The 64,795-nt window shown below is 41.2% G+C and overlaps 1 long non-coding RNA gene across 3 annotated transcripts; it reads right to left on the bottom strand.

Moving 5' to 3' along the window:
* Nucleotides 1-26,113: 26,113 nt before the first annotated feature.
* Nucleotides 26,114-64,198, bottom strand: LOC122845590. 3 transcript variants are annotated; one of them, XR_006373084.1, is made up of 5 exons: nt 62,686-64,198; nt 49,429-49,623; nt 28,142-28,233; nt 27,971-28,062; nt 26,114-26,512 (listed from the first exon to the last, which is right to left on the bottom strand). It is a non-coding gene; the product is annotated as an uncharacterized LOC122845590 (long non-coding RNA). The 3 variants fall into 3 exon arrangements; XR_006373083.1 differs by having other exon boundaries at nt 26,114-26,464; nt 28,142-28,229; nt 62,686-62,897; XR_006373082.1 differs by having other exon boundaries at nt 26,114-26,464; nt 62,686-62,889.
* Nucleotides 64,199-64,795: the final 597 nt, after the last annotated feature.

The raw sequence follows: 64,795 nt of genomic DNA, 5'->3' as shown, positions 1-64,795 counted from the left end.
AGGTTTCTGTGTCGTTTCCTTCAGTGGTTGTTGGTGCAGCGCCCCCACAGGTCAGGAGGGGAACAGGTTGGTTTGACTCAGAACCACAGCAGCTGGAGGTGGAGCAGATGATGGAGTTCTGGTTCCAGTAGAACCGGGTCGACCGGATTATCAGGTCTATGTAGTGAAATAAATTTCTAAGGTTCTTATTGCAGTGAAAATGTGGCTTTGCAGACTTGAGGGACCAGAACCACAATCCACATCAACTGAAAAGATAAAACTTTCTAACAAGCCTGAGCTTCTCTTCCAGCTTTTACTCTTTGTTGAAGAGAAACACCTCGGCATTCCTGCTGAAATCAGAACAGAAATCAGAAACATTGGCTGCAGTCGTTCCTCTGCTGAACCTTTTGATCTGGGCTGAGGCCGGTCGTCCTGCTCCCTACACCCACACGCTGCCTGCAAAGAGAATTATTCATTGTTTTTCAGCGCACGACTAAAGGGTTTGAGCTGAAAGAGCAGCTGCCTTCACAGTTAGTTTTACTCTGCTGACTGGAGGTCTCCTCCTCACTGCCGTCAAATGAAAGAGCCGCACTTATTAAACATTTAAGGCCATGAAATCAGGCAAAAGGATCAGATGTCAGATCAAAATGCATGCCACTATGTTAACCAGTCTTTAAACTCTTGTAGTTGTAAATCTGATATTAAATTCATAAATTATCTTCCATGTTTTTAGCAAATTTAAAAAAATTTGGGATAAAATATGCAGCTTTCTTTTATGGAAGCTGAATATTTAACTACAAATTTAGTTTAGATATTTATCTGAAGCTAAATTTAGTTTGAAGCTCCATATTTACATGGGACCAAATATTTAGTTTGAAACTGACATTAATATATGAATGAGTTTAACGTTGACAAAATAAAACACTATTATTATTATTATTTTTTCCTTTCTGTGTAACTTTACAAACCACAACCCATAATTTTTTCTTCACTAATTTAAAATAAATGTGTGTGATGTTGTTGCTCCAAAAAACAAATTTATTCCAAACTTTCCCAGTCGGTTGTACAGACTCGTAGGAGAGTCTGATCTGATTCCTTTTCTGGTAAATTAAAGTTTTGTTTAATATTATTGTTTTTGTTTTCTGAGTATAATCTTGATCATTTATAAAAAAAATAAATAAAGTGAATATTGTGAACTGTGGGCCATCTTTAAACAATTAATTTCTGTAATTTTCAAATATTTTAATAAACTTTTGAAGTAATGACGACATGTGGATAAAATTAAAAATTATTCCAGGTCTCACCAGGCTTCTGTTGAGACGCGAAGCTGAAAAATGCGGCAGGAATCTCCATGGAACTTGGCTGGGGTTGCTAGGTAACGGGCAGAACTTGGCTGGGGTTGCTAGGTAACAGGCGGAACTTGGCTGGGGTTGCTAGGTAACAGGCGGAACTTGGCTGGGGTTGCTAGGTAACGGGCAGAACTCGGCTGGGGTTGCTAGGTAATGGGCAGAACTCGGCTGGGGTTGCTAGGTAACAGGCGGAACTTGGCTGGGGTTGCTAGGTAACAGGCGGAACTTGGCTGGGGTTGCTAGGTAACGGGCGGAACTCGGCTGGGGTTGCTAGGTAACGGGCAGAACTCGGCTGGGGTTGCTAGGTAACGGGCGGAACTCGGCTGGGGTTGCTAGGTAACGGGCGGAACTCGGCTGGGGTTGCTAGGTAACGGGCAGAACTCGGCTGGCGTTGCTAGGTAACGGGCAGAACTCGGCTGGGGTTGCTAGGTAACGAGTGGAATGTAAGTCAACATTGAAACGGCTCATTTTCCAAACACTAAAGACATTAAATTATTGCTAAAGAAAACTGTTTTTTTTTTTGTGTTTTTGTTTTAGTGCTACAGTTGTTTTTAGAAGGAATATAAACCCAAATGGAAGTAGAGAAACGTGCAAAATGTGAATTTTGATTTAATAAGCTTGGATGAGGAACTCTGGACATTTGGCTTCTTTAGCAACGACCTTCTGTGGTTCCAGTGAGGAGAGTCGGACTCTTCTGTCCAGTCAGCAGTCTTCCCTCTGTTTGTGTTTCCGACTGACGCAGAGTCACAGACCGGTTAAAGAAAATCGTTTGCAGGTGTTTTGAGTTTCCATTAATGATATTTTTTACAGTGTAAGCCATAACCAGAAAGACTTGGAAAACGTCTCAGTATGTGTGAGGATTCTCAATAATGAGTTCATCGTGTTATTGTGATAAATTTTTATTTGTTTTCACAATAAATTCTAATTAATAATGTTCAAAAAGACATAAAACCGTCTGTAGCTTGCTGTGTTATTATTATTATTATTATTAGTATATTTTTACTATTTTTTTCATTGTTTGTTCAATGAAAGCATCAATAAACATCAAGAAATTTCCAAATATGATTAACTGCAGTTTCTATGTGCAGTTTAGTGACATAAATCACATTTATTTGTGTGGCTGATGTTTTCAGAGCATTGTTTGTGTTTGAGGGACTATTTTATTTAAAAAAAGATGCAATAAATAGCTTTTATTGTTATCAAAATGGTACCAAGAATAGACTGGCAAGAAATGTTGCACTTTTACACAATATTCTAACTTTATTGAGATGTAATTGTAAATATCTTCGGAGTCAAGTCACGACTTTTTCCCTCCACTTAACTTTCCATTAAGGTGCTTGGAAGCGTCACTCTCATTGCTTGTCCTAACATCTATTCAGCTAATAATGTTCTACAATCAATAAACTCTCGTTTTTTAGTTGAATACCTAAAACAAATGAACTTTTAGATGATTTTCTGAGCCTGTATGAGGAAGAAAACAACTAAAACTGATAAATCTACAACACAAAGATGACACCTTTCAAGGTATCACAATACTTTTCAATAAATATGGTAATTCTGTGCGCTGTCAGCCAGAACAGCAACCCAGGCGTGACTTCAGTCCATCACAGAGAAGCAGTCAGTCGCTCAAGCTGTCAGAAAGTTTGCTGCGATGCAATCCCACCGAGGCAACATCTTGTAACTTCGCTCTCAGTTTTGTTCCCGTGCCAGACTCGATCACGAGCCAAACGCAGGAAATGAGCGTCTCCGTGAACCTGCCGCACCGAGCAGAATGTGAGAATTGACAGGTAAGGCAGCATCTGCCAAAGCGTGCGGCTTCCTGCCTCCGCCATCCCATCGCATTCGGGATCAATCTCCACGACTCGCCGCGCTCATATCCACACGCCGGTTCCTATCAGCCGGGAAGCTAATGTACAGGTTAATTATCCAGGCAGCTCTGTTTGGAGAAAACACGAACAGAGCCAAGAGCGGCTGCTGAGGCCAGCATGGCGGCTGCCGGCGCTCCTCACGTCCGTCTCCTCTGGGCTTGTGCTTAATCAGCTGATGAAGAACAGAAAGACGCAAAACGTCTTCCAGACTGGCGCTGAAGAAAGCAGCAAATGTCAGTGGGGTTTGATTTTAATCAGAAGAAACAGGAGTTTCTATTTCATGGTTTGTCTCCGTTTTAAAGAAGATGTCAGAAAGGTTTTGGTCCACATGAGCTGCGTTTCTATTGAACAAATAATCACACAATTTGATTCTTCAAATAAAATATTTAACTACCAAGTTAAATATCAACCACATTAAATAAATATTTTCTTTGAAGCTAAATATTTATCTAATAGGCTATGCTAATTATTTGTTAAAGTCCACTTCATGCTATTAGCAAGCGAATTTACATGCTAGCTAAATATTTAGCTTGAAAGCTAACTACTTAGTTAAACACGTTGTTCTGAGATAACGGAGATAAATATCTAGTTTGGAGACTAAATATTAGTTGTTGAGTTAAATATTCAGCTGTGCGTTAAACAGGGAGGCGTTTCTGTGCCCCTCTGCACCTCAGATCTTCACAAAGCTTCAGTTTTCAGATGAAAGCGGCTCTAAAGTAGGATTAGGGAACGGCTGTACATGCCCCAGTGACTGAGGAATGTTCTCTCAAAGTACTTCAGGCTCCAAAAAGACGTCGTACTTTGAGCCTCATTAAAATACTCACACGCATATTATTCTCTCTATGCCGCTACCTCTGGAGAAACATTAAAAAGAAGCAAAATATTTCAGAATATGATCATGTTTGGTGTCTTGTTTTCAACTTTTTGACCGTCGGCGTGAAAACGGCTCTGTTTGATGATGTCACAGTGTGTGCACCGGCAGGCCGGCGGTTGAACTCCGGTTCCAGCGGTCCTTATCTTACCTTTGAGCTGAGATCAGTAGGAAGGGGCGCCAGTTTGAACAAAACATTAGTCAAACACTCATTAAGATGCAGACACAGGAGTATGCTAATTTCACCCTACATCTTAGAGAACTAAAAAGACAACAAAAAGGGCTTCATTAAAAACAGCATGCATTATTCAGAGAGCAGAGGACCAGAGGAACGGCTTCAGGCCAATTATCCTCTGCTGGAATCTTCTGCTGCTCCTGGTCTCTCTGTGCCTTTATCTATATATAAAGTATCCAACGCATCTTTTGAAAGTAGGTTACAACACTCTGCCTTTTGTTTTGGAGGAAAGAAAGTGCATGAAGAGCAGAGATACGCTGTATGGTAGGAAGATAGTTTCATGTCAAAGATGAGGCTTCAGGGTGAGAACAAGTGCAGCAACAAAACTCAGAAAACAAAAAAATTTTTCCCTTTAAAATGAGGCTGATAGATTCGGTCTGATTTTAAACCAGAACTCCATCATCTGCTCCACCTCCAGCTGCTGTGGTTCTGAGTCAAACCAACCTGTTCCCCTCCTGGCCTGTGGGGGCGCTGCACCAACAACCACTGAAGGAAACGACACAAAAACCTCTGAAGACACTGAGAGCAACTTCCTTCTTCACCAGATGGAAACAAACATGGACTCAGATTTTAGCGGTTTTATCTTTGGCCACGACAATGACCATGAGTCATTTCTCCTGCTAGCGCTAGGCTAGCTTGTTTTTTTTTACCCAGAATGCTCTGCGTTGTAGTCCACCGCCTGCTTTTGGAGTGGTCTCCGGTCCGCTTTTGCCTTCAAACTGCACCAGAGTTCACTTTTTTGGTTCGATTAGCGTTCACTCCTCCACAAACAAACCGGACTTTCTAGACAGACGGACTGGAGTTGGATTAGAGCGGATTGAACTGAGCTGGTGTGAATTCAGCTCCAGAAATATCTTCAGTCCAAAATAACAATCAGTTTTGGATGTAATTTCCTAAACATTTTTAGAAAAAGTGATGTTCTTTTGAAGACACCAAATATTGATTTAATTCAGATTAAATAAATCTAAATTCTCATTTTCTGTGTTGTTTTAAAGATGCCACATTGGAAACAGAATAACTTTTCTCCCAGAAACTGGCCACATAAAGGACACAGTTACCCTATGGGAGCAGAAGGAAGTGGCTCTGCTGCTGAACAGAGCGACCTCTTACTGCTGGAACACAGGGAGGCGTGTTTGTGCAGAAACAGAGGAAGTCATGTGCCGGCTGCCTGGTTTTCTGTCACTCATCCTGTCACAAGACTTCACCGTGTCTCATTGTGAGTGTGTGACTGAGAGAGCAGGCTTCCATGAGTCCTGCAGGAACCTACAGTTAAATTTAACTTGCATCGACACGAGGCAGCTTTCCAGCTCCTCGTTGGCCGCGGCCGGATTCTTCCAGTAGCGTTTAATTGTCCTGCAGCGCCGTGTTTGTGCGTGTTCCTGTTGGGCTCTGGGCCCTCTCTGGGGCCTGCTGCGTAATGAGAGCAGACAGAGCATCAGCAACAGAACCCCAGACCTGTCCACTGCATCGGAGACGTATGGGGTGACACACACACACACACACACACACACACGCACACACAGAGACAGGGACAAACAGGATGCAGATCAGGACATCTGTCTTCCGACCTCCAGAGTTTCTCTACAAACTCGGTCAGTAGTGGAAAATAGTAAACATGAATAAATAGTAAAATAGTAAACATGATCCCTTTAATGAGATAATATAAAAATAAAATGCATTAATAACTCGCTCATCATCGTTGAAGCTCTTACTGTAGCTACCCTCTACCTCCTGTCTGTACTACAAACGCTAGCTGCGCTAACTGGAAGGCACCAATCACAAACAGTTTCACTAAAGTATAACTCTAGCATGAAACTAATGCTGAAGAGCTTTACCAGCACGGCACTTAGCAGAAGCTAATGCTAATATTTCTCACTGACATGTAATTTAGAAGAACTTAATGATAAATTTATAGACCAAGACGGTATTTAGCTGATGCTAATGCTAAAAGTCTGCACCACCATTGAACTTAGAGGAAGCTAACATTAATGTGTTATAGCAATTTGGTTCTTTAGCTCAAGCTAATGCTAAAGTGTTATTCCTATGTTGAGTTTAGCAGAAGCAAATGCTACTGTGCTAATTTCAACGATTTGATCCCCACCATGTGCTACAACATAGCTTATTCCTGTTAGGCTAGTGCTTCAGGAAGTGATTCTTTAAAACCCGTCATTGTTTCAGTTTTATAGCTGCTGAGTTTTGCTAACTCTGTTGGCTAACTGAGCGCTGTAGGGCTTCGGTCAGAAAGCACTGAGGACATTAGTAGATTTTAAACTGTTTCCTGTGGAGCTACAGTGATGCATTCTGGGTAGAAATAAATAGTCTTCAACAACTGCAAAATAAGAGGATAAAAATAAATATGTAATTACTTGAATTTCCAGCAACAAGTAAATTAGTATTTTATATTTTATGCTAAAATGCTAGGTGTGCTAAATGTTTTCAAAGTTAGCAGAGACAAACAGGCTGCAGATCAGGACATCTGTCTTCCAACCTCCAGAGTCGTTTGCTCTGGAGAGCAGAACAAACCATTTTTAGTGAATAAACTATTTTCACGTGTTTAGACTCACATGTGAAAATGGCTGCAAACCGATGAGCAATTATTCAACCATGCATGTGCTCAGTATTTTCTTCAGCGGTTCTTGGTAGCTGTAGCTGTTAGCAGATTAGCGTTAGCATGCCTGCCACTGTGACGGGAGGCAGTGTGACCGTTTGAATCTCCAGTTGGAGCCGCAGGTCGGCGGTCCTGGAGGACTGGAGCTGCTTTAAACAGTCGGCCTCCTGTTACGTTTCCATCAGCTCAGCTAAACGCAGACGAACCTCCAGGCTGCTGCAACTTCAATTAGCCCTTTGAAAGCAGCAGATCCTGGATTCCCAGATAAAACAGGACAGAGTGAGAACTCCTGTTCCTATCCTCGCTTCCAGGCAACTTTTGGCCAAAATCTGGACTGACGATTAAGTAGGATTATGTGCTCTATAGTGACAACCATGTCCTGCGCCGAAACCCTGACAGAGAGTGTGTGTGTGTATGTGTGCGGGCGTGTGTGTGTACATGACCATGAGGGAGAGACACTGACGGAAAGGGAGAGAGCTTTTGTTCCAACTGAGCCCCTAATTAGCCAGGCTAATTGAGCTGTTAATTGATCTGTTGTCTTAATTAAACATCTCCTGACGCTTCTTTTCTCCTTGTAGTTGGGAATCTGAGGGAGACGTGTGTGTGTGTGTGTGTGAGAGTGTGTGTGTGGGTGTGTGTGACACAGAGGTAGCTAGCCCAAACAGATGATGATAATCTGACTGGGCTGATGGCTCCATTAGACACTTTGGCTTGTTTTAGTTTCAGGCTAAAGTCCATCTTTACAGATTTGTTCGGTGTTATCGTGGTTCTGAAATGCATTTAAAACTGAATCTGATTACATTAATCTATGTACTTTAATAAAGCTGCCAATTTCAACCAAATCTGTTGACTGACAGGCCAGGACTTTAATCTACTCAACCAGATCAGTTCCGTTAGCAAAGGGAACAATGAACTCCTGTTCATTTTTCACTCTAGAAATTAGTTTTTTCTCTTTTTTTGAGAAAGTAAGATGACCGGACTGTGGAGAAAATCCACCAAGAAAACAATTTTTCAACAAATTAAACTATATTGTATTCTTTTCCAATGCATTTTCCAATTTTAGAAAAAAATCATGTATATGATCTTATATACATATATTTACTAGAAGTTGATTAGATTCATAACTAATTAAATTACATATTTTACTCTGTAATTTCAGCAGCCAAACCGTAAGACAAACAAAAAATAAAAAATGCTACATATAAAACTTAGTAGCAAAAACTAACAATCAACAAAAGAAATGGAAACAAAAATGCTGCAAAGAGTGAAAAGAATTGGAAATATGAGACGTTGCAAACTCGCTCCACAAAGAAGAAGTCCTCCAGGCCACTAGGGGGAGTCGACAAACTCATATGGGAGCAAATGGTCAGTAAAGACGGGTCTGGTCCCATGGTTTAAGGTGTTGCCCAGAAGAAAATGTGTCATGTTTCATATTTACAAAGCTAAATATGCGACTCCTGATGCCCCCTAGTGGCCTGGAGGACTTCCGTTTTGTGGCACGAGTTTGCAGCATTTCATGCTTATAGTTGATTTTGCTTTTTAACTTCTACTTCCTGTGAGTGCAGCATTTCGTCCGGCATGTTTGTTTTGTTGAGTTTGTTTCTGTGTTTGTAAATAAAACTCCTCATAATTTACCCGGTTAAATTAAGGCTGAACTGTGGAGTTTGGAGTTTCCATCATTTATGTGTTTGCAGTTCGTTTATCCGTTTGCTTCACGTCGTCACCTTTTGACCTCCGTAGTAATTATAACTACTTTTACTTCAGCTTTCTAACCACATTATATATAAATCGTTACATCCTTTAATTCAAAGCCACGTCAGCATCAAATGTTTTTGTAAAAAATAAACCAATATGCAACTTTCTTTCCACTTTTACAATTATGTAGGACTTTGTCCATGTCACAAAACTCTAATAGTCCAGTGGAGGTTGTGTTGGTGTGTTTTCATGTGTTTCTGTTTGTCTGAAAGGGAAACAGTGGAAAACAAACCCAGCTGTTTATTTCCATCCGGTAGCTGCGGCTCAGACGGCGCTGTGGGTTCTGGTGTGATGAAGTAACACCGGTGGCATGAGGAAACCAGGAAGAGATCCAGAGATTCATGTACAAGCCTGGAATGATTCATCTGGTTTGGTAATGGTTAACCTGCAGGAAGCTGCGCCGTCTTCCTTTCTTTGTAACAAAGCGTTTAACTGTTCTGCTTGGTTCTGGTTGAGAGGAAAACAAAACTCAAATAACAAACCAACTGGCTTTCTCTGGATTGCTTGGAAACGTTGCAACATATTAACTCACTACTCTACAGAAATACGACAGCAGAGCTACGATGTTCATTTACATTAAAGGTATCTAGTACGCTTTCTGGAACAGGTTAGGATAGCTACAAAATGTGTTTATTAGATTTTTTACAAAATCAGAGATGAGGAGATTTCATTCTGCCCAGTTCTGCTGCTGCTGGCCACTCAACTCAACAATCACACAGCCACGAGAAAACGGCTGCAAACAACTACACAACCATCCATGTGCTCAGTATTTTCTTCAGTGGTTCTTGGTGCAGCGCCCCCACAGGCCAGGAGGGGAACAGGTTAGGTTGGTTTACAAACCACAGCAGCTGAAAATGTAACTAAAGTTTCCGTTTCGGTCGCCAGTCAAGCCGCGTCCCCCGGACTATCAGGAGGGAAAACAGCTTGAAACGATGTTTGGTCTGAATCGCAGCTGTGAGTTAGAGGCCAACAGTTACTGACCGACTTTAAAGCTGTTTACACCCAGAGCGTCTCTCCCGATGTCTGAATCGACAGGATCTCCCTGAGGATCTCCAGTGACAGAGTTTCGATCTTAATTGGATCTCCGTCAGGTTTTAAAGAACACCAGATCTGGTGTGTGATTCAGAGCTTCCCTCTGTGTTTCGCCACAAGTCGTCGCAGAGCAACAAGCAAACTCAGTTTACCGTTTATCAGCCTCCACATCAGCAGAGGGAAACGCTGCACAGCAAGAGCAGCAAAACCCGCAGAGATGAGATTTAACTGGCAGAGGACGGAAGATCTGTTTGGGTTTTTACAACTACAAAAATAAAATCATAATGTCAGTAAAATAAACAAAATATTACCAGAGGAAAGTTGTACAAGAATGAAGTGGTTTTAATGATAAAAAAGCTCTGATAGTTTTCAGCATCAGGCTCAAAGTCCAGCTGTCCATAATAATTTAATGCTGATGTGGTAAAAGATGAACTATTTTCTTATTTCTAAGACAGACAATAGATAACTTTATAATTTATTCAACCTTTCTCACTGTACTTTTCACTTTTTGAGGGTGAATTCTTATAAAACTATGTATAATTAAGTGTCCTTGGCTCTGTCTCTCCGTTGTGCAGTTATTTCCTGTCAGATCTGCTGGTTTTAATCTGAATTTGTTACAAACAGCCTAATATTGAGGTGAGAGCAACATTTCCTCACGCTGAGTTTTATCAAGCGGCTTTGCTAATAATTTGTTGTTCGTGAGGAGAAAGCGAGTCAGTCGGCTCTGCCTTCATGCCGGGCAGCAGGGTTCAGTTTTCTGGAAAACGTTACGCGCCGCACTAAAAGGTTTTTCACAGAGCAAAGGGAGGGAAGCGGCGTTGGCATCGATCAATAGCTGAAGGTGTGAGGTCACAGGAAGTTCAGGCCCGGTGTGTTTGGACGGCTGGGCGTCGTGGGTTTGGAGTCTGGAGGTTTTAATGTTGCTGATGGAGCGATGAGTGGGCGGAGGCGGGCGGGCGAGCGAGAGGGAAGTCATTATTATACTTCCTCACTTCCTGCAGCTGCTTCACACCTACTGACCACATGGACCGACTGGAACCAATTCAGCAGCTAACTTATGACAGCAGGTGCTTCTGCCCTCTTGCTCATCCAGCAGGTCATCGTGTTTTCACCACAGCCGCCATTTTAGGGACGCAGGAAGACACTTCACATTCACAAAGTGAGGAATTATCAGGGTAAGTTTTACACGTTGAAGATGAAAACAATACAGAAACACTAAAGGAGGCAGATTAAAGGTGACCTGTAGTGCTTCCTTAAACAGGTCAGGATCGGTCTATGGCCTATTCAAAACCCGTTCTTTACAATTTTTCCACAAAAACATTATTAGATAAAGAGATTAATTTTGTCACTTTCAGTCCAGATAATCTGCTGCTGGCCACGCCCCTTATTGTTTACACTAACACGTGAAAATGGCTGCAGACTCAATTATCCAACCGTACATCTTTGAAATGCATTAGTGGAGCCTCCTGCACAGCCACCAAGGATGCAGCAAGTGGTTTCTGAATAGTAACTCAACAGCAAAACATTTGTCTTTTCCAGCTGACCAAACCTGCTGGAGCTCAGCTTGGGTTGCTAGGTAACGGGTTGCTAGGTAACGGCTGGGCTCGGCTGGGGTCACCAGGTGAAGGGCGGCGCCGGTTAATTTGTGACGTGAGGATAAAAAATCTAATTTAGTTATTGATTAATCATCAACTAGAATATGAAGACATTTAAATATGTTGTTTTTTCTGAGCAGGAATTAATAAAAAACTGTACAAAAACTACAAACATTTTCCAGTTAAGGTTAAAAAAATAAACATGTTTGTCTTTAAATATGTTTTCACCAAAACTCCTCATGCAGCTTCAGCTTCACCTGGTTCAAATTCACTGAAGGAATGCTATTTTATTTTATTTAAACAAGGAATGGATGTTTATTTGCACACTATAATTATTTATTAATGTTGTACAAAAGAGGTTGTGGCGGTTAAATGAAAAATCTACATAATGTGTCAATTTCTTTTATTCAAATATTAGATCGATCGTCAGAATAACCGATTATTAAAATGATCTTAGTTAATTTAACATCAGACAGTGAGAAAATATGTACATGTGTCTTTTTATTATCTTTAAATATCTGGTTTCAACTGTAAATAACATTCTCCAAATTTCAAATATCAGCATGTACTTTAATGCAAAATTATGCAGTTTGAATATTAAAAACATTCAAAGACTCGATACGAAAATCAAAAACTTTCCAAACCCTGAAAAAAAAAAAATTTCCAAGGATTTTAGATCTTTCACTGAAATACTTTAAATTCCATCCATTACTGAGACGGAAAGTCCATCAGAACGCAGCGACACGCGTGTGTGTGTGTGTGTGTGTGCGTGTGTGTGTGTGTGTGTGTGTGTATGTGTGTGTGTGTGTGTGTGTGTGTGTGCATGTGTGTGTGTGTGTGTGTGTATGTGTGTGTGTGTGTGTGTGTGTGTGTGTGTGCGTGTGTGTGTGTGTGTGTGTGTGCGTGTGTGTCAGGGTGAGTTTCTCTGTTTGAGGGAAACTTTGACAGCCTGGCGTCTTTGTTCTAAAGTTCAGACAGAGAAGCAGATGGCTCTTCTCAGTGTGACTTAGCACGCTAGCTAGCCACCAAGTTTCTCTGCCTCCTTGGTCGTCGCTCATATTGCTGTGAAAAGTAGCAGATATTTAACATGAAGACAATCAGGGGTATTTATTTCACTTAGAGAAGGGAGATATGTTCTGAAAAACTAAGATTATGCTTTCAGAGTTAAAAACAAACATAATTCTGCACCACAACTAAATAAAGTAATGAATAAGTATTTATAATGCAGTATTTTCAGTCCAGCTACTGTGAGCTCCACCTAGTGGTCTGGAGGACGTCTGTTTCTGTGAGCCATTTTTGCCGTTTTACACTTGCTGCTGTTTGTGCTGTTTGCAGCATCTCGTCTGTAGTTGCACCATTTTTTGTTTGTTGATATCGCAGGTTTTTGGTTCTGTTTTGGAAAAGACGCTGGATTTTTTCTGAGGAAGCAGAGGCTGTTGCAGATGTGCTGGCAGCGGTTCTGAAGCATGTAGAGGCCTGAGTGATGATCAAAGTGAGACGCAACGATGAAACTATGAAAGTGATGCAATAAACAAACAAGACACGGAGAAATGAAGGCGTTACAAACAGAAACTATCAAAGAAGCGTGTCATTTCTGAATGCTATCATCTTCACTGAATCAAAAACATTTCCTCTGCCAGTTTTATTGTTTCACATTTATTAACTTGTAAACAAGCTGCTTCAACACCAGTCAGAAGGATCTTTTATTAGGAGAAATCGTAAAAGATCTCAAATATAAAATTAGCGATCGAGGTTATTTAGTTTTTTATTATTCTGTCTCCGTCTCAGATCAGCTGATGTCAACCGGATAAAACTTGACATTCCCTCCTTCATTTGAGAAACTTCTCATTTTCCCTCCTCTCTCACTCTTTCCCCCTTCACAAGATGTTTGGTCTTTAATGTATTTCAGAGAACATCTGCTAACTATCACTGAACCTCGTGGGATTTCCATTTAGCCCAGTTAATTACTCTATCAAGCCAGGTTCATTATCATATTCCTCCTCTTTAAAAAAAGAAGATGCACCCGGCAGTGTGACTCTGTTTGTGTATATGGATGGTAGGTGCAAGGGTAAGCGCGGCGGCGCAGACGTCTGAACGCGCCGGTGTAAACGTATATGTGTTTGGATGTGCATGGCACCCTCTTAAACACATTCCTAATTGCAAGTGGTTGAGCCATAATGCTGCCGCTAATGAAGCGGAGCTGTCTATAGACGCCAGCGCTGGAAGTCGAGTCTGTTCGCCGGTTCTCTGGGGACGACGGCGGCTCCGTATTAATCTTGATGAACAGCAGGATAAAGACTTCTGCTCCGCTCCCTGCAGAGGTTAGGCCAGGTGAGTGATGACACCGCCGCCGTCTCTTTGGATTGGAAACGCTCCACTTTGACATAAATCTTTATATTTTACATTTAATTCACATTAAGGTCACAGGTTAGCCTATTTATCTGTAACGAACTGAATTGTCTTTAATTCACATGGGGAAAATTAACGATATCTGATAATAGATGAGGTGCAGGATGTTCAGTTTCTTCCCGCAACAAAATAATAACCAAACTCTTGTCTAATCTGTTTATCAAGGACTCAGAGTGACACTGAGCACAAGGAGAATGCTGTCATAAATTACTAACTGCTATGAAGTAAGTGACTGTTTCTTCCTGGAGGTCACCAGACTTAAAGCAGCTGTTCAGCAACGCAACTATCAAACGATCACAGATCTGTCTTTTGAGCCGAGTGATCCGGATTAGACGAAGATCTTCAGCACAAACCCAAAACCTAAATGAATCAGGAACACAGAGAACCTGGCGAAGGAGCAAAACGATAAAGAAAATAACCCATATCCGATCACGACAGATTATTTTTTTTACTGTGAAAGTCTGTAGTAAGTATGCCGGGCCAGTGGGTGGCGCTGTTACACTGACACAGAATGACGCAAAAAACACTAGGATGCGTAAAAACGCTGCGTAAACAGTAATACCAAACGGATCAATGCTTGTTTTTGTGACGCATGATTGAGAGCAACTTGTTTCGGTGCTGTCTCTTTAAATGCAAATGAAGCTACTCTAACTCCGCCCCCTGCAGGATAGTGCATCCCAGCACTTTCCTTTCGGCCATTTTGTAGTTTCATACAAAATGGCACAGGAACTCTATTCTCAAGTGCTCACATGTTCAAACCAAAATGGTTGAATGAGGTTGTCTTGTCCTTAACGGAGCTAGCAACTAAGCTAATGCTAGCGTCACTGATTACATTTGGTTAATTTGTTTCCCAAGACAAAAGCAACAAAAACAATCCCAGTTTAAATAATAATATTGAAAACAAGCAGTACGTTAATGTCTTCAAGAAGCTAACAGCTAGCATGTTAGCAGAAGTCACGATGCTAGCAAAACAACAGGCAGGATTCATATTAGCACAGAGAGATTTAATGTCTAAACTAAGATTTGTTGTGGTTTTAGTGTTATTTGCAGTTGTGTCTGTCGTTCCTGTGGGCAGAAGGAACCGACGCTCAATCAGACGAAGTCTTGATGCTAACAGAGGCTGCTGCAGCGCAACATTTCCAATAAAAATAAAATCCAGCACTTTGAAGAGGCTCTGAGGCTTGTGTGGGTTAAAACATCCAACAGCCTGATAGTTTCAATCATCCACTGAAACTATCAGGCAATAAAATCCTTAAAGAAGTAAAAATGGTGGATCCATCTTGTTTAGCAGTTCCACAGCAAATGCTGTGACGTAATCGTACAAAAAACGTAATACAGAAAACTGAAAAGATATAAAATTAGACACAAACAGAATATAAATATATATTCACAACAGGAGAGACTAATTTAAACTTATCTGCCCTGGTAGAGACTCAAAGTACATCAAAAACATATTCAAGGCTTCATCTTCACCACAGCCTGTGCCTCCTGGACAGCTGCTCCATCACGTATCATCACTTTATCTCATCGAAGGCGATCCTTATCTGTACTAAAAGTCTGAAACAGTCCCTCCACTGTAGAGCATGGAGCAGAAATTACATGTAGTGAGAAACATGGATGCACCGTTCTCTTCACTCAACTTTCAGACACAAAGCAACCCAAGTCTCAGGATAATAATTGAATTTGGTGAATGGCCAGAGCTTATGCTCATTCTGAGTCCATTATTGTCAACAGAAAGGCCTTGTTTACCATTTTAATTTTAATTATCTCCTACACAGAGAACTTTCCATCCCTTCCTGAACGCCAGGGTCTATATGGCAGTGGGTGTTCGCTGAGTGCAGAGCAGTAAAATCTACCCTTTGATGAGATTAGCTGAGTGGTGTACTTGAAATAACCTTTCATGAGCTGCCATTATTGTATTAATCTATTCTAAAACAATTTGGTTGAATTAATTAGGCCTTACATATTTCAGCAACACTCGCAGGCTGCCTGGAAACAGATGGCTTTGAGGGCGAGCCGCTCTCCGGTGGAAGAGAAATGGGAATGGCGAGAAGCGGCGAAGAAAAGGAAGACGTGTTGGTGCGAAGGAAAGGAAGAAAAGAAAGACATCAACATGCGCCGCGACATCAACACCTCTGCATTGTGTACCTGACAGAGTGACGAACGAGAGAAAATGAGTCAAAGATTGAGAAAGGAGACAGAAGCAGAAAGTTGTGCAGGGTTTTGGGTCCTAGTGCTTATCAGTTCCCCTGCAGCTGACAGGAGATTGGTAGCTTAACAACAGTTGGGCAAAGAAGGCTATTATCTCAATCCTACAGTGTTCTGGATGGGTTCAACCTTGAACAGCTTGTAGATGATGAGCCTATCCATATGGTGTTTAAATCGCTCAGCATTTCCTCAGCCATTAACCTTCAGGACTCCTTACACTTGTCCTCCACTGTGACTGACAGCTCTGAACAGATTTCATGAAACACTCCTCGGTGTAAAAAGAAGCATGCACTCTAAGCGCTAAAGGCCGCGGCGACGAGGAAACTGGCAGTAAATGTATGTAAAAGATGTTCCTGGGACCAGAAAATAGGAAACATAGTCGAGTGGTAAAATTTTGTTGAGGTGAAGAATGGATGGTTCTCATGTGACGTCACACTTCTGAGGACTTCGTCCCCAACAGGCGTGTTGGTAGGCAGTTGCTGTGGAGTTGCTATGACAACAATAATAAAGCCACAAGCTCAGAGCCAACTCTCGCCTGGTTCCAACTAAACAGTGTTAGTACATTACAGATGTTACTTGATTACAATTTTTAAGTACTCTGCTCACCTCTGTGTAATACTAAGATAAATATTGGTGATATTGTGGATTTCACTCTTTGTGTTCACTAAGTAGTGAACTATGTGACAGTGAGATCAGAGGCAGCTTGTCCACATCTGCCGACGGCAGCCATTTTGTTCATATATATTGCTCTGGCACAATGGTCAAGAATCTCAGCAAAGCTGCAGTTATTTCTCCGCTAGTTTGTAGCGACACTCAGCAACAGAGAACCTCGAGGTTCTGGTTGTGATGGACTAAATGAACGCATTTATTTATTTTTTGTCTTATAAGAAATGTTCCTGGCCCAAACATAATGATAAAGACTCAGATTATGAACTTTATTATTTTTTAAATACAAACCAAAAATCTAATTCTCATCACACCGAGCTGGTATTATGTAGTTCTGGTGTTTTATATCGGCACAAACCTGCTGCTTCTCTGCTTTTCTCTTTATTACCGTCAGTTCGTCAGAGAAACGAGCTGCTAGCAGCGCTGCTAATTCACGGTTATTCCGTTATAAAACTTAACGATCGCGTTCCTGTCGCTCCTCGTGATTAAACTCACAATTACATTAATCTGTACTGAGCAGCTCTCTGATAGCAGACGGTGAGTCTGTGAACAATTTTAACTAAATATTGTATAATCAAAAAGAGAGATGTAACTTCATGTATATAGATTAGCAAAAAACCTACAGATTACAGTGAAATACTGCTACTTCCGGTGGGCGCAGGAAGTAGGACCCATAATCGTTTCCCCAGGGATCCTCCCAGGAATGAGGTGGATAGACGTGACGCCATCAGAGACCAAGAGGCAGAGCCTCTCCGTTTCCACACAGCGGCTGTGAGCCTGAGCAGAGACAATCTGGAAGATCGTGTCAGTAGCAGGTCAATTCCTTGGCAGAGGAAGCGCGGTGTTGCTATGGCGATATGCCTTTTTAACCAGCGCAGAGCCCTGGGCCGGGTCAGCGCCGTCGGTGTGAACGGCGTTCAAGAAGCAGCAGAGATCAGGGTCTTAATCAGTCAGCACTGATACCGGGGTGAGGGGTGGGAACGGAGCCTGGGGGGTTTGGATCGACACAGAACCAGACCCACACAGAACCAGACCCACACAGAACCAGACCCACACAGAACCAGATCCACACAGAACCAGACCCACACAGAACCAGATCCACACAGAACCAGACCCACACAGAACCAGACCCACACAGAACCAGATCCACACAGAACCAGACCCACACAGAACCAGATCCACACAGAACCAGATCCACACAGAACCAGACCCACACAGAACCAGATCCACACAGAACCAGACCCACACAGAACCAGACCCACACAGAACCAGATCCACACAGAACCAGACCCACACAGAACCAGACCCACACAGAACCAGATCCACACAGAACCAGACCCACACAGAACCAGATCCACACAGAACCAGACAGACCCACACAGAACCAGACCCACACAGAACCAGACCCACACAGAACCAGATCCACACAGAACCAGACCCACACAGAACCAGACCCACACAGAACCAGACCCACACAGAACCAGACCCACACAGAACCAGACCCACACAGAACCAGATCCACACAGAACCAGACCCACACAGAACCAGATCCACACAGAACCAGATCCACACAGAACCAGACCCACACAGAACCAGACCCACACAGAACCAGACCCACACAGAACCAGATCCACACAGAACCAGACCCACACAGAACCAGATCCACACAGAACCAGATCCAAACAACACAGTTAGCTAACACCAAGAAAATAACAAACTGAACCAAAATAACAAACTGAACCAAAATAACAAACTGAACCAAAATAACAAACTGAAACATTAAAGTTAGTAAAAACGAGAATTAATAGAGAAATAAAATCATATATTAGTGTAAATATTGTAAAAATTCCTTAGAAATATTTCTAAATTTGCACCACAAAATCTGTGATGTTGATTGCAGAAAACCAGAAAAACGATCCTGGATGGACTGATTATTGTGAAAAGATGTTCAATATTATGTTATTTTAAGAAACACTTATTGAATGCTGAAACTCCTATTTATTGATATTTTAACAATTGAATAGTTTTTTATCAATACATTCTGGAGCAACAGGCCCTTTATGAACATTCAGGGTTTTGATTTTGCCCCAAATGAGTTTGATGCCCTGATATCTGGGATAAAAACAAGAGAATCATGGACAGATGTCAAAGAGACGCTGATCAGCCAGGCTGACAACGCAAAGAGGGAACTGGAGAGACTGGAGAGATACAGCGATCCAGAAATCATTAAAGCTGTGATCATTGCTGCCAAGGCCTACAGAGACGTTAAAGACATGAATAAAAAGTCATTACAGGAAGAATATGTGGATTTAAAGGTGGCCCACCTCCTCAGCCAGGAAGCACTGATTGCTGAAATACATGATGAGAAAGTGAAAAGTCAGGCCCTCCAAGAAGAACTGGACCAACTGCAGACTTCCTACGAGGAGCTGAGCTCCGAGTACGAAGGAGACGATGCTCTGCTGAGGCAGGAGGCCGAGAAACAAACGATTAATGAAGAGCAGCTGAGAGAGGAACAACGACTCCTGGAGACCCTGAGAAGGAAGACATGTTTAAAGAAATGTCCCAAAAGATCACAGTCCTGCAAGACAGCGAGAAACATTTGCAGGAAGAACTGATTCAACTCAAACATTCATATGATGAACTGAACTGTAAATATGACAGCAACGTTTCTGGACTAGAGGAAACGTGGAAAGATACCAGCAGAAGATCCAGCAGGAGGAAACGGCTCTTTCTAGAGAGAAGAAAGAAAATCTGATCCATGAAATTAACTATTCTGCACTTCAAGAACGAGTGGAAAAACTTAATTTTCAGATGATTCAGGACAGAAAAAGTCAAGTGAAGAAATCAGAGGAGGAAAAGGAACTTCTAGAAAACATGAGAGCTCAGAACGCCGTCCTCCAGGAAAACGCAGAGAAAGAGATTAAATTCCTGCAAGAGAGAGAGAAACTTTTGGAGAAAGAATTAAATGAGATCAAAGTTTCTTACAATGAATTCAACTGTAAATACGAAAGAGACGTTTCTGGACTGAAACGAGACGTGGAAAGATTTCAGCAGGAGGTGAGACAAGAGAAAGACGCCAGATTAGAAAGAGAGAAAGAGAATCTGCTGCTCATCAACCAGCTGAGAAGGAGGAGCTCTTCCAGAAAACATCAAGAGAAATAAAAATCCTGCAAAAGAGGGAGGAGCAGATGATCCATGAACTGGATCAGGTTCACGTTTCATACGAGGATCTAAAACGTAGATATAAAAGAGACATTCTGGATTTACAGCAGCAGGTTGGAACAAACCAGCAGCAGATAAAAGATCATCTGGAGAAATCAGAGGAAGACAAGACTCTTCTTGGAGACCTGAGAGCTGAGTACACCATCCTTCAACAAAACACAACGACAGAGATTAAAATCCTGCAAGACAAGGAAAGGAGCTGCAGAAGGTCAAAGGTTTGAACCTGGAGCTGAACTATCAATATAAAACCGAAGTCACTGCATTGAAACACCAAGCAGAACAAAACCAGCAGGAGATCCGGTGTCTGAGAAATGATCTGGAGAGAACAAGAGAGGATTCACTGCAGCCCGACAGTCTGAGAGCAGAGACAGAAGATTTCCACCTAAAACCCATCAGAGTTTCCCAACAGATGGAAGAAAACTCTCAGAACCAAGTGGACCCGGTTAAAGTCTTGAGTCCAGAGGTTTCTTTAGAGGAGGAACTCCCAGGAGAACCTTTACCAGGTTGTTCCACAGATCCAGAATCCTCAGAAGAGACAGAGATCACTGCAGAAACCATCCTGGAGGATTTGGACCATCCAGATATTAAAACCATGCAGGATGGAAAAAAGAAAAAATCTAAAACTTCATTCTGGAAAAAAGTCAGAAACATTCTGCGACTGAAGAAACCAAAGAAAAAACCAAAGAGTGAAGATGATCAAGAACAAGTCTGATGTTCTTGATGTTGATATTCAGAGAAGGAGACAGACGTGCAGGAGACGAACCGGGGAATCGAACGTGTGGAGGTCGTAACCTCTGTGAACGCGGTGCCATGCCACGCTCCGTCAAGAGGAAATTTAAAACGGCAAAGTTTGACAAACTAGAAAACAGATCCCTTTCCAACCCCTATAACAGGTTAATGTGTGATTCGGTTCGGTTCTGGTCCAGTGGGGAGATTCTCCATATTCCTGTCTGGAGCGCAGCAGCTGCGGTTATTTCTCCACTAATTTCTAGCGACACTCAGCAACAGAGAACCTCGAGGTTCTGGTTGTGATGGACTAAATGAACACATTTATTTATTTTTTGTCTTATAAGAAATGTTCCTGGCCCAAACATAATGATAAAGACTCAGATTATGAACTTTATTATTTTTTAAATACAAACCAAAAATCTAATTCTCATCACACCAAGCTGGTATTATGTAGTTCTGGTGTTTTAAACTATCGGCACAAACCTGCTGCTTCTCTGCTTTTCTCTTTATTACCGTCAGTTCGTCAGAGAAAGAGCTGCTAGCAGCGCTGCTGATTCACGGTTATTCCGTTACAAAACTTAATGATCGTGTTCCAATAACTGGATCAATTAGAATGTTTGTCTGAACTGAAATTACTTTTTATTTTGCAAAGTGTCTTGAAATACATTTACTGTGAACTAGCGCTGTAGAAATGAAGTGAATTGAATAGATGGCACTCGGCTTCCTTCTGGCAGCTTTCACTGGATTTTATTCCTACTGGCAGAACCTGCAGCCATTTTTTTCATGCTGTATTTTTGCAAACACCTTTGCTGACTCATGGTCTCGTTTTCACTCTAAAGGGAATTTGCAACAGTGCAAATCTATGAGGACCACTAGGATGTTTTACAGACTGTTGGTGTTTGGATTTAAGAGCAGGGGAGCTGGAGTTCTCAAGTGCCGAGGCGTTTACGAGCCACTGACGCATCGTGAAGGACAAGTTAATGGGCGGCAAAGAAGAGGTGCGCTGTAATGCACTGCTTGGCCCAAGTCCAGGCAAGTTGACTTTTTTCTGGAACTTCAACAACTCCCTCATAGAGGAAGGACAACAAGGAAAAGTGGAAGCAGAACAGACAGGGAATAAGGGAATATGAAAGATGATACCGTTGCTTCTTGAGTTAAATAATGCCGCCACGGCTCAGTCCAAGTCCACGTCAGCTCGTGTTTCAAGGGTTGGCTAATGGACACCAAATCTCTGGCACTGTCTCCAGAATGAGGGAAATTAAAGTTTTCTGCACTCCTGACTTGGCAGGCGCAGCGGCAAGCGATACTTTTCACCTGAGAGGAAGAGGACCACTTAGCTGGAAGAGTGATGTCACAGGAAGAGAGACATTTCAAGCAACGAGAAACAGCCAAGGAAACCAAATGAGGCTCTAAAAAAGCTCAACCTCCAACTTGTACTTTCCACTTTGTGGTAGAACCACAACTAAGGATTATTTCAGTTATCGATTAATCGTTTAGTCTGACGATTAATCGTTGATTATGTGAACTAACTGGTTTATCTGATTTTTAAAAATTGGCAGATTCTGCAATTATCTCATTTAAACTTAAAAAAAAAATGTAATATTAAAAATACAAATAAACAAATTATTTACTTTTTAACTTAATAAAACAAAAGTTTTACTGGCTAAAAAGCAACACAGTATTCCTTATGTGAGCGATTGATCCTTTGTAGCAAAGCATGCATCTGCAGCTAAAGGAAAACTCCTAACGTCAACAATTACTAATAATTCTGTTTGAAATTTGAAACGGATGAAAATAAAACTATTAGAATTCTGTGTAGAAAGATTTACAGAGATTTTATTTATCTTAAATGTAAAATGTATATATTTCTAAAGTTCTGAGTTTTTTCTCCAGCATATTTGCTATCTTTTTACACAATTAATCAAATACTAAATTAGTTGATTTCAATACTTGATTAATCAAAATTAATCAAAATTAATCTGATTAATCGTTTCAGCCCTACTCTGTGCTGGTCTGTCTAATTGAAGTTTCCCAAGAGGAATGAATATTTAGCTGCTTAACAGCACAAAACTCCCTAAAACGACCGCCAGCGCCCGTGTTATTCAACAGATTATCTGCTGTTGATCTGTCTTCCCTTTGCTCCCATCTCTACTGTTTCAAATAAGACGGTTATCCCGCTGATCCATATGAGTCAGGCACAACCATCCGCATCCCAAGTGCCTCCTTTTATTACCTTGTTGACACCGGCTGCTAGTTTTAAGCGCTTTTAACTGCTGAGACGGAGCGGCGGCTCAAATAACAGAATTAACGCCGTTGTTCCTGCCCGGCGTTCTTTTTGGCAGCGCTTTTAAGCCCCAGACTTAACAACAAGCCTGGGTTTTATGCACTGAGACAGCTGGTGGGAATAAGGCAGTTGCCAGTGGCATAAAACACTGAATGTGTGTGTGTGTGTGTGTGTGTGTTGGTAAATGTAGTCAGCGTGTGCCTTTGTGAGTGGGAGGGCATCTGAATATTAAAAACTGTCTTCTAAAAGTTGCTTGTCCGCAGTCCAATTATTAAAATTCCACATTTGTCATCTTGGTCATTTTTGGTAAACAAGGATTTATCCCTGAGCCTGAGCGTTTGGCATTCAGGAAGGTGATTAAAATGCAGCGGAAAAGTGACATACTGGGAACCAAATGGTACAGATTCTTCCTTCCTCCTCATCGGTTTGACACTCAACTTCCACCCGCTCCACACTGGCACGCTTCATTACTACTACGCCTGTGTGAAGTCGCTCGCCTGGCTTTGCGTGCGTCCGCCCCGACACGCGCTCTTCCCCTCACTTCACACACAAACTAAGAAATGCTATCTAGCAGCTGTACCTCTCCTTATGCGCAGAGAGTGTTGATCCCACTTCTTCTCTCTCACACAGCAAACATATGTCAGTCAGAAACAAGGCGAGTCTGTCCTCCATCGTCTGAAGGAGGAAAGTTTGCTCCTCTCCGGATGCAGGGAGACCGCTAAGTGAGGAGTGACCTTGTTGTGTGAACATGCAGGCGTGTGCGTCATTACAAAGGAAGGATCTGACATGCCTTTAGGTAAAACAAATACAGACTCTGATCGATGCCAGCAGCACCTGTCTGATTTACATTTTCTAATTGCAAAAGTGTAACCAAAGGAATATTTCACAAGACAGGATGCTTGGAATATTTTCATGAAGCCCTGGGAGCTTTTGGAGGATATGAGTTAAGCAACTCTTTGCAGCACTGCTCAAAAAAACTGAACTTTTCATATTTTGAGACAATACCACCACAAACTCTCTGGTCTATTAGGCTGTTTTCACACTTGATAGTCCAGTAGACTCCGTTTAATTTGGGAACAAAACTGCAACATTTGTTTATTTCGAGCTGTGGTTCTCTTTCAGTCAAACCAACCAAACCCTCTGACCAACCTGTTCCCCTCCTGGCCTGTGGGGGCGCTGCACCAAGAACCACTCAAGGAAATGACATGAAAACCTCTGAAGACACTGAGAGCAACTTCTTTCTTCACTAAATGCAAACAGGCATGGAGGTGTCAGAGTTTAGTAGTTGGAGGATTTCTCTTTGGCCGTTTCTGCTGCTAGTGCTAGGCTAGCATGTTTGTTTTGGTTGTATTTTCCCAGAATGCCCTGCTTTCCCAGTTCCTGCTTTTGAAGCAGAAACTGCTGATTTTTGGTCTTCAGTTTGTAGGCGGACCAAAGTTCACTGTTTGGTCCGCATCAGAATTCTACACAAATGTGAACACCAAGCAGACCAGAGACTGCTCCAAAAGCAGGAAGTGGACTACAGCACAGGGCATTCTGGGTAAATACAACCAAACCTAATGTGCTAGCCTAGCGCTAGCAGCAGAAATGGCTCCTGGTCTTCAGCCAAACACTAAAGAGAAATCCTCCAACACTAAACTCTGACGCCTCCATCTTGTTTCCATCTGGTGAAGAAGGAAGTTGCTCTCAGTGTCTTCAGAGGTTTTTCTGTCGTTTCCTTCAGTGGTTCCTGGCCTGTGGTTCTGCAGCGCCCCCACAGGCCAGGAGGGGAACAGGTTGGTTTGACTCAGAACCACAGCAGCTGGAGGTGGAGCAGATGATGGAGTTCTGGTTCCAATAGAACCGGGTCGACCGGACCATTAGGAGGGAAAACAGCCTTACTCGAAATTTATGGCAGGTCGATGAAACATTTTGAAAATTATGTACGTTTGACTTCATCTGACCTTCATTTTCTGAAATGGAGGAAACATTTCAATAACTTGACGTCACAAATTCACTTATGACACATAATAAGACATTTTTCTTCTTATAGCTATAAAACAAACTTGTTGTTCTGCACTAAAAAGGAATCCAACAACTTTAGGGTAGCAATCCTACCTTTAACGTAACTCCAGAAACAAAACCTGTCCAGGTGAGGTCATGTTCTCACTGATATCCCATCCTCCACTGAAGACGAGGTTTGCTAGTAATCCTCACTTTCTTCACCTTTCTCTGCATGGCCTGTAACTAAACACTTTCTGCTCAGAAAAAAACTAAACAGAATTTGACTCGTGCCACATTTAAATATTCTCTACATCATGTCATTACGCTGTAGAAAACTAGCAGCTAAGTTAAAGCTACTGTTTTAAAACCTTAACTTTTATGTACAACACAAAGATAGATTCCAGAGCTGATTGTAAAAGAGATACATTCAGGATGAAAGAGCTGTTTCTTATGTGGAAGACACGGCTCTTTGCCCAGGGCATCACTGTGTTAAGGGAGGTACACGAGAGCTCAAAAAATAAATTATATTTATCTGTCAGGGGCAACCTAAGCAAGTTTGGTATGTGTCATTCCTTTTTCAGAAGCTGCGAATGTTGGATTGTATCTACGGTACAGGATTAGGGCCAAAATGAAGACTACTGAACAGCCTCTTATGACTTTAGATCCAAATAATCTGCTGCTGGCCACGCCCACCAACTCAACATTTACACTCCCACATGAAAATGGCTGCAAATAGATGCGCAATTATACAACCACACATCTTTGACAAGCAGAGGTGTAACCTCCTGCACAATCAACAAGAATGCAGTCAGTGGTTTCTGGATGGTAAGTCGACAACAAAACACTTGCTTTTTCCAGCAGCCATTGTACAGCGCATACAGAAGAAACCAACTAATCAAACGTGCTTGAGCTCCGCTGGGGTTGCTGGGTAACGGTTGGAACTTTGCTGGGGTTGCTGGGTAACGGTTGGAACTTTGCTGGGGTTGCTAGGTAACGGTTGGAACTTTGCTGGGGTTGCTAGGTAACGGGGCAGTGTTTGCTGATTTGTGAAGTTACATTCTGGAGGTTTTTGAAATACTTTGTTGGTTTTTTACACTAAAAGCATTAACGTATTGCAAAAAAACAATTTGGATAGCTTTTTAAGTGACTTGGCTGTTTATAGGAGCAGTAGAAGCCGAAATGGAAGTACAAAAATTTACAAAATGTAATTTTTTATGTAATTTTGGCTCTAATGCTGTGCCATAAGTATCTCCATAAAAACCTAGAATATCTGTAACTTGATTATTCTTCTGAGTACATAAAAAAAAAGTTTGAAACAAGTAATTGAACTTTTTTTAGTATCAGTAAAACAACAGATTGAGAAATATTTTAAGAGGAAATATTTTCCTCTTAATTACAAATCTCTCATAAAAACAAATGAGCGTCTGCAAAACCGATGGAAAAACTTTGTTTTCCCAAATAGTGTTTCAGTCTGGATGGTCATTAAATCGTTTTCCTCTGACTCTCGTCGTCGTGTTCTTGCAGCAGTGCGGTCTTTGATTCGGCAGCGCAGCACCAACGCTGCTCGCGCTCCTGCAGGAGCAGCACAACCCGAGCAGCTGGGAGCTGCTCTCATCAGCTGAGACCGGAGCAGAAACAGGCAGGCTGGTAAACAGACGCAGATGTACGGAGCTGAGCAGGACGAGGCAGGAGAGGGAAGGTGAAGCTTTTCATGATGCACTGCGAAAACACTCAGCCTTACCAAGTATTAGGGTCTGCTTTCTAGAGAAAATAACTTTTCAGGAAGAAACAGCAGCTTGTTTTATAACATAATATTTTCCCAATGGCCAACCGATGGAGACGGAAAAAAAAAGCACATTCCTGCCAAAAAACTGAAATAAAAAACAACTTAGAAATTTCTGAAATTTCTAAAAATTTCTAGAAATTTCTTTTTATTTCAGTAGAGATTTGATCTCAGGATCAGTAGAGATCTGACCTGAGATCTCAGTCCTGCCAGAGACGATGAGTCAGATTACGCCACAATTAACCCAGAGATTAATTGTGGCCTTCAGATAAAAAAATCAAAGCAGCTCTCCTGAATATTTTCAGATATTTCACAATTCTGTCAAATGTTGTGGGATCTTTTCTTTCTCCGCTGATGAACAAGCAGAGCAGAAAATAAAACAGGAAAAGAACATCTTGTTCGAATTGCGGCCTGGACTTTTTCTGAGTCGATGCATTCCACATTAACAAAGTCAAAACAGCCACAATCTGAGTTATTTGGCCTTTAGTAAGACAAAAAATGTGGTTTAATTTTCAAAGTCATATTTTCTACCTTTTTTTTTTCCATCTATAAATGTGACGGTTTCAAACCAGCAAACTAAACATTTAGTTTACAAACTAAATACATTTTATTCACACCCAGGTTTTATTTTTATGTCTGGCTACTGAATTTGCATATTAGTTAAATATTTAGTTTCAAACTAAATATGATTTCACAAGATTGAGCTTTTATTTTGACAGTCAACTTCTGGTTATTTTAGTAAATTTGCACATTATCTAAATATATAGCTTGAAGTTATATATTTAGCTCGCAAACTAAATATTTAGTTTCAAACAATTATTTAGCTTACAAAAAAAATCTTTATTTTGGAAACTAAATATTTGGCTCGCTAATTGAATACTTACCTTCAAAGACAAATATGAGTACCACCTAAATACTTATTTTGGTAAATCAATATTTAGTTTTTAGTGTAAATATTTAACTTGCTATGTAAATATTTGACTGATTATTTAACTTCCAACTAAATATTTAGCTTGCTAATTAAGTTTTTACAACCAGCAGCTGGCATAAACGTCCCCAATGCTAAAGTTATGAAAGTCAGTTGATTTTTCCTCCTTCGTTCCTAAAATCACCTTGAAGGCGAAGCGAGCGTTTACACTCCAGTGGATCCGAAGCTTATTCTCCATCCGCTGCTCTGAAGTTTTGGGATATCACATCTATTATTTCTATCTTGGCGTCATTAATCCACATTTTCCCATCATTCCTCTGTCCTTAATCATCCTTTGTTGCCCTTGCCAACATGGCCTCCAGTGGCCGGATGCATCGGGGGTCACAGCGTGTGACCAGAAAATAACACAACCACTCATCCATCTCCATTACTCAGTATTGGACCCGTACCGCTGCATTCCTCTCACCTTTAACGGGTCAAACTCAGAAACTCGTCTCAGACATCCACCGGACTCGTTCCTCTCTCACCGGAGCCTCGAGTCGCCAAGTCGTCTCTGGTCTGTGCAGATATTTGGAGTCAGACGGGAAGCAGGACAGAGTAAAAACACGGAGAAATACGGATCAGATCTGACACTAACCAGAGAGCAGAACCTGGTGGGAGTCTGGGAATGTTTCTGTCCTCGTTAGCTGCAGGCTAGCTAGCTTCACTGATCAGCTCTCAGGTAGCTTCCTTAGAAAAATGAAGGAATGAGTGACTGACAGGAGAAAAAAAATGGTGGGCATACAGAGAAAATTAAACTATTTGGGTTATTTAGCCTTTTATATGAGCAAAAAAAATCCAAATCAGATTTTTATTATGTTATTAAATATTTAGTTTATCCAGCTAAAGATTTAGCTCGAGGTGAAATATTTGGCTACAAACTGAATATTTAGTTTCAAGACTTAGATTTAGCTCGCTAGCTACCTATTTAGTTACCAAGCTTAATATGTACTTTGAGGCCATTTAGTTAGGCTTCAAACTAAATATTTAGGTAGCCAGCTAAATATTTATTTTTTCAATTTTAATTATTTCCTTACAAACCAACTTCTCAATCATCAAGCTAAATATTTGGTTTTATGTTTTAGCTTTCTGAGTATATCATTTCTATATTTACTTAGCAATTTAAATGTTTAGTTTCAGGCCATTTAGTAAGACTCCAAACTAAATATTAATTGGAAAGCTAAATATTTAATTTAGAAACTAATTATATTCCTCAACATTTGGTGAGATAAATATCAAGTTTGAGACTAAATATTAAGTTTGCCAACTAAGTATTTTGCAAGCTAAGTAGCTTCCTGTTTAGTTAAGAAGCTAATTAAATAGGCAGATGTTTAGTTAGCTTCCTAAGTATTTAAGTAATCTAACTAAGTACTCCGTTAGTTTCTTAACAATGCTTACACAGGAATTTCTCAGTAATGTTTTGCCTTATATGGAAGCTTTGTGACTGCTAGCGTTTATAGTTCTGTGCTGCAGTGAGTGCTGTGATGCAGCACGACGAGTTTCCTCCGTCTGACAGCCTGATGTCATCAACGCTCAGACCGCACGCCGGAGCCGGCGCTCTGCAGCGAGGGGCATTCCTGTCCCCCTCCATTACGCTGCTGCTGCCCTGATTGTGTAATAAACTTTATTCAGTTAAGCGTGAATTATTGTTAATTGAACTAAAAAGTAATTTTCTTAATTGAAACAGAGAGAGGAGGGGCAGGGCAGATTAACGACGTGCCTGAGTTTTATCTAGTCTAATTCTTTTTCCCATTACATTTCTCTTTCCATCTTGCAATAAAAAGTCTGTAATCCACTTTGTTCCCTGTAAAAACTGAAAACAGAGAAAAGCTCTGCAACAAAGTAGCATGAGCTAAAAACACAGGATGCATGTTTCTGTCGTTTCACCTTCACTAAAGTCTTAAACAGCAACATTTCACGTTGAAACATATTTTCGTCATTGACAGATGGTGGATATAAACATGGTTGAATTTAACGCTTCAGTATTAGCTTTAGCTAAATTCCATGTTGACATACTGGACCAATGAAAGTTTACTTCTAACATTTGCTAAAGTCCATGTTGTTGCAAATTAGTGTTAGTTTTTGCTAAAATTGATGTTGGTATTGCGCTTTAGCATTAGCTTTTGCTAAATTCCATGTCAGTGTAACCCTTTAGCATTAGCTTTTGTTTAATTCACAGTTAGTGTACTGGACTAGCTAAAGTATAGCTCTGACTTTTTCTAAATTACATGTTGCTGTAGCGCTTCAGCATTAGCTTTTGCTAAATTACATTTTGGTATAGCGCTTTAGCAATAGCTTTTTCTAATTCCATGTTGATTTAGCATTTTGTGTTAGCGTTGGCTAAATTCTATGCTGCTATAGCGCTTTAGTGTTAGCTTTTGATATGTCCCATGTTGATTTAGTTGTTTTGTGTTAGCTTTAGCTAAATTTCCTGTAGTTGTAGCACTTTAGCGTTGTCAGAATTAATATTTATGGTTAGTGATTTATGTAAAATTCTCTGAAGAGACTTCCTTAACAACATTAAATCTTCACAAAATATCCATACTCCAACTTCCTTGCCAGGAGCAAAAGCAGGAAAGGAAGTAACATTCAGGAAGTACTTTGGACCTTCAGGAAACCGGCTCGTGTCCTGCTGGTCGCTAGCCTAGCTAAATATTATCCCAGGCAGAACAGAATCACCACCCTGCGCGGCCGTTATTGGCTGCCTGGGAGGAAGTGATGTGTTGACTTTTGTGTCTCACTGACATAAAATAAAAGATCAAACTATTTCCAGCTGCTAACTGAACATGATTCACCCGCGTTTCGTTCCCCAAAATTAGATTTTTCATTCAGTGGAGTCGTGAGTCACCCGGCAGTAAAAGTAACTACACAGGGCTCAAAGCAACACGCCTCTAAAGAGATTTATTTACATGTAATATAAGCAAATGAGGCCTGAAAATGATACCGCTGCTGGTGTTGATGAGATTCACGCACACAACAAAACAAACATTATCCGTCCATTCCTGATAATTTCTCTGCATTGGCTCGTGACCTCAGACGTTTCGGCCATCTTCCCTCCCCTGCCAGTCAGTCAGTGGGGGGTTGGGCACAAGATGGGTGCCATTACTTCTGTTCTGGTGTCTTTCCAGGGTGAATAATTACGTCTGACATGTCGTGAATAGGGGAGGACATTATCGCAATGATCCTGTGTGTTCCCCCCTTACACACACACACACACACACGAGGGTCCCTCTGAATGATTTAGGGGGTCTGTTAATAATGCAGGGGCTCCTAGAGCTAATTAGGTAAGTAGCAGAGGGCGCCGACTGGGACGCTTCAGTTCACCGACACGAGCTGTAAAGGAATGAAGCGCCGACTGCAGACGCATGATGGCCGTCGCTTGGAAAGAGACGCTGCCAAAAATGACTAATAATAACTTATTCCGTTATTAAATGAAAAAATAGGGGTTAAATTTTCAAAGTCATTTTTACCGTATTATTTATTCACTTCTAAATGTCACAGTTTCAAACTAAATAGTTAAGTAGCAAACTAAATATTTAGCTTTATGTAAATATTTAGTTAAACTAAATGTTTGCTTGAGCCTAAATATTTAATTAAACATAAAATATTTTGCTCAAACTAAATATTTACTTTGAAGCTAAGTTTTTAGTTTGAGCTGAAATACTTAGTCAGCAAGCTACATATTTAATTCTGATATAGATATTTAGATTAGAACTAATTTAAATATTATGTAGCGCCAATTTTAAGCTTTGAGCTAAATACTTAGCTTAGAGCTAAGTTAAATATTTCACAGCTGAGTGTTTCGATAAGTAAATATTAACCTCTTTAGGTCATCAGTAAATATTTAGCTATGAACTAAATATTTAGCTTGCCGGTTTGCTTGGTATCCAATCTACAGCTACATTTCTCCAGACTCTAATGAAAGTTTTGTTCATCATGACTTGAGCTGATTCCTGAGCTCAACGTTTGAAACGTGATGTCATCAGTCCTCAGTTTTTCTTTCACTGTTTTGTTTGTTTCTCCATTACAGACAAGAATCTACTTCTAAATATCAGTAGCTACAAATAAATCTCTATAACCCCATAATGGGTTATAAATCCATTTAATTACACACATGTCAAATCGGTAACTATTTATGTTTCATTGCTAATGATGATTCAAATTACCCTTTAATCCCTGTGTGTATTCTCCTAATCTATGGATTTGAGTTGCCTGAAGAAAATATTCTAAATAATGTGGTAAAAACCACAAAAGCAAAAAAGAAAAACAGGGAGGAAATATAGAAATCCATTATGCTAACACTAAGAAGAAGTGGAGAGACGAGGTGTGCTAGCTAACTCTGGCTGACTAGCTAACTCTGGCTAACTAGCCAATTCTGCATCTGAAGCTGTCAGCCTTGTAAGAACAGCATCAGGCTGATTAAAGAGCAGCAGGGCCAGATGTCGACCTGCGGAGACGCGTCGCCGTAACCCGGGTCGGGTCCGTCTCGTCTGCACAGAAAGGGATGTTCTGCTCCGAGCCATTTAAACACGGCACGCCTGATTTATGGCGCCTTCTGGCTGCCAGGCATTATGTTTTAAAGCCCTCACTCACACAAATTACAGAAAAGACGGAACTCTGAAGTCATAAAGTTGATTTATAAGCCAAGAGATGTATGCTGGAGGTTTTATATATATATATATAGATATATATAGATAGATCTATATCTACATATATATCTATATATATATAGATATATATGTAGATATAGATATATAGACACCAGGCAGATTTACATTATGAGTTAATATAAATCCAGCTGGAAACAAAAAAAACACAAATATTGTGAGCAAAACGAGGCTGAGCATAAAAAAGTGTTAGTTTGGATTGAGGAAACACAAGAATGTTAATGATGATGATGATGAGGAGGAGGAGGAGGAGGAGGAGGAGGAGGAGGAGGAGGAGACACTAGAGGAAGAAAAACTGTTCAGTTATAGATTCTAAAATCCCACCAAAGACTATTAAAGTAACACAAATAAACAGTTGGAGATCAAGTTAGGTTTAACTGTGTTCTTGTCTTCGTTTTTCTATGGATCATAAATTGATTCTGTAATAAAGTGAACGATGAAGATGAAATAAAAACAGTAAAAAAGTTCTTTAACCTCAATAAAATCATCATCAAGAGGCGTCTGGTCCTCCTGCACATGAACAAACAAAAGGCAGCATTCAGTCCTGTGCAGTCAAACCTGTTTGCCTAGAAAAGCCTGGTTGGTTTGGTGAGGTGTGACCTCTGACCTCTGGTTCTCTAAACCTCTATCTGGGTTTAGTTGAAGTGAACTCTACTTCGGTTTGAGTACAAATATGAACGCCAAGCGGACCGGACAGTTCGCTCCAACAGCAGGAAGTGGACTACAGCGCAGGGCATTCTGGGTAAATACATCCAAAGCTAGCATGCTAGCCTAGCGCTAGCAGCAGAAATGTCTCCTGGTCTTCAGCCAAAGACTAAAGAGAAATCCTCCAACACTAAACTCTGACGCCTCCATCTTGTTTCCATCTGGTGAAGAAGGAAGTTGCTCTCAGTGTCTTCAGAGGTTTTTGTGTCGTTTCCTTCAGTGGTTGTTGGTGCAGCGCCCCTACAGGCCAGGAGGGGAACAGGTTGGTTTGACTCAGAACCACAGCAGCTGGAGGTGGAGCAGATGATGGAGTTCTGGTTCCAATAGAACCAGGTCGACCGGACCGTCAGGAGAGAAAAGATCCTCTATAGTCAGATTTTAAAAGTAGTGGGAGTATCTGCACAGGCTGAATTTAAATAAAATGGCACAGAAGAGAAGAAATGGTAGTAAGTGTTAAAGAAATGAGGACATGAGATGGAAATTGAACGACTCTGAAGAGCAGAAAAGTGTTGAGGCGTTCCTCTGTTTTTCCTCTGCAGCCGGTTGGCGGTGGATCTCTGGTGCCGACTCAGGTACTGTTACAGACGGATCAGGACTTTGTCTGCTGAGCTTTAGGTGTGGCCGTTTCAGGAGGAATTCAGCAACAATCTGAACCATATAATCTATATTTCTCTGTTTTTCATCGAGTTCCCCGTAGCGCGCCGCCGTTGACAGATTTCTCATTAGCGTGCCACAAACTTTCAACAGAGAGTCGAGCGACTGCGTGTCGTCCCGCAGCAAAGGGAAGCGGCTCTGGGCTCTACCTGCGGCCTGGGGGGAAATGATATTTAATCACAGCCTCGCCAGGTGAGGAGAGGGGACGCAGCAGACAGCATGGCACCGCCACAAATTCCTCCGCTATCACAGCGCAGATCAAACAGCCTTTACAGGGACAATCCCCTCCATCTGAACGCCTTGGTTCTCAAGGCAAAGCATGAACGTTTTCTCAAAACAGAAAAAGTAAAACTGCTGCTTTGGCGTCTCTGTGTTTTGCACTGATCTTCATTTGAAGTCGGTTGACCTTGTCCTGACCTCAGCAGACATAAAAGCTATCAGAGGGGGTGTAAAAGGCCAAACCTCCCCAGGGAGAACGAGGACGGGTAACTCTTAAAGGGGCAGTACGTTGTGATTTCCAGACACATAATCTCCTTTTATAGCCCAATCAAGTAATTAAGTTAACTTCAGCTGTTATAGAAATGATGCATATCAAATTAAGACTTGAAACAAATGTTACTTTCTGATTTAAAGCCTGGAAATTGGGCCTCTGTCTCTTTAACGATGCATTTAGCTCAGGTTTCAAGGGCCAGTATTAAGTTTCCACATGGCTACATTTTATAGCACAATCAATAAACTGCTTCCGTCAGTTGCCATAGAAACTCTACGTCAAATATGACTTTCCTTCCTTGAAATTGGGCCTCTGTCTCTTTAAGAAGCTGCTGGTCTTTCTGAAGCTCCGCCTCCAGGAAGTCATCCAACATGGCTCCTCTATTAACCCTTTAATAATGTTTTTACCAGCGTTTCGCTGAGAAGCAGCTCCTATAATGAGCTAATGCTGCTAAGGAGCTTCATTTTGGAAGGCGGGGCTACGTCCATCTGAACATGACTGGTTGCCATGGAGATTAAAGGATTCGTCAAACTTTCACAAAAGAATCAAGGCAAAACTCCATGTATGTTTTTGGTGAGGGAATAACATTATAACTTGATATAAAGCTGAAGTTGATTTTACACGTTTATTGTCATAATATTATTCTCATAGTTTTAATTTTTCCTAGTTTAGTTAATAAACCATCTTATATTTTCTTGTGGAAATTCAATGTAATTTTTTCCTGACAAACAAGTAGAAACTAAAATCTGAATTTGATATTAGAGTTATACTTTTAAAAATTAGCTGTCGTTTTTTTAGTCTAAAATATTATATTGTGACTCCAGAGCCTCAGATTACAAAGTCCTGCTTTATATAGATGAAAAAATAAAAAATATAGAAAATAAAAAGCAAAATAAAATGTCGGTAGATCTTCCTGAAATAGAATCAAACTCCTGAGCAGTTTCTCTCCTGGCTTTTATTTACTTTCTAAAGAGGAAGTATTTAGGAAGTAGGCCAAACGGGTACACAGCACTATTGTATGGTTGACAGAGAGATGACCTTGTGTGTGTGTGTGTGTGTGTGTGTGTGTGTGTGTGTGTTTAATCAGACAGAGAGGGGGGATTAGAGACCAGGCACCTGCCAGGTGGAAACAGTCTGTACTCATCTGATGCCCTCCTGTCCTTCTGCGCTGTTGCTCAAACACAGGCACAATATGGGACTTGTTCACGACTCGCCAACAGATTTTAGCGGCTACAGTAGCGCTGCTGAAGCTAACAACACGGTTAGCAACGTTTAGCATCAGGAAGCTTTCTCCTTTGCAGGGTTTGAATTACATTAAACTACAGAATACGAGTTTCAGTTCAAATGAGTTCAACGTTGAGATGGTTATGTAGGTCTAATGAACCGTTTGGGTTGTAATCTTTTGATATTTTAAAGAGTATTTTTAAAATAAGAATTAAAAAGCAGGCCCACAGCATGACAGGTTCTTTGTATTTCTTAACAGAGGACATTAATTTAATTTAGGGAGAATATTTCAAAGTTAAACAGTCAAACATTAACAGCAAAATTTAGAGGATTACTTTTCCTGTCATAGGAGAAAAAATGGAGGATTATTTTCACCATGTTATTACTTCATTAATTAACATACATGTATATATTCTATTACCAAATATTTCAGTAGTAGCCACTTCTTTACTGATTCAAATGAAAATGTTTTTCAAAAGCAGAATTTGTTTGCAGTCACAGCCACAGTTATCTAATGAAAAAGTTATAATTTATCATTATTATTGTCGTTATTACAACAGTATCGCAAAATATTGTGATAAGTCCTTAATCTCACTTGTAGTTATTAGTTAGATATTGTTTAGTTTTACTATTTTTAGCAAAACTAAAACTAAAATCATGCAAAAGTTTTTTTCCAAATCAGTTTTTTCAATAAATACTAACTTAAACACAAACTGCAGGTGTAAATCTGTCTGGTGAATTTCTGGTTAAAACATGTTTGTTTTTCATTCAGTGGGTAGAAAACACAGAAATTTTACTCAAGTAAGAGCAGAAATACTTCATAATAAATCTACTCAGTGAAAGTAATAGAGTAAATGTAACTAGTTATTCCCAGCTCTGATAATCTTTGCAGCTGGAAATGAAAACCAGCGCAGTTCCTAATCTGGAGTCCCAGGCGAAACAGTTTATCCTGGGAATAAAGAAATGTTGCGTCTCTCTCCTTAGTAGGCAATGTGACACTCTGAAGTTGTCACTTGACAGCCAGCTGAGTCATTGCTCAGATATCCTGGAGCGTGACCTCCGACCCTCTGGGGGATTCAGAGGAATGACCAGAGAAGAAGAACGCCGGCGCACCGTGCAGAGCCGGTCCCACAGTTAGCTGCAAACCCAGAGAGCTGTTTTCAATTACGGCTCAGTGTTGGTCTACCGCATCATTTCAGGAAAATGCAACCATAACTTCAGACCACAATGTTTGGTTTGGAGACGTTGGACTCCTTCCCCTGGCCTTTCTCTTGTCAGGGGAGAATTCCTCTACATGTGAACATTTTCTGACCCTTCCTCGCTCGTTAAAATGAAATTTCAGGCATATAACGTGCTGGATCTCATGTTTTCCAGACTGCAAAAGGATTTGTCTGTCGACCAGGGCCGCCTTTCCATCGGTTTGCTCTCAGTCGCCATGGAAACCAGCAGACGCACCGCCCCGAGGGGTGGCGGTAGTTCCCAATACTACTTTTACTGCTTTGGGTTTCAGCTCGTATTTGCACCACTAAAATGCCCAGCTGGATCCAACAAAAGAACAAGTCTGCTACCTCTGGTTGAACATGATGCGCGTGTGGCTGCAGCTTTAAAAAATGAAGCGTTTAAAGCAGCGTGGGCAGTCCTGGTCCTGGAGGGCCGGTGTCCTGCAGCTCTTAGACGTCTCCCTGGTGCAACAGCTGAATCTCCTCCTCAGTGCAGTCAGGTTCTCCAGAGTCCAGCTAATGACCTCATTATTTGACTCAGGTGTGTTGAAGTGGAGAAACATCTAAACGCTTCAGGAGGCCGGCCCCCCAGGACCAGGAGAGCCCACCCCGGGTTTAAAGGAACGACTCCTAGTAGCAACGCAGATGTTTCAGTCACCATTTCCAAGTGGATCCACCAAACAATTTCATATTTCAGCTAAATCTTTCACATGGGGATCAGTGGCTGTCGCCCACGACTTCCACAGGAAATGGCGTTTCTAAATTAACTTTTAAAACAAAATGGCTTCCTTTAAATCTTCCTGAATATAAAAACCTGGAAAACAGAGAATCTTCTGACATGTTTGTTTTGAGACAATAAAGCTTTTTTTTTAAACGTGCGTACAGTGGGCGGTTTCCCAGGGTGGCATTAAAAGGGTGAGCACCCAAAACTAAAAAATAAAATATATCTCATCTGTCATTTGTTAGCTGCTAGCATGTTGAATAGAGAAACTTTCCCTTAGTTTCTGTTGAGTGCAGGAAGACTGAATTACCTGCTTCCTGCTACCAAAACCTCCAAACAATCAGATAATTGGTTGGAATTAAAACCAACCAATTCCAAAGTGAGGAGTAGTGATTGATCTGATTTAATCTCTTGATTGATTGACAGGACTAAAATTTCTACAAAAATGTCGCAGTTGTCCCAGAGGTGTAAAGATATAACCCTGAAGAACCAAAGTAGACAGCTGGTTTATGGAGGATTATAATCAACAAAGAAGAAGCAGGAATCCGTCCAGGCAGGAAAAACGTGGTGGGCAGCTTTCGGGGGACGCTCTCTGAAACGCAGCGCGATCTTTCGGGGCCCCAGATGCGGCGTATCCCCGAGCCGGCGCTCCGATGTCCCAGCATGCATTGCAGATGTGGGTCAACTGACATCTGTTTCTCACTGCCGCCTGGGCTCGGCTCAACCCGACCAGCCTGGCTGCCATATTCATCCTAATAACCTCTCCCATAATCACCAGGGATTATTCTAATATTAGTGAGCACACACACCCACACACACGCAGCGATGCTCTGATTAAGGTATAGTGCTCCATATGGTTTTTTGGAGGCTTTTGGGGAGGATTTGTGTGTTTTTAGCCTTTCAGTGAAAAGCTAAGAAAAAGCCAGCTTAGCGAGGACTAAAGGGAGTCGCTGCGTAAATAATATTAGAAAATAGCCTCTGCGGAGCAGGTCAGGCTGGGTGAGAGTTCAGAACCGAATCCAAAACGGACGGATTACGACGATGTGGGAATCAGAAAGAAAGATGCTGCAGGGGGCTTCAAGATGGAGCTGCACCACAAAAAACACCACATCTGGTTTCTAGAGCAAACATCTGGAAATAAGACAAAACAAACCAGAGACGAGTAAATTACCCAAAAACTGTTCTCCAGTAACTGATCAAACGATCAATCATTTCATATTTAAAGATTACATCATCAATGGACCAAAATATAAAACTAAATGGAAATGTTGGTATTGACAATAAATCATATAAGTAGCAAAGAGTAACAAAATCAGACAAAAAAATAATTTTAAACAGTTTATGAAACTTTAACACAAACTGCAGGTGTTTGTCTGTCTGGTGGATGTTTAGTGGAAATATGTTAGTTTTTCAATCAGCAGATAGAAAATCTTGAGATACTTCATAATAAAGTTACTCAAATTACAGCGTAACAAAAATACTCCTAACAAAACATTTTCTCAAAAGTTACTGGAGTAAAAGTAACTAGTTACTGTGAAATGTAACTACCAGCGAATATATCTGACCCTGCCAGATATACAAGCTTGTTTTCAGTCAAATATTCCATAATATTGATGAAAAAGTGTCATTTCCACTGGCAGATTATTTCACTTAAAAACTGAAATTACAACACCATTAAAAATGAAATGTGTTTATAATAGTCTAATTTATTTTTATGCCAAAAAAGGGGCAGATTTCATACATTTATGCTTCTTTTTACTCCTCTTCATTCATAATTTTTTAGTTTCTACATGAACTACTCATATTTATTATTGAGTGAATAAAATGAAAAATAAAATGATAATTAAATCAATTAAGGAAGGAAATTTATGTGATGGAATGAATGACTAAAAAAAACATTTTTATGAAAAAAATGGGAAAAATAATCAGGATTTTCTAGATTTTAAACACTTGCAGTTGAGATGTTTATTTTTTTTTGTCTAAATGTATATATCTTCATGGATAATGTTTATATCATACTCTGTGAAATGTCTGATTGGTCTGTGCTTCTACTGGAAATGTGAATAAAAAGTGTAATAATGGTAATAATAATAATAATCTGTGTGCCGTTTCCCTGTAAATTGTCTCTTTGTGGAAGAACCTGCCTGCGTGTGTTTATGAATCTCTGTGGGGTTGTTCGGCTGGTGGGTTCTTCTCCACACACAAACACACGAGCATGCTCAGTGGGCTCCCACTGCTGACATTCAACATTATTCTTTGCTGCATTTGCATCTGCAGTCGCCATGGTGACCTTGTTTATGACCGAAACCCCGTCCTGCCGACAAACATGCAAAATATCCCAGACAAACAGGCATGTTGGATCAGCCCAGGTTTTATTCGTTACGTTTGGGGTGGAGATCGATTAAAGCGTTTAACTGACTTAATTTCAGGGTGTTTAAAGGACAGAAAAAACAACATTTGCTGCTAAATTATTGAATAAATAAACATATGAGCTCAACAACAAAGACACCTATTGTTTTCATCTTCTATTGAAGTTTATTTAACTTCCAGATTAGTTCAAAGTTCATCTTTCATGAAGCTTCTTTATAAAAAAGGACTGTGGACCCTGATGTTAGCATTAGCTGCCACATGTTAGCATTGAGATGCTATTTTAGGCCAGAGAAGTGGCTTTGTTGTCCTTTCTTGATGTTTACATGTGAAATTAACGTGTTAGCTGGGTAACAACAGCAAACAGAAGTTTTTAGAGTCTATTCTATATTTGTTACGCAGACCTGTGCAGTAATCAGTGCGACTAAAGATAAACGCATGAATCTGTTTGGGACATTCGTTCTTTAATCGTGGAAATGTTCTCCAGGTGATAGAAGGCCGACTTTGTAACCGTCCTTATGTGGCTCTGAATGTTCAGGTCAGAGTTCAGCCTGATCTCTGGTTTCTGTCTGTAATAACTGAAGCTGTGCGTTGACAAAAGTATTATGTAGGTACAAGATAGGAGGGGACCAAGGACTGAGCCTTGTGGTACTCCACATGTGATTCTATTTGTTCTGATGAGAATTCACCAATTCACACAGACAAGTCTCTTTTCTTTAGGTAAAATTAAAACCACTTAAACACTGGGCTTAATTAGAGACTGTGACCCAGGTAGCTGCTTCAATAAAATGTCATGGTGCTAGAAGTATCATACTGCGGGACTGAAAACAAATTTTTTACATTTTTGTTGTAAAACATTTAGAAAACCATGTTTCACTTCTATGTACAACCATATTGTTGGTCAACAGCTCCAAATCCCAATAAAAAATAAAATGTGAATAACTTCAGGGTGCTGCTCCATCATAATCTCAATCTCAGAGCAGTTGGTGTGGCTGGATTCAAACTCAGCACCCACCTAATCACCTCCTGGATGGATGGATAATGACATTTGTTGAGGCTTTCACTCAACCTGCCCGGGGTGAAAGGTCAATCTGGCTGCTTCTCCTGCCATACAAACTGAATCCGGTGTAAAAACGACCTAATGATCGACAGGAACTCAGGGATCCAAAGCAGCAGGAGGCTAATGCTGCTAGTGCAGCACGCAGACAGCTTTTTCATGACAAAGGAATCTGTTATGCAACATGTGAGCGGACGCTAATCTCGCCAAACACCCTGCTGCTCCTGGCCGCCTCTCGGCACAACAAACCTGCCAGCCATCTTCCCGGCTACGCTCCCAGGTGGCCTTAATGGGTTTAAGAGCAGGCGGAGCTCCTCGGCTCTGCTGGCCAGTCTGAGCCCTCCTGCACATGAAGCCGCGTCAGAGGTCAGGCTGCCAACAAGTCACCACAACAAACCAACAGTGGCCAGTTTACAGTCAGATACAGAAAACTTTGAGACAATAAATCGGCGATAAATCAATCAGTTTCTTAAACTTGATTTACTCTGGATTCTGGAAGACGTTTGTGTGAACTTTGACCTCTGTAATGAATGTTTTAGTGCTGTGTACGACTGTTCACAAGGCTACCTCTAGAAAGCATTACTCTACCTGATGGTGAATGCTAATTGGCTTCCAACTGGTGTAATCTACAGCAGACGCACGTGTGAACTCAGATTCACCTGCAGAGCAAAAATATTCACACCGCTTCAACTTTTCCACGTTTTCTCACATAAACACATTTTATATGCTAGCCAGACCAATGTAAAGGTTTAATTTAGTCTGTCCATCTACAGACTGAGACTTTTGCCCATTTTTATAAAAAAATAAGCTCAGTCAAGAGAGATTTGATCTAGAGCTCAACTTCAATGAACATTATAGTATCTCTAGCTGCAGTGATGAGCACCGCTATCACAATGTTAGCTACGCTAACGCTAAACCACTAGACGTAGCATGATATTATCAGAAGCTAATGCTACAGCGCTATACCAACACAGTATTTAGCAGAAGCTAGCGCTAAAATGCTAGCCACAATTATGCACTTAATTCTGTTGATCTATCAATAAAAATCTAATGAAATAAAATTTTGGACTGAAATGTGACAAAAAAATGAACAACACTTTTGCAACCACAGATCTTTTCAAAGCTGAAAAGTAGAGTTCCTTTTCTTTATTAAATTTGACTAAATATTAATGATATAGCTATAAAATGTTGGTTTTCAAAAACAGCCCAAGTTCAGCTCACTAATTAGCAGCTTATCGTTGTTCTGCAGAGCAAAGCTTCTTTCCGATTACGTCCCACTTTGAAGATGGGAGTGGAACTAAGCTGGTGTTCGATGTGTGGGAACGTGCAACGATCCAAACTTGCAGGGCAGAATCACCGCAGAGGGAGCGTTTAAAAGTGGCCTCTTATCAGTGACAGTTCTGGCTTATTTCATATCTGCCCATAGCATTATTGTGACAACTTTGATGTGCTGCGAAGCTTCAGGCCCCTCTCCACATCCACGGCTGCAGCGCCGACGCACAATAAACACTCTGATAACGGAGCAATCTGCAACTGTGTTGGAAACAAATAACACGGCGGTCCTGACAACACTTCTTTTGTCGGGGTTTGGTTCTGGATTCATGAGCCGAATGAAACAATTGGTTCCAGATTGACGCAGACTTCTGTTCCCCCCAGGGGGACGGTTTAAATATATCGGAGCAGAGAGGCAGTTCTAACAGTAAATGGTGAGAAAGCAATCGAGAAAAGAGGAATGAGTGAAATGGAATCGATTTCAACCCTGAGCAGTGTGGGAATGTTTGGGGAGAACGAACAGAAAGATGAACCGGCAGGAAAATAAACCAAATATCAGCAATAAGAAAGAAAACAGTTAAACTCTGGAAGGGTTTGATGTATCAAACTAAATATATTTATATAAATACATGAAGTGTGACATGATTTTTTAAAATAAATATACATATTTATTAAAAATCTCTGACCTGGGTCACTTTACGTCACTATGGTTGTGAGAGAATTGGGATATACCCCAACCCTAACCCTTTAGCAATAGCTTCTGGTAAATACCATGTTGGTGTAGTCTAGCATTATCTTCCACCAACTCTAATGTTAGCATTATGCCTGTACTTTAGCATTAGCGATATACCACCTAGTATGGTGCTATATCATTAACTTCCAGTAAATACTATATTGTCGTAGCCCTTAGCATTAGCTTCAGGTCAGGTGTAGATTTAGAATTAGTTTCTGGAAAATATGGTGTTGGTGTAGCGCCGTAGCATTAGCTTCCATTAAATATTGTGTCAGTATGATGCTTCAACATTAGCTTCCATAAAATAGCGTACGTGTTTAGCTCTTTAGCATTTGCCCCTGGTAAATGTGGTGTTGGTTTAGTGCTTTATTATTAAAGAGCTAAACTTTAATGTTTGGCACTAATGTACCGTGCTACATAGCAGAAGCATGGTACATTAGCTCTATTATTCGCTACCATTAAATACCGATTCGGTGTAGCACTTCATTGTTAGTGCCTTGATTTTTACTTTAGCGTTAGCTCAGCTAAGGTTTGAGCTAGCAGTGCCCTTCAATGTTAGCCATCAGTTGAAATCAGGTGTACTGACCCAGGAAAACACTTAAAACATGCAGGACGGTTTGTTTTGAGGGTTGGGAAACAGCAGTAGAGACGTGATAGACGAACTCGTCAGAGAGAGGAAGGGGACATGTTCTTGATTTTAGTCTCTTCAACACAAAACCCTCTTAACAAGCACGTGCTTCATTCTTGAGAGGATGTAGCTAAAATGACCTGGAAAGGCTTTGGCTACGGTCCAGCTGCCTTCACGCTAACACACACACACCCACACACACACAGTCCACATCTTGGGTGATTACATAGCCTTTCAAACTCATTTACACACACAAGCAATCAAGCTGAAAACTAATTAGTTACAACATACAAAAACAAGCACACACTGACACTTACACTCACACCTACAGGCATGAAGAGAGCATCTACAGAGAAGCTTAAGAGAAGTGGAACAATCCAACAACACACACATGTGAACCAGAATCATTTCCACATTCAGACTTTAAATGTTGTAATTGTTGTAATAATCAGAAGTATTTATTAAAGGAAGGACAGATTCCCAAACTGATTCGATCACTGCCAGAGCTCTAGAAAGCACTTAAACAGGTCCTGCCTCACAACATGAAGTATGTGCTAAGGTTTTCCACAAATGGAGAAAACTTTACCAAAATTACTCCAAGACTGACTCATCCAGGATCCACGAAGAGCCCAGAGCAGCAGCTGTCACAACAAATCCGCTAAATGTGTTTCCAGCTTCTCTTGAGCGTATTAGATTTAAAAAAAAAAAAAAAAAAAACTTTAAGCTAGCAGCAAGTGCAAAGGCACTTTATTTTGAATTGTGATGTTTTCACACACAATGCTTCAAAAAGGTTTGATGTAAACAAAGCTAGCATCAAGAAACCACAAAGCTTCTTAGCAATTGTCGCTGCTGGTTTTTTTCCCCCTCAATAAATTAAATCATTTGAAAACTGGTTTTGTATTTCTTCTTGCCATCTTTGACATCAGTGTTAGTTTGATGGTCTTGAATACCTGATGAAAGTGTTTTTCCCCTCTCTGCCTTCCACTCACCAGATCAGTTAATCGTGTCTGTAGAGCACATTTCAGCAGTAAGGCAGTTCAAAGTGCTTAGAAAATGCAAAAATGAAAAGTCATAAAAGAATCACCATAAAGTCAACAATTAAAAACACAGGAACTCCAACCAGGAGGGTTTTAGCACTGAGTTTAAGGAACTCAGTGTTTCGGCTGCTTTGTAGTTTTCTGGAAGGTCGTTACAGATTATTGGTGCACAGAAGCTGAACGCTGCTTCTCCATGTTTGGTTCTGTGGAAGTAGAACCAGAACCTGAGCGGTCTGGAAAGTTGATACGAGTTCTGCATCCACAGGTTTGGATCTGGATCTGCAGGAAGGAGGCTGGTGTCAACTAGGGGTCCATTCAAGGCGCTCTGTGTGTGTGTGTGTGTGTGTGTGTGTGTGTGTGTGTGGGGGTGGGGGGGTGAAAGAGGGTGGAGACAGTCCAGTTGTTGTGTCCCAGAGTCTTGTCCCCAGGCTATCTGACACCTCTTCCTGTTTGGACATCAGGCCCCTCGGGACTCACACAGCTGTGCACCAAGCTAGCTCCGCCGCTTGTTTTAAGTCAATAAGTCCTCCTTCAAATCTAACAAAATTGGTGTCAAATGTTTGTGCAATAAAAGTTTTGGTATAATATAATGGAAATAATATTAACAAAAAAGTTGCCAGAAATCATCATCGATATCTTCTAAGCAAAAGCAGCAGAAACGAAGCAGTAGCAGCTTCTCTGGATTAAAAGTGAGCGGGCTAAAAGAAAAAAAAATTCTGATCCAAAACGCACTACTCGGATTTTTACCTGACACACAATCACCGCCGGACTCAGAGATTCGGTACTCATGCTGGAATGTGTACAGTAACGCCAACCAGAGATTTCTGCTGCTTCAGAAAACAGAAGTCCTCCACACCACCAGGGGGAGTCTGGAGTTTCTGCCTTCATATTGTATTGTAAAAAAACATGATGTATGACGCACCTTTCCTTTCTTCCTCCAACTTTCGTCTGGTAAAAATTATGATTATGAACTGAGGATCTGTTCCCAGATGATTTGGTCGTCGACTCCCCCTGGTGGTCTGGAGGACTTCAGTGTTGTAAATTGAGTTTGTAGTTTTCCATATTTATTTATTTTTATTTCCTGGGTTTGCAAGATTTTGTTTGTGGTTTCATTTGCACCATTTTTCTGTTGCATTTGACGTTTTTGTGTTTATTTTCATCCATTCTGCCTGAGTTTGGGATCTTTTTCAAAAAACAATTGGCAAAAATGTTGGTTTCTAGATGTGAAAAGCTGATAGAAACACAACCTGAAACACCTGCAGCTGAAGGAGAAACGTGATGAGGTTAAATGTGTGATATTCTCATTCCTTCCTCTGCACAACTGTGCACTGTTTTCTAACATTCAAGTACAATAAAACACTTTGATTGTGGTGAAGCAGTGTGAAATCGCTTCATTTGCGTTATTGCATCCACGTATACTCTTGTTAGTTTTGTCTGAAACAGAAATTTTTCTGACTTCACCTTGTCGATATAGACAAGGCGAAGAACGCTGCAAAAGAATGTAAAGCAGTCGCAGCATCCTTGAGTTTGATGACTCAACAATAAAGTATGGAGACAAAAAAAGACTAAACAAGGTCTCATAGTGGGCTGAAATGTCAGATTTCTTTTTGTCTACCAGCCAGAGCTTCTGTTGGATAAAACAACTGAATGTTTGTCTTCACTCAGTGTTCGCATACTTGATGACCGCAGATGATCTCGTCTTCTTGGCAGCCCATTAAACGCTGAAGGAATGTAATGCAATAAACTGCAAAAAGCAACCATCTCCCCTGTTTTGATTACCAGGGCAACAAATTCCTCCTTGAACAGTGACGGCAAAACCAGCAGCTTCTGTCAAACGAATCGAATCAAAGAGAAATCAGAAACATATTTACACAACTGCTGAAGTTGAGCAGAGATAAACTCACACTGGAAAAGTAACTGGGAACTCAAGAAGTTTCAGTTTCCTCGTTAGTTTTTATAATTCTGTAATAATTTGTGAGTATGCCTCCCTGTTTTATCCAAGCCTCGCCATTTTCTTCCTATGCATTTCTGATTGATTCTCATCTCCCCTAAGTGCTCCATCCCGGTTTTCTCCCATTGAGATAAATTTCTCATTGCTCTCAAGTATTTGAGCATCTAAAACCATATATTTAATTCAGAAAACAATTTTTAGTGCAGAATTATTGAACAAATACACATTTGAGCTCTACAACTGATACATATAGGCTGTTTTCACACCTGATAGTCCGGCAAACTTGGATCAACCGAGGACCAAAGTAACAACATTTATTCCATTTTCAGCTGCTGCGGTTGAACTTCACAAAGGATCCAATCCCTTTAAGCAACCTGTTCCCCTCCTGGCCTGTAGGGGCGCTGCACCAAGAACCACTGAAGGAAATGAAGCAAAACCTCTGAAGACACTGAGAGCAACTTCCTTCTTCACCAGATAGAAACAGAAAAGGAGGCGTCAGATTTTAGCGGTTGGAAGATTTCTCTTTAGTGTTTGGCTGACGACCACCAGCCATTTCTCCTGCTAGCGCTAGGCTAACATGTTTGTTTTGGTGGTTTATCCTGCAAGCTCGCCAAAAAAACTGGACTTTAAAGACAGCTAGACTGGAGTTGGATTAAAGTGCATTAAACAGAGCTGGTGTGAATGACATGAGCGTTAGCATCTGATTGAGAGGCTAATTTAGGCTAGCCTAGCTTTGCTAACAGGCTAACTCCTTATAGCACAACTTGAACACAACAGTAGTCTGTTCCAGCCTCCCATCAGACCGGTTTGCTGTACGTCAGATTTCCAGTTGCATCAAAAACGTAACACAAAGGTTCCTGCCAGAACTTTTAATGTAAAAATGTGCTAAAATGTGTTTATTTACAACCAAATTTGATTTGAGTAAACTTGAGGAAGATGAGGGGTCTTGTCTTCATCAGGACCTGACAGATGAAGAAGAAGCGCGCCCTTTTCTTTCTCTGCCGGATTGCAGTGTTTGTCCTCGTATTCCACAAATACATGCTAACACCGCAGATCCTGCACACGAAAACACGGAGGAGGCGACGGACATGTGTTGTGTACGTATGATTTCAAACATATAAATACACGCTCGTATCGATCCAGTTCGCTCAGCTGGCCTGGCCCTGCGCTGAGTGTTTGCTGGTGCTGAGGTCTGCACCCATCTGCTCCTGTGTGTGTGTAATCTGCCTCAGACAGGCTACAGCGCTTAGAGGGGCCAGACTGCAAACACTGCGCTAGGATGAGACACCTGCCACAGGGCTAAGACCGCAGCCTTCACACACAAACACACACCCAGATGGAAGAGGCCACCGTTACCAGGGACCAACGTGCGCTCACGTGTCGCTTTAAAATGTAAAAATATCCTACATTTTCCTAATTGGTTCGCATTAATCGACGGCGTCGTATTTAGAGAGCTCCTGCTGAAGACGGAGGGAGGAATGAAAAAATATCTCTGCTTATCCTCGTCTTGAAGTCTAGCTTTGAGCATCTGCTGTCAGGGTGTCACGTCTGAATTTAGCAAATGCCCAGGCACGAGGTGGCTGCGTTCTAAACGCCCAACGCTCAAAGGAGTGTCTGTCGTGCCGCGGCTCCGCGTGCCAAATCAGAGCTGGCTAGGAGCTCCCTATAGGCGAACAGATGGCCATTACTATCATTTATAACTTATTAGGGCCTATAATCCTACCTGCGTCAAACACGCCCCAGCGCCTAGAGCTGCCTTTCTCTTTCTTTATTTAATTTTCTTTAAACTCTCCAATGTGCCAGATAAGTATCTGTCACAATTTATTTATTTTTTATTATTATTATTTGATTGACACATATGTGCAGAGATAATATGATGTCGGGTTATTTTTCCGCTAAATCAACAGCCAACAGATTGCCCCACCATGGCGAAGAGCTGGAAAGTGATAGCAGTGGATGGGAAACGCAGGAACAACATGTGGTGTTCGATCGTTCTCACCAACTGTACAGGAGATTCAGACTCTTCTATTTATTTTCATAACATTGCTCTGTTGTTGCTGTAATCACTGGACTAATAGGCAGCTCTCCTCCTGGAGTCATATGACCGCTGGGGATTTATCCAGCCATGAGAAAAGGAGTTACCCCTTTCTTCTGTTTCTGAAATGTTTCAGATCATCAAACTCATTTTAATATCAGATAAAGATAACCTGCAGTGGGCACCGGCGACTAAAAACGAAGCTGTGCTAACGCTAAAGCAGGAAGAATAAATATCAGTTCTGCTAACGATAAAGCACCAACTCAGTATTTAGAGGAAGCTAATGCTAAAATGCTACACAAACACAATATTTATTGAAAGCTAAAGCGCTTAACTAACAAAATATTTAATGGAAACTAATGTTAAGTGCTTAACTAGCATCATGTGTCATAGAAGCTCAACTAAAGTGCTTTACTAAGACAGTATTAATAGTTCAACTGAAATTTAAAAAACAGCCCAGTAAATTAGCTCTTTAGAATTAAAAAAAGTAATAATTTAGGGGAAGCTAAGTTCGCTGATAGTAATCAAAGTTAGCGGAAACACATAAGAGCTAATTAAAAAATTATCTCCAGCATTACTGTGCTAGTGGCACCACTGATAACCTGACTGAATACAAGACGCAAATATTCATAACTTTATTTATTAAACAATTAAAACTATCCTGACCGACCCCACTGTGTGAAAAAGTTATTTCCACTTTTTAAAAAAGCCGAGTTTAATTTCACTCCAGGTTAAAACAGAGCCTGACCAGCAGCATGAAGCAGGTCAAAGCATTTCTAAAACCATCAGATGAAATCTAAAGAACTTCAGGAACAGACTGACATCGCCTCCTCCTACCCGTGTGGAAACGTTTCTGAAGCTTTGGGACGTCAGCGACCCACAGAGAGAACCAACAGACAACCAAAGATGCTGCGAGCTGCAGTTGATGACGTAAAGGACAAAGTTTATATACATCAGCACTGATCTATATCCAGTGCTGTAAACATCAATTTGGGTTGATTTTTTGAGTTTGGTGGGTTTTACTTTGTTTTTGGGCTGGAAACTGTCAGTCAGATCTGGCAACCCAGGTGGCAAACCCAGTTTTCATGCTGTTTGAAACTTTTTTGACTTTGCTTGGTGTTTACCTTGGTTGTCTTTGTGTTAGATGTGTCTGACGGTCTGTAGGGAGAACAGTTTTTCGCATCCTGCCGGGTTTCTGTCCGTCCTCCCACTTCATCGGTCTCTCTGTCTGGCTCCACGGAGCCGATCGCCAGCGATGCCTCACACTTGCCACCCAAGCAGGTGTGGGCATTGACGTTTCTGCTGTGAACAGGCTGCATCTGTCATGTGGCAAAGAAGAAATAGCACCAATCAATGTCCACCGTGGACAAAACACACACACACACACACACACACACACACACACACAGACAGAGACACACACTGCTGCTGGAAACGAGGCCGATCGATCGGATATCATCGCCTCCGACTCGCCAAGGCCAGAGTCGCCCTCGAACCTTCGACTGCACCTCTGCGCCGTCGCCATTTTGAAGCAGCAACGTTTCAGCGGCCATTTTGTGTGGCGCCTCAGCTTGGGATGCCACATGGTGCCCCAACACACACACGCGCGCACACGCCCACACACACACACACTAAACAGCATCATTTGTGACCGTTTGGATGACAGACAAATAAACGGGCAGACAGAGAGACAGAAGGAAGGCAGATGACCGGCTTTGATGAGTTTTATGGGGATGTGTGCAGGAAAGACGGACGGACAAATGTTGGCAAACAGACAGACAGACCGACAGCGTGCGTGAGTGTGTGTGTGTGTGTGTGTGTGTTTGAGCGGATGTCAGAGCAGGTTGTGTGTTCCTGCAGTGGCAGAGATGAGAGAGAGAGAACAGGAAGCTGCTCTCCTGGAGACAGATGGACTGCCATGCTGTGGACACACACACACACACACGCACACACACACACACACACACACACACACACACACACACACACACACACACACACACACACACACACACACACACACACACACACACACACACACACACACACACACAACAGAGCAGCCAGAGAGAGAAACACACTCCGCCATCCTGGTCCATGATGGACGCACAACTGGGAGAAAACAGGTGAAAACGACAGAAAGTTGGTGAAACGTCGGCGGGCGACAGACTGCAGGTCCAAACCATCAAACTAATTTTTTTACAAAAATGTGATTTTATTTTGTTTCCTGATTGTTCATGTTACTTATAAAATTCACCACATCGTATTTGGCCTTTGTAAAAAGAGCGAAAGAAGAAAAGAGGAGAAATTTCCCACCAAAATATCTCAGGAGGTTTCTAGAAAATAAAATAAAATAAAAAATTAAATTTGAAGAGTTTGAAAAGTTGCACATTTTCAACCTTTGAAGTTCAGAAATTTTATTACTTTTTCTAGGAAGTTCCTGCAAAAAATCTCAAATTTTTCCAAGCATTTGTTTTCTAGAAAATTCCTGAGATTTGTTCTTTTTTTAAAATACATGTTTTTTCTAGAAAATCTTTTTAAAAACAAAAACAATATATCTAGATGTTTTTCAGTTTGAAAAGTAAAAAATCCGACCATCTGAGATTTTGATATTAGTCTCAGAAATTTTCTAGAAAACTCTATTAAATTTATCAGTTTGAAAAGTAAACATTTGACAAAAAACTGAGAAATTCTGATCTCAGCACAATTCTAGAAGAATTAAGAAATCTTTTGAGTTTGAAAAGTCAAAAATTGATAAAAACAATTTTATTTTTTTCATTCACACCATAAACTTTTGTTACTTTTCTGTTAAAAATATGGTAGAACTACAGCGCTAAAAGTGGAATCTGGAGCGTATCAAAAGTTAGTTCCACATGTGGATTATTTGGGGAGGAATGATCGGATATTGGTCGTATTTTCCCGCTGCGAGCGCTAATGAAGGAAATGAGTTTGAACAACTCATTTCAAGTTTCTGTGCAGAAGCTAAATACCTGAAATGAAAACGCCGCGTCGTCGACGAGACGCTCATAACAGGTGTTAATCCCGCCAGCTTCAGGTATGTGATGACAATCTTCTCACACCCAACTTGAGAGCGCTGGCGGATCTAGGCTATGCCAGGTTGTCACACAGGATGTGTTGTGTGTACACACACACACCCACACACACACACACACACACACACACACACACACATTAAGCGTCTTCTCCTCACTTTTCCTCCTCTGAAAAGCATTGCACACAGGAAAACGAGGATCGGATTCGCAGACTCCAGCGGCGACAACAGGAGAGTCACACTGAGCGTTCGGGTGTTTCTGCAACTGCATGTGTGTGTGTGTGTGTGTGTGTGTGTGTCGGAGAGAGAGAGAGGGAGCATCTGCGAGTGTGTGTTTGTGTGTTAGGTGTGCTTCGCAGAATTGCCAACACATCGCCTCGCAACGAGAGCCCTATAGGAACAGAGACATCTGTGGAGTGAAAGGACGCCAGCTTGCACGGCCGTCTCCAGAGGAAGCAGAGGAGAGGAGAAAAGAGGAGGAGAGGCGACCTTTGACCTCTAACAACACCTATACTGGTGCCAAAAGGAGAAGTTTTAGGAATGTATGGAGCGACTTTTCTGAAAAATGCAGCAGCTATGCAGGAAATTACTGACATTTTACGCAACAACTTCGACATTCGTCACATCGGTACAACTCACTTTTCCTCAGATTGGACGGAGATTTTCTGCTAAACCTTCATCTCATCGAGTTTCTGCTGGATGTAACTCAGAAATATTTACAAATAAACTCACATAATTCTGAAAAGTGTGAAATAAATTTGTAATCTGTACCTGGAAGTCTGGATAAATGTAATTTAATCACAACATGAATGCAACTGTTGGGTTGTAGCAGTGAAACCACAGAGAGAAACAGGAGGAGGAGGACTGATGTATCGCCATGGAAACATCAGTGAGTGCAATAATCATGTTGCATTTTTTATGCTAATGTTAAGTTGGGATATTAAGAGCAACATATAAGATGATAAAAGTCACAGAGTGACTGAAAATGTTGTTACTGACACTCTGGGCGATAATAATGTGCAGAGCATTCTGGGTAAATAAAACCCAACAAACACGTTAGCTTAGCACTAGCAGGAGAAATTGCTCATGGTCATTAGCCAAAGAGAAAAAAGAAATCCTACAACTTCTGGATTTACTATCCGGTTGGAAAACATCCTAAAGGTTTTTATGGGGTTTTTCCCACCTGATGGTCCAGTAGTCTCAGTTCTACTGGAACCAAAACTCCATCATCTGCTCCACCTCCAGCTGCTGTGGTTCTCTGAGTCAAACCAACCTGTTCCCCTCCTGGCCTGTGGGGGCGCTGCACCAACAACCACTGAAGGAAACGACACAAAAACCTCTGAAGACACTGAGAGCAACTTCCTGTTTCACCAGATGGAAACAAGATGGAGGCGTCAGAGTTTAGTGTTGGAGGATTTCTCTTTAGTGTTTGGCTGAAGACCAGGAGACATTTCTGCTGCTAGCGCTAGGCTAACATGTTAGCTTTGGTTGTATTTACCCAGAATGCCTTGCGCTGTAGTCCACTTCCTGCTTTCTTCACATTCATTGAACCTCCCCAAACGAACCGGACCATGAAGGAAAATGGACTGGAGTTGGATTAAACCAGATCCAACAGGATTGGTGGCTCTTTATATGGCAAGAAGAATAAATATTTAAGGATATTTACTCTCTGGTCTCTCAGGAAAAGCAGATGAGAAACTAATATTTGAAGAAGGCCAGAGTTTCTAAATAAAAATGAAATAAGGCATGTTGAGGTGCAGTCGTGTCAGAATAAAGCGCAGCCTTGAGAAGAAATATTATTTACAAGATCCTTCCCTGCCTATCAGCGGATCTGGTAGTAAAGACCGGAGCCACCGGCCTTCCCCAACAATTCACCCACGACCCTGCAGCCAGGGACTCCCGCCGCAAATGGAGTTGATGACAATACAAGCAAACGACCTCCTTGTGTGCACAAGCTGGCGCTCTCCAGCAGATGTGCACCGCAGACCTTGGGAGTGCGAGCCAGCGAACAGGACACAGGTGCACCTGCTCTCTGCTGTCCACCAAAGGTCAGCCAAACTTCAGACACCAAACAACTTCACAGTATTTACGTCTGAGCGACAGCGAGACGAGGACCGCCGCAAAAATGGGAAATATACTTACATTTAGATTTATTTATGATCATAATGAGTGTTTATCAGCATGAAAACATCATAAAAATGTGAAAGATTCAGCCGGGAGGCAAAGTTTCTTCTGTAAAATTACAACTAACATGCATGAAAACAAATGATTTATGACAGATTTCAATATATAATATAAATATAATCTAAAAGTTAGAATCATTCGATAAGCGTCCAGGAAAAAACTGAAGAAGTTAGTTTATTCTAACTTTGCAATAATAAACTGAGAAATTTTGAGATGAATCTGAGAAATGTCCTGATTTTCTGCTTCCAAGCAGCGCGTGCCTCGGCGGCGCTTGCCAAAGTGCATTTGCAGCGATCCGAGCAGGTATACAGGAGGAAACATGTGCAACCGGACCGGTGCCAGCAGAGACAGAAGGTCCGCAATGATGTTTCACTACATAGATTATGCGGCTGCCGCGGTCGCAACGAGGAGCAGACAGCGCTGGGGAAACAGAACACAAGAAACAGACAATTACCGACAGAAAGAGGGACGGAGAAGACGGACGAGAGTGAGCATGAACATGTGAGACAAAGAGGAGCACGCGCGCGTGTGTGTGTGTGTGTGTGTATGTGTGGGTGTGGGTGTGTGTGTGCGTGTGTGTGTCGGCTACAGCTGGCAGAGGGATTCCCAGAGCCAACTGCCAGTGTAGTGGAGCTCCTTAACAACTTCACAGGCCTCTCAGAAAGGAGCTTTAAAGTGGCCACATGGCCTGGCCAGCACAGCAGAGCAGAGCAGCCGGCTTTACTTGGGCTCCACACACACACACACACACACACACACACACACACACACACACACTCACGAGCTCAAACAAGACTCAGCCCGCCAGCTGCTGACAGGGACAAGAGTGTCCAGAGCGATAAATCTGTGAGCATGTGTGAGTGCAGGAAGGGGGTTAACCAAGAAACAGCAAATGAGCAAAAGAGCTTCCTGAAGCCGATTCAAGACGCATTTCTGATAAAAACACAACGCCGGCAAGAAATCCCACAAACTTTCTTCATGTTAGTCGCATTACGGCGACAAAATTCTGTTTAGGTTTGGTGATGGGTCAAATGAAATTTTGTTTCATGAAAATAAATATCAGAAAATTGATGTAAAGTTGACTTTTTTAATGTTTTTCACTCATCAGAAACATTCCTGGAGTGTTGCTTTGATTCTTTCCTGCATGTTTGAGAAATCCATTAATCTCCATGGCAACCACTCAGCTGTGCAAAACGCCTGGTGGCCCTAGCTCCGCCTTCGAGGCCCAGCTCCTCCCCCAATATGATCTTTCAAGTCATATTTGACATTTATAGCATTTTTATAACAACTGAAAGTAACGTAGCTTGTTGATTGTGTCACTATGTGCCTGGAAAACATATTGCTGCTCCTTTAAGTCTCTCCATCATCTCTGCTCATCTACAGGTCAATATTTTTATCCATTTTTCTCTGCATAATAGCTCAACTTCAATCAGACTCATTAGAGAGCTTCTCTTTTCCACAATGTTTCCATCAGATTTACCTCTGGACTTTGACTTGGCCATTTTAACACTTCAAAGTGTTAAAATTTTAAGTGTTTTCAAATTTTAACACTTATACTAATACGTGTAATTAGTATAATACTAATACTTCAGAACAGTTTTATCTGTTCTGAAGCCACATGGCGGCCATTTTATAGCACAATCAACAAACTACATTAGCTTCATTTGTTATAAAAATACAAAATATATGAAATATGATTTCCTGTTTTAATACCTTGAAACTGGGCGTCTGTCTCTTTAAAAACCTGCTGCTCTTTCTGAAGCTCCACCTCCAGGAAGTCATCCCAACATGGATCCTCTATAAGCCTTTATCGTTTTTAGCAGCCTGCTCTGAGAAGTAGTTCTTCTAATGAGATCAGCAATTCCATCGTTTGCTAATTACTGCTGGCTAGTCTGAAGGAGCTGAAAGGGGGAGGAGCTGCACCTCAAAGGCGGGGCTAGATCCACACAGGCGTTTTGGACAGCTGAGTGGTTGCCATGGAGATTAAAGGATTTCTCAAACATGCAGAAAAGAGTCAAAGCAACACTCCAGATGTGTCTGATGAGGGAAAAATATTAAAACATGATGTAAAGCTCAACCAGGCACATGATGCTGCCCCTTTAAATAAATAACTGCAAAATTGTGAGAAAGTTTTTGACAAATAAAAAAAAACATGAAAAAAAAATGCTAAACCAATTTTCTGGGGTGTTTCTACCCATTTTAATTTACAAAACATCTCAAGATCAGTAAAAACATCAATGTATAAGTCTTGGCACATATTCTCAGCTTTTTGCACTTTGACTAGGCCATTCTAACTTCTGAATCTGCTTTCATCTTGTCAAATTGGGGGCAGGAGCCATTTGTGGCCCCCTGGACTGATGTTGAAAACCAGATGACCAGATGTGCTGGAGCTCCACTGCGGTTGCTAGGTAACTGTGCAGTGCCGGCTTTTTCAAACTGCTTGTTTTCCAGACATCAAAAATCATGACCTTATTGCCAGAAACCGGCTGGTGTTTCTTTTTAAAGCACTTGGGCCGTGTCTAGAAGCTGCAGAAACCCAAACGGAAGAACAAACGTGAATTTAGCAAAATGCGTCCCGGTTGAAACGGTATCAACACTTTTGCAAGGCGCTGTCGTCCCTTTGCACACTGATGCAAAAACTAATTCCAGCTTCTGCGGTTCATTCCGCTTTTTTTGCAGGAGTGAAAACATGCAGCACGCTGCGTAGCAAAGCGGCTTTGCTCGCCTCCCTTTGATTCCTCTGATAACTGTAAGCAGCGGCCGATCATCAAATGTTCCCAGCGAATTAAGCCCTCCTAATTTCAGAATCTCTGCCTGATCCCTTAAATGCTCGTTGCAGAGCAGAAATTGGTTCTTTTATGGCTCCATTCATATGTTTGATTATCATTATCCCTCTTTGGAGCTCAACTTGGACGAGGTTTGGAGACTTGGGGGAGGAGGGAGGCCAGAGGAGGAGATGCCATCACACTGTGGTGAGACAAATGTCTCCTTCTCTGGATTCCTCCTTCTCAAACCGCCGCTAGACGCTGGTCTGACCGGATCAGAGGAGGATCGTTTCCACGACTCGTTTGGTGACAAAGGTTTTATTCTACCACGGCGTATTAGGGCCATTATGGAAAGAAGAATAAAAGAATAAAAGAAAAAGGAGTACATTAGTCAAAGAAATTCTGACATTTTTAGATTCATTTTCTACAATTACAAAATAGTTTCAAAGGTTGAAAATTTTCAACTTGAAGTTCAGAAACACACTTTTCTTTTTTTCAAAAATAATTTCACAAATTTTTCAAACTCAGAAATGTTTTTTTCTGCAAAATTTCTGAAACTAATCTAAAAATTTCTGATTTTTTTTCTTGTATTCTTTTTACTTTTGGAGTTTGGAAAGTTTTTATTTTTTTCTATAATTTTTTTGGGTTCATCTAAAATTTTTGCAGTTTTTCTCTTGTAGATTTTTGTGTTTTGAATCTCAGAAGTTTTAATGTTTTTATTGCAAATTATAAATCTTCAGAGTTTTAGAGATTTGTCTCTTTTCAAACTGAGAAACTTCCAAGTTCTTACAAGTTTTTCCTTGAAAATGTTCGACTTTTGGAGTTCAAAATTTTTCTAAAATAATTTCTGAGATGAATGTAAAGAAATTTGAGGGTTTTTTTAGCTAACTTCTAAGATTATTCTTAAATTTCTGAGTTTTTTCTTGCAAATATTTGACTTTTCAAACTCAGAAGTGCTGACGTTTCTCCAGAACATTTCTGAGAGTTTTTTAGCAGCAACGTTCTCCTCCTTTTTGTTTTCTACGTACAATGGCCCGAACACGCCATCGTCCGTTTCAGCACAGATCGCGGTTTTCCCCCTTTTTCCCACCGTCGCTATGCCAGACCACCACTATACTAATGGTGGGGCATTAGCATTTCAAGGAGCCTCCATTAAGGAGGGCAAGAAAAGCTGCTCTCGGCGGGGGGAAATCCATTTTGTCCCAAGCTTCAACATCTGCTGCAGCCGTCGCAGCCAGAAGGACGCTCGGATAAAGCCGAAGAGCCCTCTGATTTACTGTAATGACAGACAGACAGACAGGCAGGCAGAACGGATGACCATATGCGGAAGAGAGGGAGAAAAAGGAAAAGACAAAAACAACTTCTGTCTCACTGTCTGTCAATTTCTGCTGCTTTCTGTCTGCATGTGTCGACGGTGAGGAAGAGGAGGGAGGGGGTCATGGGAACGGCAGGTTGCCAGATTGAGGTCTGCTGGGAAGAATCCTTTATGCCACGAAAGTGGAAAATAATTTTTTTTAAAAGCGCAACAAAAGAGGCAAACAGAAAACTTTTGTAGCCATGGTTATGCAGGCGCATATAAAGACCTGCAGCAGGACGGGAAGACGAGCGGCGGAGGGACGAAGGCCCTGATCCCCGACCCATCTGTCCTGTTCTGCTCCTCCATCCGCCCTCCCTCTTCAGTGGTCTCTGTTTGTTTTGGTCTAAACCTGCTAAGTCCGTCACCAAGCTAAAGCCTGAACAGCACGGAGGTGAGCTGAGTCACACCGCGGCCAGCTGGGAGTTTTATGTAGATATACAGAACCAGAGAGGCGGCGTCACACTGAGGCAGGAGGTCACAGCAGGTGACGACGCACCGGCGGTGGCAACACTGCCGCTCTTTTCTTGTTAGCTTCTTTGCTAACTTTGAAAACGATTAGCACATTTAGCTTCCCCAGATAAATCTGGATAAAGCGCTAACTTACTTAACTGTTTTGGAAATTTCAGTTGTATAAAGTTCATCCAAGTTCATTTTTGTACCGTAGCATTAGCTTCCACTAAATACCATGTGGTTATAACACTTTAGCGTTAGCTTGCGCTAAATTAATTTTCTGGATGAATTCTAAAGAGCTTAGCTATTCTGTAAATGTTAGTTCATGATCAACATCTGTGTTGAGTATAGTGCGTCGCACTAAATACTGATATTTCATTAGCAAATTCTTCAGCATTAAAATGTTTTAAATACCATGTTAGTATTACATGTTAGCATTAGCTTCCACTAAATATCTAGTTGCCAAAGCTCATTAGCATTGGCTTCCACCGAATTAAATTTCTGGATAAATACTAAAGCGCTACTTTACTACTACAAAATAACATTAGCATTAGCTTCCAATAAATGCAGTGCTATATAGCACTTTAGCACTAGAATTCACTAAAATACCATGTTGGTTTAACGCTTTAGCATAAACCTCCCCTAAATACTGTTTTGGCATAGTGTTTTAATATTAGCTTCCGCTAAATACAATTTTAGTGCATCACTTTAGCTTTAGCTTCCACTAACGCTTTAACATTTGATTCCACTAAATGCAGTTTCAGTATAGCTCTTTAGCAATAGCTTCCACTAAATACCCAGTATCTCCTGTAGCATAATGATAACAGAGCGCACTGTAATTGCATGAGTCCTGATAAAGACCCAATCTGGACCAGGAGTTTGCACTTAAAGAGTCCTGCCACGACTCAGCCGTGCTGTGATGGATACTGGCTGTTGCCACGCACCAAAACAAGAATCCGGCTTCAGAGGTTAAACACTGTATTCTTCATTTTCACAGCGGCGTGTTGGAGTGTTTGGTTGGATAAGTCATGCAAGCATGTGTGTCTCTGTTTTGTACCACCTTCATCATCTGTCTTGCTGGAGTTTAAACAGACAGAGGGGTTCTACTGGGAACGCTTCTGAAAGGTAAGCCCCGACACAAAGGATGGGAGGAAGGAGTTTTTCTGGGGGCTTTTTCTGGCTTTTAGGGGGGAGGAAACTCATCTGTCTGGCTCTGCATGTTACAAACCATCATAATTTATGTTGTCAAACTTCAACAAATTATGAAAAAAATTAAAGAGGAGTGATATTTTCAAAGCTTTTGTCCATGCTACTGGTGGCTAACATAAAAACCATGCTGTATTTTCTCAGCTGAAGTATTTAGTTACCATGACAAAACATATTTACACTTAGTTTATATGTTTTGAAAAGTTTGTTTCATCATTGATTTTCTTAAACAGACCAAAGATAGCATTGCAAGCTAACGGCTCTTGCAAGCTAGCTAACTTGATATGTAGTACAAAAATTAAGCTAAAACACTTTACATATGTATAAAAATCAACCAATTGTGCATAACGCTGAGTTGGCTTCTTGAAAAGGTTTTCTATTTTAACGGAAAACATTTAAACCACAACTTCTTCTTAATTCAAGTGACTCCACCTCTCAGCTCCTTCAGACTAGCCGGAAGCAATTAGCAAACATCTGATAGAAGATGCTATAATGAGCTGAAAAGGTAGAATGTCATTAAAGGATTAATAGAGAAGACATACTGTAATGACTTCCTGAAGAAAGAGCAGGAGTTCCTTAAAAAGACAGAGGCTCAATTTCAAGACGTTAAATTACAAAGTCAAATTTCGTTTAAGTCACTAGGTCTGTCACAATAAGCCATAAATCAATTAATCCTGTGATAAATCAAAATTAGCTCAACAATTTTTAAAAAGATGCTCCCCTCTAACATTGTTGAAACACAGCAAACATTTCACACACTTCCATTTTATTTAAAATATTTACCAGTTCCAGTGTAAAATGTTCTTTAGAAATTAGAACTATTTTGATCTTTGAGAGGATAAATTCACATTAATAAGCTATTATTATATTTATTTATACTGTAAAAGTAGTAAGTGGTCTCAAAATTACAATGTTATTATTTATCAAAATAATTTCTCGAACAATTTATCATCATGCAAAATTTCTGACATTTAAAGGGCCAGAAATGAGGTTCTGTTTTAATTTAAAGAGGCAGTATTACATTATGTTCCAGGCTTACACTGCCATTTAATAGTAACTATGTTACCATCAGTTGCTATATAAATCCCATATATATATAAAATTTTGCTAAAGAAATTTTACTCCATAATTCGACACTTTGAAATTGGGACGATGTCTCTTTAAAAACTCTGACTTCAGGAAGTCATCCCAACATGGCTCCTCTATTAACCCTTTAGCAACGTTTTTACCAGCGTTGCTCTGAGAAGCAGCTCATTTGATGAGCTCAGCAGTTCCACCAGGCGTTTGCTAATTGCTGCTGGCTAGTCTGAAGGAGCTAAGTGGGGGAGAAGCTGCATCTTGAAGGCGGGGCTAGATCCACCCAGGCGTTTTGCACAGCTGAATGGTTGCCATGGAGATTAAAGGACTTCTCAAAGATGCAAGAAAGAACCAAAGCAACACTCCAGGAAGGTTTGTGACAGGGAAAAACATTCAAGTCGATTTTACATGATACTGCCCCTTTAAAAGCAAACAAAGAAATCAAGCTGTGGCCCGTTTGAACTTGGAAAACGTGGTGAAAAGTTTGGACGCTTCTGTCCTGGAGATTTGCTGCAGATGCTAGCTGCTCGTCGTGTGGGAAAGTTTTTTATTTTTTTGAGCGAGCAGGGAGAGGCATAGACACTAAGCAGTCGTGTTTTCAGTCCAAACTTCTCGCAGATGGACTTTAAAGTGAGTGATAAATCCACGTCCAGATTGAGGGTCCTTTTGTCATTAAACTAAGCCTTAGCACTGCTGTCCATCTGGCTCACTGCGTGCGCACGCCTCTGCGCATGTGTGCAGACACTGGACAGGATCCTGTAGCGGGAAGAGCAACACAAGCCTTCCTTTTAAAGTGTTGCTGACTGTAGCACACTTTAAGCTAGCCTTCTGCTCCAACGTCTCACACACTTTACCCCCAGGATCCTGTAAACACGACTCCAAGCCAGCGCGCTCTTCATCCGCGACAGACCCAGACTTTGAGGTGCCTGATCTTTGAGCTAACACCAAAGATAATTGTTAGGAGGAGAGAAACCCAGAACCAGACCTGCAGAGACAGCGCAATAGATGACGTCTGTGTGTGTGTGTGTGTGTGTGTAGCGCGATGGTAAACAGAGTCGAGCGGGTTGCCTGGATGAGTTACGTCTGGACCACACAGAGTAGGAGGCATCAGTCAGAACAAGAGGCCGGTGTTGCATAAAAGCTGTGGTGAGGGTGAGACAGGCAGGCAGACAGACGCGGCTCGCTCCAAATTCGCCAGGTTTTCCTCTACTATCCAACAGGCTGCGGTGTTCCAAGTTTCATTGTTTTGTCCAGTTGGAGTTTCATACCAGCTGCTGGCTCAGTGTGTGTGTGTGAGTGTGAGTGTGTGTGGCGGTGCTTCTGTGTGTAATGACGGAGCGCTCTAAACACCCCTCTGACATGTAATGGCTCTCTGGTGGTGAAAGCAGCCAGGTGCTCACCGCAGGCGACATCACAGGGTCAGCCCATGATGTGATGCACCGGCCGCCATCATGGCCGCCGCGTGACATCATCGCTCTGCTTCTTTTCAGCCCGAACAAACAGCTCGTAATGTTGGTGCTTAGACCTGTCACAATAACACACTTTGCCCCAGAAGTTTTGCGATAAATGATAATATTCTTGTTTTGAGACAATTTTCATGTAATGGAATAGAATAATGCAAGAACACATTCTTAAAAATCAATAAACTTTAAATACCAATGAGCATTCAACACTGGAACTGAGAGAAAGTTTACATACACAAAACAAACAAACAACAGCAACAATGCATAAAATGAATCATGAAGTCTTTGGAAAGTGCTAGTTGAGACCAAAACACCAGACTCAAGACTTTTGTCATCCAGTTTTTGGTAGAAAGAGAAAGAAAAGAGAAAGACAATAAATCAAGTAAGAGTTTGTTTTCATATAACATGCACAATAAGCAATGATTGATTTATTGCTTATTGTGACAGGCCTATTTCTGCTGTTACAAACATAAAAGCTGCATAACGCAACATTAAGTCGTCATCATGCAAATGTTTATGAGGGTGACACATAATTATTACGATTCAGATTTAAAATGTACGACGGCGTATTAGGGCCATTGAAGATAGAAAAAAGAACTGGAAGAGTACATTTCCGCCAAAAAAAAATCTCGATTCATCTCAAGAATTTTACAGAAAATAATTTGGAAATCAAAGCTCGAAAATTTGTTGTCGGCTTCCATTTTGTTACGACACATGGCGCCCTGACGTCACCGCGCAGCAGACGTTCCTTAACGGAAAGTACAAGAAACAAGAAACGAGAAGAAAACTTCAAAAACGAAAGACAAAAGAGATTCAACCAGTCCTACCTTCGTTGAAGGTCATATGCTAATGGCGGAGAAACAATTTGCCGTTACTGGAAAGCCGCTTAGCCGACGTCATCGGTGGCTACTCTAGCTAGCCTAACATTCATGACTGGATTTCCCGAACTGCTGTCTGTGAGCTTTGCTAGCTGCGGCGTCACAGAGAGCTGAGCCCCGCCCCTGGCTCTGATTGGTTGTTTCTGGGAGAAGGAAGAGAAAATCGATTTTTTTTTCACAGATTGGTAACAAGCTGTCACAAATATGTACAATATGTATGTTTTATAAACGTTACTTACTGCATCTTTACGGAATTTTTTACTTAAAAAAATTCTGTACCTTTCTGAAAAGGTACAGAAGGTAAATTCGTTTTGTCTTATTTCAAGTGTACCAGGGTATTTGGAAACTAGACGTTTGCAGTGCACCAACAGATTAAAGCAGAAATCATTATGAATAATTAAAAGCCCACCTGTTTAGAGTTGGTTTTGAACAACAATAAATGAAACATTGACCAACATTTTGATGTGCAACGATGACTCTTGGCAAAATGTAATGTTTACTGTGTGTTGTCTTTTTTTATGTTTTTTTTAGTTTTTATAACGTAGAGCACATTGAACTCCCTTATTGCTGAAAAGTTCTCTACAAAAATAAGCTTTATTGATTGATTTTGGATCAAATTGTGAGTTATTAATACTGAAGTTATTATCTTTGCACCTAACGAGGATCTAGAGTCAGTTATTACAGAACCTAGAGATGAGGCTGCAACCTGACCTGAACATTCAGAGCCACATAAAGTCGGTTACAGAGTCGGCCTTCTATCACTGGAAGAGCATTTCCAGGTCTGATTTTGAATCAAATCATGAGACGATTTCCAGCTCCAGTATGAATCCCTGAAGACGGGTCGGTCGGTTCTAGTCCCCGGTTCTGGTGCTGATGGGCCGTTATTTTCTGGGTTCAGTGCCGTCCAGTGGAGTGACAGCTCAGAGATAGACTAGCTACCTATTTATAGCGCGGGCCATCTGCAGAGCTCCCTCTTGTCTTTGGTCATCCTGTTCACAAAGGCTTGGAGGCAGATTCCAGCAGCCCAGCCGCTCCATTCACTATTCATTCCAGCGCCGGCAGCACCATATGGATCCGGCCCACTGCTGGGCCCTGGCCGGCCCGCCGCTCCCTCTCCACATCGCTCCTCTCAGATTCACATGGTAATGAAGCCTGGGCGCCGTGCAGAGCGCCGCTTTCCCCTCTTCTCTCCCTCAGATGCTTCAGCATGACCGGACACCCCCCACTCCTCTTCGTCCTCCTCCTCTTTCTCCTCTTTCTGCCTCTCTCTTCTCCTCACTCTGTCCACTCGCAGTCCTGCTGAATAATCTCATTTGCTAATGCAATGCAGGGATGTCCAAAGTGCGGCCCAGGGGCCGTTTGTGTCCCGACTGCAACACGAGAATGGGACAAATTTGGCCCAGCAGCAAAGTGATTATTTTACTTTTAACCAGGGCAAAAATAACAAGAAGTATTAAAATAAAATAAATGAATAAAATTATGACAATACAGTCGAAGTAATACTAGAAAAAACCCTCAAACTTTTCTAGAATAAAGTTGAAATTTTACAAGAACAAAGACGAAATAATACAAGAAATAGTTGTAATATTAAGACTTTTTTCTTGTAATATTCTTACTTTAATCCTGTAATTATTTTATTTTTCATTAGTATGGCATAAATACTCTGCTACAAAGAATAGACTAAATTTTTTATAGTTTTTTACATTTTTATAGTCCCAAAAAAATTGCAAAAACTCCTTTACATTAATCTACAAAAAAATTATTTCTTTGTTTTTTAAAAATATCACATGTGTAGTTTATTGTTGAGAAGGCAAAAAAACAAATTACAATACATTAAAATTGTAAAAGTTTGTACACCCCTGAGCTGAACCTCAACCAGCCAAGAAGATCTCAGTGAACATGAAGACAGTTGGGTGTTTAAATAGCAATGATTATTTTATTTTTTACCAGCAGTGTCATTTGTCAAAAGGAAGGCTGAATACTCCCTGAAGTCACTTCCTCTTTTTCAGCTCACTTCCTCTTTCCAGCTTGACCATCGCATTCGATGAGCCTTAAAGCA

The sequence above is a fragment of the Gambusia affinis genome, linkage group LG16, assembly GCF_019740435.1.
Source record: "Gambusia affinis linkage group LG16, SWU_Gaff_1.0, whole genome shotgun sequence".
NCBI lineage: Eukaryota > Metazoa > Chordata > Actinopteri > Cyprinodontiformes > Poeciliidae > Gambusia > Gambusia affinis.
The sequence above is the reverse complement of the archived record's forward strand: the minus strand, read 5'-3'. Positions and strand labels throughout refer to the sequence as shown.